Source organism: Falco punctatus, assembly GCF_963210335.1.
Source record: "Falco punctatus genome assembly, contig: scaffold_110, whole genome shotgun sequence".
NCBI lineage: Eukaryota > Metazoa > Chordata > Aves > Falconiformes > Falconidae > Falco > Falco punctatus.
The window spans coordinates 224085-277000 of NW_027660290.1; the positions used below are offsets into that span (position 1 = coordinate 224085).

The window sequence follows — 52916 nt, forward strand, 5'->3', positions numbered from 1 at the left end:
GTCATAAAGCTGGACTTACATGGTCATAAGGCTCTTTACTCCCGTATACCTTATCACAACACCCAAGCAAACCATGTAAGATCTGGCAAACAGCTAAGCAGACTATTATTACCCTAAACAGCTAAGCAGACTATCGTAATCGTTAAACTTTACCCTATCTCTCAACCCCCCTCTCTCTCAGTAGTGAATGTTAGTTATTTTTTTCATAGTATTTGTGTTTGTGTCACTTTTCTAATTATTCAGATTTTCTCTGGAAAGGAGGAGACCAGCATTTCAGACATAGAGCCCAGGGAAAAGAAAAGAACAAACCAAAATCCAAGGTCCATTCTCAACTGCCCCCTCAGGTTTTCTTTTTATGTTAGTGAAAAGTTGTAATCATTAATAATTTTGTAAAGTGTCTAGTTCCAGTGAAAGCTTGACTTGCATGTGCTTCTCATAACAAAATAATGGTTTACCTTTTTTGCATAGTTGAGAAGCATGTAACCTTCCAAAACCTTTCTTAAAAGTACTTCCTTGCCTGGCTTTGAGTCTTGTTTTCAGAGTTGTAAGTAAAAAAATGCAGTGTTTAATTTTGGTGTGAAATACCACTACTTTACATTTAGATACTGAAAAAAAAAAAAAAAAAAAAAAAAGTTAGGGCATGAACATTATTCTTATCAGGGAGACTGCTTTATGAAGTGCGGCAGACCAAAACAAATGCATATGAGCCAGTGGGTGGTGTATTTGTGTGGATGCCCAGTGCTATGCTTGCTTGATTTTATGTCTGAATCGCTACTGAAATAAATATGTTGTAGCATAAAATGTTGAATGAATGCCGAGGTAATGTTTTGAAAACAAGGGAATCCATTGTTTTGAAATAAAACTGGAATAACATATTTAAAAGTTCATTTCTACTCTGACTGCTATACAGACTCAATCAGCAAAGTGTGGCTGGTGACTTTAAGCATAGCATGCTTTTCTTTTCAGATGCAAAACAGGACTGCTAAAGCCTCTCTCATATTTAAAACTCCTCAAACCAAACTATCATTTTAATGACTTCATTTAATTATTTTGTTCAAAAAGTATGTTACACTATTCCGAAGAACTGTTGTCAGGAAAGCATATTGTATTCTCTTGCTGTCTTGCATACTCAAAGTTAATGTCATTCTTTTGTACTTTAGTTGTTTGACATTTCAGTTGTTTTAGTAACTTATTTACCAGTAAACTTTCTGTCTTTATTTTGAAGTTTACAAGGAGTGTGTTTTCTTTTGAGACTGCCAAAGCCAAATGCAGGAAACACAGACATTTCCATATATTTGAAAAGAATGTTCTGAGGTGCAGATTTCGTAAGCCACCCCTGCCTCTTCCCACCCCAAAAAAGTCCTGGAAAAAGTTTGTACTGACAAGTGTTCTGCGAAGAAAAAGGGTGCTTTCCATCCTAGGTGAATGTTGTTTCAGGGCTTGCCTTTGCTCACAAGAGACTGCAAAGCTACAGTCGTGGCAAGCAAGAACGCCTTTGGCTCACTGTGACCTGCAATGATGTTTTAAAGCGTGGGATGGTCAGGATAAGCGAAGTGGAAGGCTGTGACAATCCCTGCAGTGCTACTGTACATACCGCATACTGTATGTGCTTGCACACGTGTGTGTTGTTTTGCAGAACAGGGATAGGGAAACAGTAGGATTTTGTTGCCATCCCTGTTTGAAAGTAAAGCCCCCAACACAAAAGAAGCAAGCTGCCTTTAGACTGCATTTACAGCTCTTGGTGACTGCAGGTGTGTGTAAATATTAGAGAACAGCAGGGTCCTGCATTCCCAGAGCCACTTGAGCAGTGCCGTGAAGACAAGTGTCCTTACTGGTATTGCAGTCATACTCCCAAGCTCTCCTGCTGTTTCCAACCTGTGCGCACAGCCGTGAAAAAACCGGACTGACATTTACAGCACAGCAGGGAGACTCTTGAGTAGGGAATGTTAAAGACTCCGCTACCTATGTTTCAAAGTGGCCACTATACATGATAAATCTTCACAGGAGAACTAGTCGGCACTTCAGCTGATGGTGTCATGAGGCTATTGATAACGAAGCACAGAATGCTTCTTTTAGTGCTTGAACGCTTTGCAGACATTGTTTCTATTTTTTTTTTTTTAATCTAAAATATCTGGCGAGAGAATCAAATTCAGGATGGGTATAAGATATTTTTTAGATGGTGCTGCTTTGCTAATTTTTACAGGAATAAGTTAATATAAAATATTAACGTAATTCCCGATGTCTGTTACAGCTAGCATTAAGAAGGGTCAGTTGCTTTCCTGAGTAGTTTGACAGACTTTACTCACTGTTTTATCCTAGTGAGCTGCCAGATTTGGGATGCCATAATAAGAGTAATGCAATTAGGTTTTCTGCACGTTGTCTGGTTGACTTCTTAGTTAAGAGTTTCTTTCCCTTTGGGAATAAGACTAGACAGCCTGTCATTTGCTATTACTAATTCTTCCTAAGATTATCACTGGAGCTTTTTTTGTAATTAGCTATCTTAGTTGGCTCTTAAATTTTAATAGCCAGTTGAAGCTACATTTTAGCCAAGTTCCATACCTAAATTGCATTCAGTCCATTAACAAAGTTGGTTAAAAGGCTCTTAAAACAAAAGCCAATAGATGGTGGTTAGCACTTCCACGTTTGCAGCAGTAGCAGTACCAGCCTCCAATGAACATTCTCAAGAAATGGCACTTCCTTCTAGCAAAGGAAGAGAACAAAGAATGACCGAAATTTGTTTTGGGAACAAAGGCTGATTATGCAGAATACTTGTAGAAAAAAAGTAAAATTGAAGTGCGTCTTTTCTGGAAGAAGGTGGGGGAGATGCAGAAGGGAGAAATGAATGGTTCTGCTCAGACTTGACAGGTTCTGGAAAAGCCAAATAAATGAAGTTATGTTTTTCTCCATTTCAGCTGATCAAAATTATTAGCAAAACCATCTGAAGCACCTTGTGGTGGAATCGTCACCTTGCTGAGTTTAGTTTGTAAAACATCCTGCCAGACATTAAAAAAACTGTAAGCATGCCAGCACATAGGCTCAGAGCACCGCTTCTCTAGTTGATAGACCCTATAATTTTCTTTTATACTGAAGACCATGGCTGGATGCCTCAGCCTCCCAAATAATTTAATGTAACATCAGTCTGCATTTTTTTTCCCTAATAACACTTGTTTAAATTAGATTTTTCTCCTCTTTTCTTTCTTTAAGGTATAGACAGGAGATTAACAGCCTTTGGATCATCCCGTGACAAATAATGGCTTTCTTAGACTTTTCTGCTTTTTAAAAAATAAATAAATCTTTACTGCTGTGAAGACATCAAATATTAATACTGCTACAGTTTTAATACAGAGTCTACTAGTTGCTGATGAGTTGTTTCAAGGATGGTTTGCAATGCCCTGTATGTGTGACGATAGGTAAGTATCAGTGGCTTCATTGCAGGAGGTGTGAGGCAAACCCCAGATTATGTCTGAATAATCAGTGTGTGTGTGTATCTATCTATCTATCTATCTATCTATCTATCTATCTGCTTTTACCAGCATATATAGTGGGACATCTAAATTAGAGTTTCCAGAGTGCACCACTTCCATTGTTCAATAAGACTTAGAGCTGGAGCTCTTTGAACATGAGTTGGATCCTGTTGCTTGTAGCTGACCTGCAGAATCAAACCGACTGGAAATGCTCTGTGGCAGTAAGTGCCGGTTCCTTCATCTCTCTTGCTGTTCTGGGGGTGCTGGGCTCTCTGTGACGATGCAGTACTCAAAGGGGGAAGGAATCTTATCTGTCTGAAGGTTGATTTTCACGATGTCCTTTCTCACAGGTAGGGAGAAAGCAGATGTGGTGGGATCAACTTCTTTGGAAATTCCTAGAGTCCTAGTTGATCTCATGGATAGCTTTATGCAACCGCATGCTAACTCACATGCATTTCAGTTTTCTTCCCCCATATTTTCAAGACTGAGCAGCTGAAGATTTAGAAAGGTGATTCTATGAATTCTTGCTTCATTTTAGGCCTTCTTTATCTCTATAGATGATACCTCTATAGCAACAGTTTTGGGGTTTTGCGTGTTTTGTTGTTTGGGTTTTTTTTTCCTTTTCTCCTGAAGTGATACATAAAAAAAAGGGAATATACTATTTCTGTGAACAGTTTTGCCTGGATGCAGAGTAAGCCGGACAGCTTAGAAAAATGCAGCAGCTCTAATTGGATGCTACAGACTAGTTTTTCTCTGCACTGATGGGCCATGTTTTTAAACGTGAAGTCAACCAGCAGTATTGCACTTGTACTTCTTTCTAGTTGTCTGTGTTTCATTTTATCTCAATCCAAACCTGTCTTCTTTCAGACTAGAGCATATCCTGCTCATATAGGCTTTCATGCCAGATTTTAATGCCCTTGCATCTAGGTCTACTGCATACAAATAACTGAAGCATTTTCAAATGGACCTCAAGTTCCACAACTGCCTAAGCTGCTGACAAGTGAATCCTGACAGCTTTTTCTCCATCATTGTGAATGCTGCAACAAGCCAAAATTGAGGTTTTGCATTTTCTCAGGGATATCCCAAACAGTAAAAGAGTTGTGGAGGAACTGTTATTTGATGGGAGAAAGATTGCCTCCCGTATTTCTGCCCCTTGTGTTGGAAGGTCAGCTTTCCAACCCTGCAGACCTTAGCTGCTCTGATGGGTTTTCATAAGTATACTCGAAAGAAAAGTGACAAGAGCACAGTGAGACAGCTGTGAAGTGTAGTAGAAGTGAAAAGAAAATAGACATTTATGAACTTTCCTGAACTAATTCCTTTTGCCAAACCACTCCAGACAGGAAGAAGCTGGCACAGTGGTAATCTGCATCTGCAGCTGCTGAGAGAAGGAAAATGCTGCTTTGGCAAATGGAGCAAGAAACCTAGAAAATTAAGGATTAATATGTCCATTTATAGAGAAGCAGTGAGAACACAGTAAGATGAAATACAACCAAGGAGGATGCATTTAGAAGACAAAAGAGCCCTGGAAGGGAAGGTACTTAGCTTTGTTCAGAATGCAAACTATAACATGCAGTTCTTGGAACTGGTGAGTTGCGCAGCTGAATGTTAAAAGAAATTAGTTCATACCACAAGAAATACACAATCTGTGCCTTGAAAACCTGAAGGTACTTTTCTTTTCTGCCAGGAGGGGAGTGGAACACCGGATCTACTTGAAAGTAAGTAACCCTCCAGCTAATTTTATCGATCTGCTGCTAAACTTCAACAAAAATAGTTTTATTAATAAACTGAATTCCTTTCTGAAAACAGATATATCTATAAAAAATAAAAATGCCTTTATTCCTGCTTTCTCACTAATCTGTCATTATGGAATTGTTTCCTTTGGAATGGTGAAGGTGGATCTGCACTAGCACATGTGCAGTCCCTGACTCGCTTCTAATAACGCTTGGTGATAGCCATAGTGACAGATATAGAGCAAACGGCACCACATTCAGAAGACAATATGGTGCTGAAAATATCTGGACATGGTCTAACAACTAGTTCCTTTTGTCACCGATGGAGCTGATGATCAGTAATTTGTAGGATTTGGGGGGGTTTAATCAGTGTTGTCAAACCTGGGATGAGGTGGAATTTAAAACTCTCTCTTATCCAGACCAAATGTTATCCAGACTTGATATACCACTTGAGAGACTGACATCTTTTGCCTCTGTTATCTTCATACATTAGCTGGTTCCATGTGCGGCAGTGAGTTACCTCACTGATTGCTTATTTCCTTTCCTCAGGTCAAAGCCCTCCTAAAAACAGCTTTGAAACTTGTCATCCATTTCTGGTGTAAGTGCAACACAAGGTTTTCTTTAAATCTGACCAGAATACTTTTTTCTCTGTGTGGAAACTAGTTTTGGGGGTGAATTCCATTGTTTATATGGAAAGCTTGAGTTTTCTGAGGTGGTAGTGCCCAAAATACCATTTGAAGCCAGTAAGAGCTGCAGTTATCCAGTATCACTGAAAATCAGGTTTATGTTCCTCTAAAAATATACCCCTTGCCTATTTTATTTTACTGCAAAGACAACTGCTGTTGCTGTGGCGTTGCCAGATGGAGCTGTACATAGACTTGGGGCAAGTGGGAATGTTGAGGGGGGCGTTTGGGAGGGCAGGGAGTCCCTGCTGGTAGCAGCACTTGCCCTGCCAGGGGACAGAGCAGGCTTTGGGAGGGGGTGCTGGGGAGTCCCTTGTATCGCTTCTCTGCAGGAGCAGCTGTGGCAGGGTTACCTGGATGATGACCTTAATGAGAGGAGGTTTCTTGTGGGGCCTGCATCCCCATGAGAGGCTGCACTTGAGATCTGACCTTTGTTTTCCTTTCACGCCGGGTGTTTCTAGGCCTTGAAATGCTGCTGTGGGCTCAGATGGACAGTTAAGGCAAGGAGGGATTAGCTCCCAGGGACAGGGGTGTGTAGTAAGAGTTGGGCTCTCTCAAAACACAAACCAGCTTTGTGGGCCGAGACTAGCAGGACTAATGATGGGCATTTCTGGAGGGGTTTGCACCTTCAGAGCTCTTGGCAAATGTCAGCCAGTTTGCCTGCTGCCCTGCAACTGCTGCTCACTGGGAAGGAGAAATCCTGCTCTCCCAAGTGAATGCTCCTCCCCAGCTGCTTTTCAGCTGACTTTGCCAGCAAGGCTAGAACAAGGGCTGCCCTTCTGTGCCGGGACTGTGGGTAGCACAGAGATGCAGCCCAGCAAGCTTGACAGTGTGGAGGTGCTGGTCTGACCTCCCCAGGGCCCCCTCTCGAGTTCAGGGCAGGGAGGGACCAGTGCACCCACCGAGGCAGAAAAGCTTCTGAGCTGTGGAGAGGAGCAAAGCTGAGCCCAGGGACCGAAGCTGCCGTTACAGACTCCAGTGTCCTGCCTGAAGGGAAGGTTGCTGTCTGAGCTGCTGCCTGTGCTCGGGCAGGGAGGGCTTGCAAAGCAGCGAAGCAGGGAGCTGCGTTCTGTCAGCAGCTGGAGCCTTTCAGAGTCCGCCTGCAAAGCTGCCACTGCCCTTGCTGATGCAGAAGTGTTCCTCACGAGGTGGCTGCCTGACCAGTCTCGTTGCTGGGCTGGTTACCCAGACCTGCCCCTTGTGGAGATGCATCAGTTCTCCTTGCTGCCCAGCCGTTCCTTGTGAAGGCTCGGTGTAGCTAGCTTTGTTAATCCCAGATGTATCTTTCATGAGCTATCATTTGTAAAAGGAGTTCTCAGTGCTGGGGAGAGCAGCCAGGAAAGAAAAAGTTTCCAAAGAGGGCTGGAAATCTCTGTCTTCTAGTCCTAGGGAAATGAAACTGAAGCCATCTTCTGGTGTGCAGCCCAGCAAGTTCCTGTGAGCCTGTCTGGGAGAAATTAGCACCTAGTTAAAAAGGTGGGAGCGGCAGCCAGGGAGGAGGGTTACAAGAAGGCATCTGCCTTGAGGCTGTGCTAAAGGGAAACTGTAGGTACTTGTTTCTCAGCAGTTCAGCTGAGGGCTGCCTCTAGGAAGAAGGTCCTGGTGCCAGGGCATAATTGTCCTTGGCCTGTTCTTTTTTTTCTTTAGTGACAGAGGGTGCTGAGGGCTGAAGGTACCGGCTGGATGCTCAGTGCCCTTCCATTTCCCTCTGCAAGGGTTTTGGGTGGGTGAGAGAGGCAGGCAGCTGTGACCCGGCTGCAGATGTGCTGGGCACGTCAGCCCGCAGCAAATGTGGAGTCTGACACCTTGTGCCTCCTATGGGACAAGACCCTGCTTGTAAGCAGTTGCTGGAGAAAAGCTGGTGCATAATCAACTTCTACCTTAATTGTCCTGTGCAATGTCATCTGCATCTGGGTTCTATCCGCAGAGCTGAGATGCTGTTTTTGCTGCCTTTCAGGGCTGCTACAGGTGCGTGTTTTCAAGATCTGTTGGTCTAGCCAGCATGCTGTAAGGGTGCGGGTAACAAGGTTTGTCAGTAATGCTTCTTGTTCCTATCTTTGACCAGACTAACTTGGTATCATTTTCTACTAAGAAAGCTTATTCTGTGTGCTGCTCAAAATACTGGGCTGCTCAGGCATTAGAGAGAGGAGGGAGAAGCCTCTCCATAGTATTCGCAGCACTGTTGAATGGGAGCTGTTTGCTGGCCCTTGTGACTTTGTCTTTTCCCAAGGAAGTATTGCTGGACTTGCCTGGTGGGTAGAAAAGCTGAGTCCCTGTGAGATCAAACAGCTTGCCTGGACCCTGGCAGAGCTGTAATTAGGTGAGTGCAAATTTGTCACCTTCAGTGTCATCCTTGGTCTGTCTTATGTGCTGCTTCTGGCATGGGGGGGGTGGGTGGGGCAGGGGGGGAATTATTTTTTTCTGTCTATAGGACAGAGGAAGGGGTGGTGGCTTGGTTAAGGCAGCTGGGAAGGTTTCTTCTTTGTGGCCTGGTTGCCCTGGGAGTCCACATGCTGCTTTGTAAGGGAAGGTTGCAAGGATGTCTTCCACCTTGAAAGGCAGGATGGTGGATACACACACCTTCTCTTACGCTCCTGGTTATAGAACGTCACCTGGGTGTGCTGAAGCTTCCTAGAACACTTGAATACCTGAACTGCAGGCTGTGAGATTCCTGCAGGCTGTGCTGGGGCCCCCAGCTTGTGTGCTGGGACCTTGCTCCTGCGTTGGCTGGTGCCTGGAGGCAGAGACGTGCTGGAAAGGCTTTGGGCATCGCGGCTGTTTCAGCCAGCACCCCACTCCTCGCTGCTTGCAGGAACTGGAGGGTTCCCAGGCACGGCACAGTCCTTGTGTGTTGTATTTCCCGATTGCAGGTTAATTCCTTCCTGACCGAAGGAGCCCTTATTTACCAAAATTTCATCTGCTCCTGCTGTTTATTGCCCCCTGAAATCCTCCTCCTCTCCTGCTGTCCTTCCAAGAGCAGCCAGTTGTGTTCCTGCTGTGGTGGGGAGAGGGATGGAGTCAGGATGGGGTCAGCGGTTGGCAGCTGACAGCTTCTTTTTGTGTTTCCATCTGTTCTTTCTCTTCCCTTTTAATGAGACCAGGTGCCAGAGTGCACTGGGAAGACTTTCCAGTGTGAGAGGAAGGCACACAGGGCGTACTGGGGTCTTTGCTTTTGTCCTTGGCAGAGAGGCTGCTCGCATCCAGCCTGCACCATCTCGAGCTGCTCCTATAACGCACGTGGTGACGGGGAACACGCTCTGCAGTGAGCCTGACAGCTCCGGCTTGAGGGGGTCTGTCCTGCAACTCTGAGCCTCGATTGAAACTTGGAGCTGCTTGTGCTGATGGCTGCAGAGGTGCAAACCTGCCTGTTCCTGGACCCACTGGGGCGCCTGTCTCTTGATTGTGTTGTCCTTCTCTTTTTTTGTGATGTGGCTACTGCCTTGTCTTCTAAAATGCCAGCTGTTTCAGATGATAGCAGTGGCTTGACAGGTGCATTTTTTCAGGCCCCCGGTGCTCCCTACACAGACCTGTCAGCTTTTCTGATCGCCCCCTCTAATGAGTGGCTCCACTCCTTTGTGTTTTGGAGGGGCTTCCCCTCTGCTTTTGGGGCCATATGTTTATTACAGAGCTGGTCTCTGAGTAGGAAGGCTCTTCTCGAGGAGGATCTGCAGGGGCTGCTTTTGCTGCTGGCTCTTTGATTCATGAGAGCTCTTGGGACGTGTGAAGGGTGGGAAGAGGTTCAAAGGAAGAACCCGGGGAGCTCATTTCAGCAGTTCAGCTTCAACAGTCTCTATGTGGAAAATGAAAACCTGCCCTTGTGCTGCCACTGCCAAAATGTGGTGTGCTGGGAGTCAGCACGGAGACCTTGATCCCCTGAAAGCTGTAGAGTCTGACAGCGCCTCCGTGGCAGAGACCAGAGGCTCTTTTAAGGGATGCACTAGGTGCCCTGTTTAAAAATCAGAAAGCCCTGGCCCGGGTTCCAGCGCAGGGCAGCCTCTGCGTGGCTGCTCGTTAACAAAACTCTGTGTCTTTTTGGCAAAAGACTTTCCGCTACAAATGCAGTCAAATGTTTGTCTAAGCAAAAGGTAACCCAGCAGTCCCTTCCTGAGCAAACCGGCAATTGCTTTGGGATTTTGCTTGAGTTCAAAGTGTGCCTTTGTGGTTCTGTTGGGCCTGTGAAGGCAACTGCCCAGAGCAGGTGAGGCCACATCCAGCTTTGCTGTTATTTCCTTGGTGCCTGCTTCAGGTTAACTTCCTTGCACAGCAGCGATGGCGCCTGCCGAGTGCCCCAGCACCTCTTAGCACAGCCCTGTGTGCGGCAGGGAGCTGCGCCAGCTGGCCCGGCAGCAGCCAGGAGATGAGCTTGTCCCTTCAGCGCTTCACAAGTGACAAATAAAAGAAGCTACTCCTTTCACAGCACCGCTTCTGAGCACCCGATGGTGCTTTGTAGCCGCTGTGATGGCGCCAGGTGCTCCTGTGGGCTCGGGCTGAAACATGTGTCATGGGCTGGGATTGTCCCTCCCTGTGTCCCACAGTGTTGTCTGGCTTTTCCCTCTCGCTTGCTTCAGATCACAGAAGCAGATGCTGGTGTTTGAAAGCGCCTTGCAGGAGAGGTTAGGATCGGCTGGGGCTGTGGATGACCAGCTTGCTGTGAAGCCGAGGAGAGCAGTCCTACTGCAAATGGAACTGCCAAGTGGTGCCAGGAGCTGCAGATGCCAACCCAGCTGTTGTGGACTGGGTTAAGGCCGTGTGGGTTTTTTCTTGGCCTGGAGAAGCTGGAGGAAGGACAGTCTGTGGCGTTTAACGTGGTCTCTGGAGCCGACCATGGGAGGATCTTGCTGGGCCATGGGTGCTTGGGTATTGCCATGGTTTTAAATGCACGTGATGCCAAGCAGTAGAGAGCTGCCATGTGCTTAGGCTCTGAAGGAGGTCGGGTATGTCGGGTGGAGGAGAGGAGGGGCTGGTAGTCCCCAGCCTGTGGTGCCCCGCAGTATGGGGCGGGATGGGAGATGCCCTGGCAGGACCCTGCTAGCTGAGGAGAAGAGCTGGGTGTGAGGGAGGAGGGACTTGCCCCTGCTCTGCATCTGTGACAGACCACTAAACCCTGCCTCTACAGCGTGGTGGTACTGCAGCATGGTTCTGTCCTTGGTGTCGTGGGGGCTTAGATGGCTCTTAGCTGCCAGAGGCAACAGGAGGCCAAGAGAGCTGGGGTTAAGGCAGCGTCAGCCCCAGGAACAACTACTTGGCCGATCCTGTAACTGCATAGATATGGGTGTCCTTGACAGCTGTACCCTTTCTTGTCTAGGTTGAGATGTTGTGCCGATACCTTGCAGAGTCAGGTCTGAACCTCTATCTGGAATCTATCCATCCTTCTGTGGCACTGTCTTCTGGCAGTCGCAGCCTTGGATACTGCCTTGTTGACTTCCACGTCAGAGATTCCCCTTGAACTGTGATTAACTTCTCGAGGCTTGTAGATTTTCTTCTGCATGTACACAAAGACAGCTGTCTGAATTAAAGGGTGTCATAGTATTAAGGAAAAAGAAAAGCTAGGAGGCATCACACTTGTTAGGGCCAAAGATTTTGTTTTGTTTTAAAAAGCAATGGGAGGAGTAACTGCACAGTTAATGTCTCAAAACCGCAGGCATTTGAAATGCTGTCTTGATTCAGAGAAGAAGTAGAGAAGCAGTTCAGAGTTTGGAAGTGAGATGTAAACTCAACAAAGTGAGAAAACGAAATGGGTTCCCAGCATGGGTATAAAAAGGGGGACAGCAAAGCCAGGGTTGTGCGTTCAGGTCTGTGCTACCAAAACCAAAATGAAATCGTTGTTCTCCCCTACAGTGTGGGACTGCATTGCTCAGAAGGTGGCAGGGGAAACACGGGCAAAAGGAGCCACCTTGATTTTCCTTCTTTCTCATCAGGAAACAAAAACGAAGCCTGTTCTGGCTCAAGACTGAGCTGCCTATTTGGGACTTCATCAGGTGTCAGTGGGTAAGTGACCTGACTGCAGTTATTTGTTAGAGGATGTTTTGATAGCATCTAAAATGATTGAGTGTTGCAGTCAGTCCTTTCTTGAACCGAGCGCTGGAGTTCTTCCTCCATGGGTTAAAATGGGGGTAGTGAAGGCTCCTTCTGCACCCCCTCGTATAAGCTGCCTGTGGCAGCACTTCCCCCCTCTCCCTGGATCCTCACTGCAGCTCTTTGCCTTTGCTGCAGCTCTGTGTCCTCTGCAAGACACCAGGCGTGTCCAGTTATTCTGTGGGTTTGATGGCGTGGGTGCAGCAATGATGACAGGAAAGGTGCTTCTGATGTGCCTGTTTCAGACCCTGCGCAGGGGTTTTGGTTTTGGTGTTCAGAAGCTGGAGAGTGCCTGTGCTGTCAGGGTTGACCTCGGAGCCCGCAGCGGGGCTTCTGGGGGGTGCTGGCTGACGGTGCTCTGTGTCCTTCTAACGCTGCAGCAAAGGAGAGGTTAATAATGCAAGGTGCCTGCTCTTGCCCCTGGCTGTAGGCTCCTTTGTTTCTGCAGGAGGAGAAGAGCTATGTAAACAGTGTTTCCCCGGGGCTGGGGGGAAGGATTTTCAGCCTGCGTGGAGCAGCTCCCTGCATGAACGAAGTTCTCTGTGCCTCTAAAAGAGAGCAGGGCCACCAGCCTGGTTTGGTCAGACCCTGCTAGGACGGAGCAGGGTGGCTCGCTTGTGTGCTGCGCTGTGCACGAGTGTGATCCCCTGTCTGCTTCCTTGGGACCAGCTGCAGCCTGTGCTGCTGGGCATGTGTCTGAGTCAGGAGCGCAGGCAGCCAGCTGGGAGCCAAGTGTGAATCGGGAGGGATGGCTCCCAGCTGAACTGAGTGGTGGCAGCTGGATGCTGTGAAGGAGAGCAGAGGTGAGCTGCTGGGGCAGGGGGGGTGTTGGCAGGGGAGGAGGGGCTTGGTCCCTGCGGGAGCAGAGCTGGCCGTGTAGGACCCCAGGAACAGAACGGAGAGGGGGCAGTGATACAAACCCTGTACCCCCAAGTCCATGGTCGAGAGCATGGATGGTGCTGTGATTTTCAGCCTCTGGGCTCTTTCTGAAAGTGTGCGTCTCCCCCAGGGGAGGTGGCTAAGCCCTGTCCCGGGGAAGAAGCCTGGAAGAGACTTGGTTGTCCTTCCCCTTCCCTGTCTCAGCTCCGCCTGTGTGTCTGGGCGTCCAGCTCTGTGACAGGGGTGGTCTGCCTTACATTTCCATCTCCAGCATGGCGAAGCCCAGAACTGGGTCAGAAAGCGGTGGCTGCAGTCTTCTACATCCTGCAGGGCATCCTGAACCATGTGTGTAGGCTTGCCAAGTGTGGGCACCCATACCGACTGTAACTTCAGGTCTGTGGCTGCTTGAAAATGGCAGCTTGGCAGGGCTGTCGGCTGTCTGTAGCCATCAGGAGCCATGGCTCTGGTGAAAAAGCTGCAAGACAAGCTGGCTGTGGCCTCCCTCTTGTCGTCTGCCAGCAGGCTGGCTGACAGCACACACCAGCCGTGCCATCTCCCCAGCCTGCTCTCTGGGAATGCAGTGTATTCCTATCCCTCAAAGTCCCTGTGAGCTAGAAAAAAAGAAGAGTCTGCACTGTTCACCTTCCCTGCCATCAGAAATGAAGCAGCTTTGGCAGAACGTGCGTGTTTTGCAAAATGCTGGAGCACCCCAAGGGCTTTGCGTGCAAAACGCGAGCAAATCAAATCAAGCTGCTTTTTGCAGAGAGCGTGGGTCCCCTTCTGCTGGATCACCAGGGTCTCTGCAGCTCCCCTTGCACAGGGCTGCATCAGCTCTTCCCTGCTGCCTGCCAGGGTTTTTGTCTGGGTGTTTAAAGGCCCTGGCAGAGGGAGTTTGCCTCCCGTGGGGTGGGAGAGGGTTGTGCAAGGGGGACCCACGCTCCCCCTCCAGTGATAGGCACTGCAGGGAGGCTGAAGAGCCCGTCTGAGCTGGGGCCCTCTGGGTGCTGTGCTTCTCTAGCCTGGGTGGCTGAAAGTAGCTCCTGCAGACCATCTTGGCGTGCTCTTGCCGAGCGATGACCTCTTCAGTGCTGTAATTTGGGATTTCCACAGCGACAAGCTGTGCTGCTGTGTGTGCGCTGGTGTAGTTGCCCTCCAGTTGATGGGCGTAGGTATGTCCAGCCCAGGGTCTGGCAACAGCAGATAGAGATTTGCCTCCATTACATGTGAGAGTTGGGATGTGGGAAGAGGAGCGAAGGAGAAAAAGGCTTTGAAGTCAAGGTGTATGCATTAAAAAAACAAACAAACAAAAAGCCCCCCAAAACTGAGCATGTTTCTCTCTGTCCAGCATGCTTGAACTCCCCTGTCCCAGGCTTCTCTTGTACTGTGAACTCTGCTTTACTTTAGGTTGAACCTGTCTAAGAAAAAAAATAAACTGGCTAAACTTTGTGCAGAAATCTCTAAGATCCCGATGGGTCTTAACCTATATGAGAAAACAGAGTGAAGTAACCCTATTGCAATGTCCATGTGGTAAAATGGGGGTGAGCAAGCTGACCTGTGATCAGAGGCTGATGAAGGAAAGCGCTGGCTGGGAAGAATGGTGGGTCCTGCCTTCCCTGCTTCCCTGCCCTGCGTTTGCCTCTGCCAAGTAATGACTGGCTCATCTCGGTGGCAGTGTAGGGAGCACAGGCTAAAAGTGAAGTGGCCCACGGGTAGCATGTAACTCTGAGATCAAAGTCCGGAGGGAGGAGGGTGAGCCCTGGCTGTGCTCGTGCTGAAGGCACTGGAGGGTGATGTGCTGCACATCGGGGTGCCTTTTTATTGCATGCCTTTGTGTTTTGTTGCTCAGTCCTTGGAAAAGACTGTGCTGAGGATCAGACGTGGCACCGTGTCCCTTTCCTGTACCAGGCTGAGCCTTGCCTGAAGGGCTGCAGTTACCCAGGATTGCAATGCTCGTGTTCCCAGGTGCAGTGCGATAATGGCTGTGGGCCTTCTGAGGTCCAGTTATTTGGGCAGAAGCCTTTTTGAGAAGGAAGTATGGGGAAGATTAATATACAACACAAATTCTTTTTGGATGATTATTTCACACTCTGCGATCCCATGGCATATGCCCAAGGCTCAGGCTTTGAGGTGTCCTGCTTGGCTTCTTGATGAAATACCAGCGATGCTTCCTATGAAGTGGGAATAAGTCTCCAGCTGTCTGATTTGGAAGGGCTCTTGTTTGCCATCTTATGCAGCTTCATGTTTCCACTGTGGTCTCACCAGCCAAAGAAGCAGTTCTGTCCTCCTAGCTGGAGGAGCCTCTGCGTCCTTGAAAGGAACGTGAGGGATTCAAACAACACTCAGCAAGCACTGACCTCCCTCGAGCCCTGTGTCAGGCCCTGCACAAGGGCAGGGCAGAGGCGCCCAGGTGAAATGCATCTGTCTGAATGGACCACCGGTGTGCCTGGTGCCCGAGCTCCTCAGCAAGGGCGTAAGGGCACCTGTGGGCTCTGTCAAGAGTTGAGAGCTGTGTGTGATGCTGTGCTTAGCAGGGTTTGCTGGCTGCGGTGCTTCCCCGAGAAGGACAGGTCAGTTGTGCTGGTTTGTGCCCGGGTGTGAGCCTGCGCCGAGAGCCCTGCCGCAGGCAGGCTGCGAGGGGCGCGGTGGCAGCGCAGCGGGTGAGCTGCTTGAGCTGGGGTCCAAGTTATCCCAAAGTGAGCAGGCCTGAAGAGCAGCTGGTCCCTTCTGAGGGCAGTGCTGGCACCTCTGTGGGTTGTGTGGCTTGATTTTTAGGCTCTGTTGTCATAGTGGGTGTTTCCAGGTGGCGTGTGGCTCTTTGAGTCTGGAGTGCTGGCTTGCTTTCTTAGCTCCGGGGGAAACCCTGTGGGTCCTGCCATGAATTTCTCTAAGGGCTGCCGTGTTTTGGGCTGAGACGGGCAGGGCTGTGGCTGTGCTGAAGCTGGGAGGGTGTGTTGGAGGCAGTGTGGCTGCATGCTTGCTGTGGGCGTTGCACGCGTTCCCTGAGCTGCTGTTGGTGCTTGGAGAGCAGGCTGTGCTAGCCAGGCCCCTGCAGCGCCTGTGCCCAGCAAGTGCAGGGAAGCGCAGCTGGTTCCAGTTGCCCTGGGGCAGGGGTAAGTGGGAGCTCCCTGCTGAAGCCGTGAGCTTGTGTGGTAGCTGGGCACAGCTGGGCTCCTGTTTGTGGGTCCCCCTGGGCTGGCAGAGGCTGGGTGGGAGGCGGCTGGGTGCTGAGCATCCCTGCAGCCCTCTGCTGCGCCTCTCCGCGTCCCGGCCGTTGCCGCGGTGGCATCGGCCACTGTCCCGGCCGTTGCCGCGGTGGCATCGGCCACTGTCCCGGCCGTTGCCATGGTGGTATCGGCCACTGTCCCTGCATTAGCCACTGTCCCCGTTGAAGTGGCAGCCGGGACAAGGGGCTGGCTGTCAGCACCGACCGGCAGTGCGCGGAGCGTGCGGAGTGCGCGGGTGTCCCTGCGGCCCCGCCGGGTGTCCCTGCGGCCCCGCCGGTGAGGTGGCGGGTGGCTTTCGGTGCCGGGGCCACCTGCGGGTGGGAGGGCTTGGGAGCGGGGCTGGGGGCAGCTCGGAGCGGGGGACGCAGAGGCAGGGCTGTGCCTGGGCCGGGCTGACACGGCTCCTGCCAAACGCCTCCCGGCAGGAGGTTGTGCCCATCTTCCGGCGGGGTCTGTGTCCCTGCAAGGAAGCTGCTTGTTGGGGGGAGGGTTTGGGGGATGTGGCTGCCTGTGTGTGTGTGTGTGTGTGTGTGTGGGGCTCCTGAGGCACCTGGAGGCTGCAGACATCCCTTGCCAGGCACCGGCAGTTGGAGCCCCTTCTCCTCCCCTCCCGAGCCGGACGGGGAGCGAGCTTTGCTCCCCCAAAGAAAACTTGGTTCTTCCTTGCTTCCCGTTCCCACGGGGTGTCGATGTGCCTGCATCCGGACTGGGTTAACCGTGGAGGGGATGGAAGCTGCCTGCTTAGCTGCTGCTGCTCTCGCCCTCCTCATCTTGCTTTCTCCCTGTGTTGCCCCGTCTGTAAATGAGGGGTGAGATGAGTTATTCTTGCTCTGTCTACAAAATGCTGTGAAGGCTCGCGATGAAAAATCGGACAGATGGCCCAGGTAGAAGTGACTGCAAAGCTCACTGCTTTCCTTGCATTTTGAATCCATAGGTGACTTTCTGAGAAAAAGCAATTTGTGTATACATCTAGAGAAAATGCAGAGGCTAGAGTGCTCCAGGAGGGAGCAGATGATTCTTAACAGGCTGTCCAGCCTCACCCCTTCACTGAAGGATGAGCAGTAACTTGGTGGTGAAGCCAAAGCTTCCTCTGTAACACCTTGGGGTTGCAGCCAGTGCTGTAGTATTACAGCAGCAACCCAGGAAATGCAGAATATTTACTCTTCTGGCAGCCAGTAATGTGTGTGTGTGTGCTGGAGAAGCAGGCAGAAGGCTGGAGCCAGCCCAGGCCGGCTTGGGGGGTTGTGTTTCTGCTTTTGGTTGTTTCCCTGCCTCCACTCTGGTGTCTTCAAACTGGGTTAACGTTTATGCTCTGCCAGAGGTAGAAGCTCCTGTGTGACAACTGGGCATGAATATACGTAACTTTTCACTGAGGAAGTTTTGAAGACTGAGATTCTAACACTTTGGGTTGGATTAAGGCTCGCAGGAGCATTTTGGACAAGTCGGCTGATGCCCGAGCTCTGAGGGCCCTGGCAGGTGAAGGCAGCTGGTGGGTACGTGAACACCGTGCAGCCTGTGCTGTGCGCTGCGAGTCGATGGTGCAGAAACTAAGAGATGGTGCAGAAACAAGGGGAGTGAGTGGTGTTTAGGGCTGCTGGCAGTGTCGCTTGTTCCATCTTGGTGTGCACTTAAAGGGTGGATTAACAAATTCTTGCAGATCAGCAGAATGGAGGTTACTGGTCTTATGCTTTTTCACGCTGCCCAGGGAAGAGTCCCTGTTCCTGGAAGTATTGAAAAGGCACATAGACGTGGTGCTTAGGGATGTGGTTTAGTGGTGGACTTGGCAATGTTAGGTTTATGGTTGGGCTCAATCCGAAGGGTCTTTTCCAACCTAAATGATTCTATGAAATGCGGTCCGGGTGCCAGAAAAAGAGTAAATAAAGAGGGAGTTGCAAATCTGCAAAGCTAGGGTAGCCGAGATCAAATGCTGGGTGAGGCAGCCTGGAAAGGGACAATAGTACTGTAAATACTTCAGGCAGGAACCAGAGTTACTGTAAATGATAGTACGTGAGGCTAGGGATCTCCAGCAGACCCTTGGAAGTGAGCTTGGTTGCTCTCACTGTCAGCTGGCAGCTGAAGTTTATTGAAAGAAATAACAGGAAGGTATAACATGAGGCTCCTATTAATTATCTCGGCTATGGCAGAGCTTTTGTAATAAATTGCAGGATGGCAGAATCAAAGTGATAAATTAGAGGTGGACTGGAATATAAAGGTGACAGGTGAGGCTTCCTGCATAGCAAGGCTTGATTTAGAAAGCACTCAACCACTTAGCAGCGGGCTGGAGGGGCAAAAGAGTAGTCTTGGAAAATCTGCTTCTCCTTTCCTGGCTTCCTTGAGATGCTGTTGATATGGTAATTATAGGTAAGCAGGTGATTTCTAAGCAAGAAATGTGATGATGCTACTGAAGCCTGACCAGGGCAAGATGGTTTAACTGAACAAAATTGTTCAATAGCATCCTGATTCTCACTTTTAACAGATCTCCTTGTCTTGCTCTTCCAGCAAAGTGTAATAGAAAAGCAAATTAAGCAGTTGCTCCAGAGAGAGATGGTTTATCTTTGCGGAAGCAAGAAGAGGATTTATTGTGTATGCCAAAGCAAGACTGAGCCACCAGTCTGTGCTCCTACCAGAAAAGCTGGGCGTAGTGTGTTGTAGCGCAGTGTGCGGGTCCATCCCCAGCCTCTGCCTGGAGAGCAATCGGCTGGTGTCAGACCGGCTCAGAGGCTGGTACTGTTGCTGCAGCACGAGTGACGTGGGGTCCTTCGGAACAGGAGCACTGACACATGGCATGGTGACAGCTGCAGGATCTGTATGGACAGAGCTGTGCCTTTCCGTCAAACTGCCCTTTTTCTCCTAGTGGGCATTAAGGATTTTGCTGTTTGTTCTTAATTTCCTGCCTTGTTTGAGCACAGTATCATCAGAGAGCGGTTCAGTTTCATTTATAGAGGGAAGCTGTTGGACATGCACACAAAGGGATTTGGATGCTTTAGGGCCATATCAAAGTGTTCCTCAGCACAGCTTTTGCCAAGCTCACGGGTGCTGAAGGGCCACTCTGTGCCTGCATTGGTTGAGCTTTCTGACTTTTCAAGACATGAAGCCCTGCCTTGTGCCTGCAGATACTTTGGCTGTACGGCCCTAGCCCGTATCGTGAGCCAGGCAGTGTTCAGAGGTTAATACTGCTGCCCTAAGGAGAAGACGTGCTTTTATTTATCCTTAATGTAGCTCATGGCCAAAACACTCACCTGGGAGCAGGATGATCCTGTGCAGACCCTTCTTTTCTGCCTAACCTGACTCAAGGAGTCTCTGTAGTAGCTGTGAGCCCACATCATGAAACAGATCCTTTTCTGTCACCTTGAAGATTGTCCTGATCTTTTTAATTTTTTTCTCCAGAGGCTCCTTATGTGCCGCACATGAGTCATTAGCTAAAAGACTTTGTAACCCAGGGAGCAGAGCCCCCCCAGCCAAGGGTTTTCCTTAGCTCTCAAACATCCTAGCTGCTAGCCTGCAGATCAAGCTTTTTCTCACTTGCTTTCTGGAGGCAGCATTGCTAGGAGACGTGGAAGTGATCTTGTTACCGAAATCCCGGAATGAAGAACTTATCGACACCAATGTGATGTAGATAAGCAGACACTTTTTTATTAACGGCCGGGTGCGTGAGCGAGTCCTCTCACGATCAACGCACACCAGGTCCCAAAATCAGATTCCATATAGAGAACTTATTCATACATATTCATTAAATATTCATGCATAATCATAACATTTCCCGTAAATCATTTACATACTCTCCTCCTATATCCGATTCTGCACAGTAAAGCTTAGAAAGGTCTAGAAATGGGTCTGGGGTACGATTTGGGTAGGTGGTATGTGAGTCAGTGGTCGCGATCTCCCCTGCCAGAATTACCTTTTACTAAAGTTCACGGTTTCTTGGCAGGCACCTACAAGCTGTTCGACTCTCCCCAGTTCCCATTCATCTCATATTCTGACATTTCAATACACCTCTGCGTACAGAAGACTGGTTAAGTACAAAGGAACCTTTCAACCCTAGAGTTATTACCTAAGTTTTAACAATGTTTCCAGCCCCTTCTTCTAGCCTTGGTACAGGACGTAAGAAGATCTCATAACAACTTTTACTGTGCAGCTATAAGTTTCTTATAAGATTTTTTTCTTATCCTTCTATATTTTAATTTTATGAAATGATTTTATAAAATCAATTAATCAATCAAATAAAATCAATCAATCTTAACTTATTAACAAATCAATAACATTTCCCCCCTTTGAAAGTGTTGAAAATCATGATTTCAATACTTTCACATTATTCATATATCTTTTGTTTCAACATATTTTGGTAATGGATCATGTCTTGGTGAAATAGTTGGTACTTCTCTCATAATCATACAACTGACTGCAATTCTATTGGTAAACTGTTTCTTCAAACATGCATATACTAGCATGCTCATCAAAAAGACAACTAGTAACAGAAACAAAGTCTTAATTATAGATTGTATCCAAGAGCTCAAATTCCATCCCAGTTTGTTAAAAATTTTCCCAAGCCAATCTTCTGACATATCCTTTTGAATTGTTTCAGTTTCTTCTTCAATTTTTCCCAATAGGTCTAGATCATGTTCCACATCCTGAGTGACATTTGGAATGTGGATACAACAGTGGTCCAATTTATCCTTGAGATACCCACACACTCCATGTTCTTTAAGTAGGAGCATATCTAGTGCCATTCTATTTTGTAAAGTCATTCTGGAAGTTGCCTGTAATTGTATATTCAATTCCTTAAACCCTTTTTTGGTAACGTTTGCTAATTTTTCCACTTGACCAGTTAAATGATAGAGCCATACTCTGTTTCTATATGAAGCTATAGGATTTAAAAGTGATTCCAGTGCCCAGCCAATTTTCACTCCTGTAGATGGTTCATTCCAAGTATCATCATTTATCCCAGATCTCTTTATTCGTTTCAATTCTAAATTCTCTAGAGATCCTTTAAATGGTGATTTCTTCCAAATTGGACACAATGTTGGCGTGCCTAAAGTGATTTGTTTCACCTTACCATCTAATGGTAAGTGTGTTGTCCAGGTTCCATCACTTAATGCCCAAACTAAATGTCCTGGACTTCGAATAGTAGATTTTCTACAACTAAACAAAGTTCCTCTTCTGACTGTAAGAGTGCTGGTTAAATTGAGAGTATTCTTAAGACCTCGACAAAACCAACCATATTTCAAAGCAGCGGCCAACGGAGGAATTCTTTGGATTACTAAGTCTGCATTACTACAATCATACACTTTTTCACATTTCCACCATGGCACTATTTTATTTTCCTTCTCTCTCAATGTAGTTGACCTATCGTCAACCCAGGGTAATACTGAAAAAACCTTTCCATCCCAGGTAAAACACCAAGAAGTTCTTGCCATATACTGAAAATGGGAAAATATGGACATAGACCATATAGAGTCCCACTGGTCTACTAATTGGGTGCTTTGGCCAGTTTTGTTACACTTCCATTCCATGACACTTTTGCTCACATTGATTTTAAATTGTTCATCATGAGAACACCATCCCACAGTCTTAAATCTCCCTATTTTGGTAAAAACATGATTTAACAATTTTTCACAATCCGCCAGACTACCTGGAGTTTTCCACTGTTTTCTAATGACTTTCACTTGCTCGTACCATTGAGTCACTGGCCTTTGTTCACAATAGCTGGTTTCATTTTTATGTTCCAGGTTAGTCAAATTCATAGTTAAAATTCCCCATGGAATAGATTCACCTACTGCCCTTGGTATTGGCAAACAAGCAGTGATCTGCGTGACATTTTGTAAATTGGCAAATTCTTTAATCAATCCTACCATCAAATTTTCCTCAGCCATTTGTTTGGGAATTTCAATCACTTGTTCTGTTTCTACTTGTCTTTTGTTCCTGTCCACCAAGCTGGCCCATGATCCTACCAACACTACCGACCAAAATAAAATCCAATATAAAAATTAGACATGTTTCAGTGTCAATTTTAAAGTCTCTGGGTCACGATTGACAATCTTCCATGGAGTAGGTGCTTTCTTCACTCGAGTATAATGTATCCAAGCATCTGATTCTGCTATCTTGATAGCTATAAAAGTGGTTAACAGTATCTGGAAAGGTCCTCTCCAGCGCTCCTGCAAAGGTTCGGAGGCCCAGGTCTTCACATAGACATAGTCTCCTGGTTGGAAATAATGCACGGAATTTTCCACGGATAAAGGTCTATTCCAAATTACTACACTCCAAATCACAGCCAAAGTTTTCCTTAGAAAAAGCAAATAGTTATACACATCTTGTTTTCCTTTTACATGTATGTTTAGATTTGGTTCTGGAGACTCATATGGTTTTCCATATAATAATTCTTAAGGACTGACTGAGGTTCCACTCTTTGGCTGTACCCTGATTCATAATAATGCCAATGAAAGTGCCTGAGGCCACTTTAGACTGGTTTCTTGACAAATCTTGCTTATTTGTCGTTTCAAAGTTTGATTCATCCTCTCCACTTTCCCACTAGATTGTGGTCTCCAAGACGCATGCAAATCCCAATTAATACCCAATACTTTGCTAACACTTTGGACTACTTCAGCCACAAAGTGTGGACCTCTGTCAGAGGAAATTCCAATAGGAACTCCAAATCTCGGAATTATTTCTTGTAATAACCACTTCACAACCTCTTTTTGCTTGTGTGGTGCGACAGGGAAGGGCTTCTGGCCATCCTGTACAAGTATCAACCCTTACCAGGATGTACCGGTACCCATTTTGTCTAGGTAACTCTGAAAAAACTACTTGCCAATAATCTCCAGGTTCTACAGCAGATTTCAGTCTACCCATTGGAACCTTTTGCTTAATCACTGGATTATTTTTCAAACATACCTCACATTTTGCAGTTATCATTTTAGCTATTCCTAACATCTTAACTGATATTACTTGCTTTCGTAAAGATGTTACTAAGGCTTCTGCCCCCCAGTGACATTCTTGATGTCTCGTTTGAATTATCTCTCTCATCACAAGAGGTGGAATTACTACCTGTCCATTAGGAGTTATCCACCATCCAGCTAAGTTTTTCTTCGCATTTAATAACCGACCCAATTTGTCATCTTCCTCTGAATATCTCGGTTTTTCCCTAGGAAGGGTTACTGTTTTAGAAGGAATTATTGCCATTTGCAATGCTTGTTTCTTTGCTCCTTTTTTTTTTTTTTTTTTTTTTTTTTTGCGCTGTTCTATCAGCTAAATTATTCCCAGCTATTATTTTTGTATTCCCAATGTGATGTGCCTTACAGTGCATGATTGCTACTTGATCTGGCTTTTGAACTGCTTGCAATCATCGTAAAATTTCTGTTTGATGCTTAATGTTTGATCCTTGAGAGGACAATAACCCCCTCTCTTTCCACAAAGCTCCATGGACATGCACTACCCCAAAGGCATATTTTGAGTCAGTCCAGATATTTACTCTCTTGTCTTTGCTTATCTCTAAGGCTCGAATTAAAGCGATGAGTTCTGCCTTTTGGGCTGATGTGGTACCCGCCGATGCTCCTGCTTCTATAGCTGTAGTCTCTGTTGTTACCGCATATCCGGCGTATCGGACTCCTTGTTCCATAAAGCTGCTTCCATCAGTACACAGTTCCCAGTCTGGTCTCTCCAATGGCACATCCTTCAGATCTTCACGACTAGAATAAACATACTTGATGGTAGCCAAGCAATCATGTTCCAGTCGTCCTTCTTCCTGTATGGAACTTAAAAACACTGCAGGATTTACCAGGTTAGTTGTCTTTAGAATCACATCATCCTGTTCAGTCAATACCACCTGGTATTTCATCATTCGGCTGGGGGACAGCCAACGTCCCCCCTTCTGTTCTAGGACAGTTATCACCATGTGTGGAACATAGACTGTTATTGTTCTTCCCAAAGTCAATTTCCGAGCTTCTTGTATGAGCATCACTGTTGCGGCCACTGCTCGAAGGCAGTTTGGCCACCCTTTACTCACTGTGTCCAGTTGTTTAGAGAAATATCTGACTGGTCGTTTCCAGCTTCCTATCCTCTGGGTTAACACGCCCAGTGCCAGGTGTTGTCTTTCATGTACAAACAGCTGGAAATCTTGGGTTAGATCCGGCAGTCCCAAGGCAGGTGCAGACATTAGGGCACGTTTCAACTCTACAAAAGCCTTTTGCTGTTGTGGGCCCCATACAAAGGGAGAGTTCTTCTGGGCCTCGTACAGCGGTTTAGCTATTAGCCCATAGTTCATGATCCAAGGCGACACCACCCAGTCATTCCCCAAAATGCTCTGAGTTCATGAATATTTCTCGGCTCAGGTATACCACAAATAGCTTCTGTGCGATTTCTTCCTAATTGTCGTTGTCCTTTTGAAATCTCAAAGCCCAGATATATCACAGTCTGGCAGGCTTTTTGGGCTTTCTTCCTGGATACCTTATACCCATTTAGTCCCAGGAAATTCAAGAGGTCAATAGTCACCTGTATACAAGTAAATCTTTCTTCTGTAGCAATCAATATGTCATCCACATATTATAAAAGTAAATGCCCAGGTCTTGGTTTGTCCTGTTTCCAGATTTCAAATTCCTTTGCTAAATGATTTCCAAAAATAGTTGGACTGTTTTTAAATCCTTGGGGTAATCTAGTCCATGTCAGCTGCATCTTTCGCCCGGTTTGAGGATTTTCCCATTCAAAAGCAAACAGTTTTCTGCTTCCCTTTTCCAAAGGTATACAAAAGAAAGCATCTTTTAAATCAAGCACTGTAAACCACTGATAATTCTCCCTCAATGCTATTAACAGTGTATAAGGGTTTGCTACTACAGGATAAATATCCTTAACCATTTGATTTACTGCTCTCAAGTCTTGTACCAGTCTATATTCACCCGAAGGTTTTCTGACTGGTAAATTAGGAGTATTATACTCAGATTCACATTCTTCCAAAATTTTATACTCCAAAAATTTATCAATCAATTTCTTCAATTCCTGTCTCACTTCCGGTTTGATTGGATATTGTTTAATTCTCACTGTTCCTGCCCCTTCCTTCAAATCTATTTTAACAGGTTCTGCTAGTTTCAATTTACCAGGAGTATTTGTTTCCCATACAGTAGGGATCACTGCCAAATCCACCTCTGGTGGAATTTCTTGTTCCTTTACCTTTTCTTGTATCATCAAGATTTCTCCCGTTTTTGACTCAGGTATTTTCAAGAAAAGTTCTCCTTGGTCAAAAACAATCTGTGCATTTAATTTGGATAGCAAATCTCTTCCTAAGAAGGGTATCGGACATTCTGGTACATACAAAAATTCATGTGTAATTGTCTTATTTCCAAATTTCAAATCCAGGGGTTGCAGGAATGGCCTGTTTTTGTTCCAGTTTTTCCTTTACAGGTATTTAATAGAAAAATGTCGCTCCTGTATCCACTCCCAACCTCACAATTTAAACAACATTTTTTTCCACTTTCTTATTATCAGAAGTTATAGCCATTACCAAATTATCTCTAATAGTTAGCTTACATTCATCCTGCCAATCCTTTCTTTGTCTTAAGTAAAAAAACAAATCCACACCTGGCATTTTATTCCATTTCCCTTCTCTTTTACAATACAGCATTAACTGCAAAATAGTGTTATAATTCAGTGTGCCATTCGTGGGCCACTTTTCCTGATCATCCAATATATACAAAGGCCACCAATTATTACAATACTCAAATTATTACAATACTCAATCATCTGGCTCTTTTGCAGATCATCCTGTAAATTTCCCCAACGTGCCAATAAACATCCCAACAAAGAATTTTTCGGGATTTTGTCATTTACAGCAAGATTACCCATGCTTTTACTTTTAAACAACTGAGTTAACTTAGTTGCCATGGTGTAATTACTCACAATACAATACACAATTATTCAACTCTGTCACTCCGATCCGCGGATCCACACTCCCACTCGCTTTCGTGCTCAATTATACGTCTCACACTTACAGCCACACTCACACTTTCCCACAGTTACTTTAAACAAACATACAACACAATATTATACCTCTTAATTTTCTTCTTAATACACAAACTCACAAAACAACAAAAAAACCCAAAAACTTCTTCTAACTTCTTGTTAGAGGCACAGCCTTAGAGAACACTATAGCATATAGTTTCTCTTGTCTACACTTTTGTCCAACCCTGCAATAGCTTTCGTTATGTCTTACGGGCAGACTCCTAGTCCTACCCTGCGCAGCTCTTTCACCGCGTCTGACAGGCAGACTTACTCAGTGGCACTCCAACCCACTGGTGGGACTCCATCCCACTCCTTACCATACACTTATTATAGTGGGACTCCTACCCACTTCCTCTAGTGCACTTACTTACTACAATTAAAAAAAGAAGTGTCTTACCCAAAAATCCAGGGAACGTCGTGAAGAGCCTTATGGATCGGGGATCGATGGGTGTCCCCGAGAAATCCTCGGTGCCGGCTGGAACCGATCAGGTCCCCGACTCCTCCGGTCTCCTTCAGGGAGGTCCCATCTGGGTCGCCAAAACTGTTACCGCAATCTCGGAATGAAGAACTTATCGACACCAATGTGATGTAGATAAGCAGACACTTCTTTGTTAATGGCCGGGTGCGTGAGCGAGTCCTCTCACGATCAACGCACACCAGGTCCCAAAATCAGATTCCATATAGAGAACTTATTCATACATATTCATTAAATATTCATGCATAATCCTAACATTTCCCGTAGATCATTAACATACTCTCCTCCTATATCCGCTTCTGCGCAGTAAAGCTTAGAAAGGTCTAGAAATGGGTCTGGGGTACGATTTGGGTAGGTGGTATGTGAGTCGGTGGTCGCGATCTCCCCTGCCGGAATTACCTTTTACTAAAGTTCACGGTTTCTTGGCAGGCACCTACAAGCTGTTCCAGTCGACTCTCCCCAGTTCCCATTCATCTCATATTCTGACATTTCAATACACCTCTGCATACAGAAGACTGGTTAAGTACAAAGGAACCTTTCAACCCTAAAGTTATTACCTAAGTTTTAACAATGAGCCCCTTCTTCTAGCCTTGGTACAGGACGTACAGAAGATCTCATAACAACTTTTACTGTGCAGCTATAAGTTTCTTATAAGATTTTTTTTCTTATCCTTCTATATTTTAATTTTATGAAATGATTTTATAAAAAATTAATCAATCAAATAAAATCAATCAATCTTAACTTATTAACAAATCGATAAAAATCTTGTCTGGGCTGACGAGCAGGGCTGAGGAATGGATTTGGCCCTCTCCATCTCCCTGGGAGGGCGGAAAGGTTTGGGCTGGAAAACCAGAGGAGTTCAATGGCAGGGACGCAGCTGAGTGTGGGAGCAGGGTGGTTGGGTTTGAGAGCAGGCTGAGATGCCAGCATTGGATGCTGAGGTGCTTGCAGGCTTTGCACAGGTTCCATGTGGCTTCTGCCATGCAGCTCCATGAAGGCACTTTGCAGCTAGCGGTTTCCCTTGCTAAGCACCTGCGGCTGCTTTGTCAAGTCCTCTTGTTATCAATTTGTTAATAAGTTAAGATTGATTGACTTTATTTGATTGATTAATTGATTTTATAAAATCATTTTATAAAATTGAAAAATAGAAGGATAAGAAATATTTTTAATGAAACTTATAGCTGCACAGTAAAAGTTGTTATGAGATCTTCTGTACGTCCTGTACCAAGGCTAGAAGAAGGGGCTAGAACCATTGTTAAAACTTAGGTAATAACTTTAGGGTTGAAAGGTTCCTTTGTACTTAACCAGTCTTCTGTACGCAGAGGTGTATTGAAATGTCAGAATATGAGATGAATGGGAACTGGGGAGAGTCGAACAGCTTGTAGGTGCCTGCCAAGAAACCGTGAACTTTAGTAAAAGGTAATTCCGGCAGGGGGAGATCGCGACCACCGACTCACATGCCACCTACCCAAATCGTACCCCAGACCCATTTCTAGACCTTTCTAAGCTTTACTGCGCAGAAGCGGATATAGGAGGAGAGTATGTTAATGATCTATGGGAAATGTTAGGATTATGCATGAATATTTAATGAATATGTATGAATAAGTTCTCTATATGGAATCTGATTTTGGGACCTGGTGTGCGTTGATCGTGAGAGGACTCGCTCACGCACCCGGCCGTCAATAAAGAAGTGTCTGCTTATCTACATCACATTGGTGTCGATAAGTTCTTCATTCCGGGATTTCGGTAACACTCTGAGTGTGAAGCCTGGCTCCAGCTGTGCTGCTTGCCTGCAGCAGGCAGGAGTCACTTCTGTGCCAAGCCGGGGAGGCTCTGGCATTGCTTCTGAGGTGGGGGAGCGGTGGGCAGGAGCACGTGGTGGCAGCCCTGTGAGTGCATCTGAGGCCAAGCATGAGAGCCCTGATGGGTCTCACCTTGACGTCTGTCTTGGAGTTCTGCCTTCTGAGGCAGGAAGCATCACCCAGCGTCCGGTTCCCTTTCTTTAGAGCGCGTCTGTCTTGGAGCCTGGAGCGCACCGGGGTGTCATATCTGAGCTCTGCAGGTCCTGCTCAGGTTTGTGTCTGGACAACATGTGGGACACGTGTTGCAGTGAGCTGCCACAAGCTAGCTGGCTGGAGAGCCAGCTTTTATCTTCCCTGACCGGACTGTAAAGCTCCAGATAATGTATGCTGGTTTTCCAGCGGAGGGTTCCTGGTTCCCTGCCGAGCAGATGTGCTGATTTGGTTTGCTTGTGGCCGTGAGTCTCATGGGAAGCGTTTGTTTATGCCGTATGCTGCGCTGAAAATGCGTGAAGCTCCCTGGCAGCCGAGATGGCCTTGTAAGTTGGATGTCCTCGGCTGGCGTGTGTGTAGATGTGTGCACGGTTAATTGGAACAAGCTCATAGGTGGCTACTCACCAGGTGCAACAACAGAGGACACCCCAAAGGCATTGTTGGAGCTGTGGCAAGACGGTGATTTGCCTGTTCTCTTTTGCGTTGATATGCTTGGGGTCCTCCCCAGGCAAGCAAAATAGGAATTAAGTTCTTGCTTTGTAAGTCAGCGTGGAGGTTTTTCTGTACTCCTTAAAGAAATGAGTAGCTTGTCTGCAGTGTCTGGATGAATTTACCTGAAGCTGGGATCTGTGAGTTTTTGCTTAATTTCGGGATGTCAAAAAGTGTTAGGGTAGTGCCGGGTCTTTCAAGTCCCATAAAATAAGAAGTGGGCAAATCCATCCGTCCCTTGGTCCAGTTAGCCAGGAAGGGAGGGGAAATGATTTCTAGTCCAAAGTAGTGCTTAGTAAGTGCTGTACAGACCTTGAGACCCGCTTTCTGGGGGTGTTTTCTCCTCTTTCCCTTTCTTGCTCCCACACTTTTTGAGATGCAGATGGAGAGGTCGTCAGCAGGCTGGTGGTAGAAAAAGAACGGCCCATGGACCTGTTGACCCATGCAGCCTGCAGGATGAGGATGCTGGAGAAGAGCTGCCATGAGGATAGCCTATAAGTGGCCCTGCTTTCACATACGTTGCGTTTCTATTTGAGCTAATTGCTCATGCAGCTTGAATGGTTTCATGCTTTTCTTTCTGCTGTTACAGCTTCAAACGCCTGTAGGGAGCCTTGAGTTTGGGTGTTAATAAGTGAAAAAAGGGGCCCTCGTTCTCCATGGAGAAAGGTTCTTGGTCACTGTGGCAATTTCATGCCTGGAGGGAGTCCTATTTGCTGGATCATTTTTGCAACTTAACCAAATTAGCTTTGAGAAACCATAGTTGATAATCAGAGTACTGAGCTCTGTGCTCCATTAGTTAAAACCATCACCAACCTCCTTGCACAAAGGGTGGGCATTTGGTTTGCAAAGTAGGAGAGCCGTCTGATTTTCATGCTCGGGGCAGCAGCGATCCCCGGCTTTAAGGTTGTTCCTAATAATCTGAGCGCTTAGTAGGGTCAGGCGCAGAGTCGCATTGGGTCAGCTGCTTTTGCAAAATGAAGCAGTGAAGTGACATTTCCCTTTTGTTCCCACCGAAAAACTTTTGAAGAGTAATAAAGGACAGTTTGGGTATTAATCGAGATTTGGATAAAAATTCCAGTAAATAGTTCCAAAACAGGTGGAAGTTGGGGGGAGAAGGTGAGAAATGCCAGCAGGCTCTGATGTGTGCGTGTGGCTTGTGAAAGGCTGTTTTGGCTCAGGGAATGTTTGTTGTGGGGTTTTACTTCTATCAATCTTCACTATTCTGCTTCAACATGGTCTAATGATGAGACAGGGTGGGGAGGCCGCCTGCTGTCCAGTTATGAAGGATGCTACAGCCTGGAGACACAGCTGTCTCCTTTGGGTCTGCCATGAAGGGGATTCTGGATTTTCAAAGTCCTGTTGTTGTTCCTTGCAGGTCAACTGAGGCATGGCCACTGGAAAGCCCTGCTCGTTCACAGGGTCCTCCAGGATGGCTGGTGGATTCCCGAGGCAAGTGGTAGTGCCTCGTAATCTGAAGCTAGCCAGAGGGACAGAGAAGCCCACAACTGTAAGTACCTGCTGCGGCCAGGTAGGAGCCGTGTAAGGCTGGAAACTGCCCCCACGTCCTTCCTCTACCTGCCCCTCCTGTTGTCTGGCCGCACTGTGAAGCTGGACACCACCTCCCCGTCTCTCTGCTGCCATGCTTCTGTCGGAGGTGGCGACCATGGTGCAGTAGGGGATGGACTGTGTGCTGCTTCAGGGCAAGCCCAGAGTCTGTCTGGATGTGCCACCGGAGCCAATTTAAATGGACGTACCGGGCATTGCACCGGAATAGCTGAAGCGTGAGCGTGTGCTTCGTTCTGTCCCCTTTGTGTGGGCAGCAATGTTTTGTCACGTCGGGATGCTTGCCAGCGCTGCTCTGACCATACCTGCCCTCCAGGCAGCTGGGCATGTGGTGGGCTGCTCGAACTCTGCCCAAAGGCTTTGAGAGGCATGGCTGGTCCCAGATGGAACAGGTTCCAGACCAGTTGTTCTGTCCCGTATCCCGTGTAGAGCACAGACCCAGCGCTGCAGGCAGCAGCGGAGTCAGGGCAATTCCTCCTTCCCATCCTCAGACGTCCTTTGCTGACCAGAGCTCACCTGGCTGAAGGCGACCTGGTGCTGAGGCTCTGTCGAGGAGATCTCTCTGCATACTTCTGTGGAGGGGTCTCGGAGGCCAGAACAGAGAAAACAAGTGCTAATTCAAAAGAGATAACTAAAACTTGGAGCCATTCCTCTCCACCTCGGTCTTGGCACAACACTGCTTCTCTGCTTTCCTCTGACTCACCCAGCAGTGACGTCTCCATGCGTGTGGTGGTTGTAAGCGTTGTGCAAGGATGGAGTTAGGGGGTTGCTGGTAACTCCTCCCGACCTTCTTCAAAGGTCACTGGCTCAATCCAGCAAATCTGAAGAGGAAACAAATGCCCGAAGAGCCAAATCCCCCAACATGTCACATCAAATCACAAAGGAGAAGCTAATGGGACAGAGCCACTTGGTTGGAGCATGTGTATTCCGCTCTCTATCATTAATTTACTGATGTTAAATATTTCAGCGGGTAATTATGGGACTTCCAGGACTATCCTAGTGGCTGTGATCACAAATTATTCATCAGTGGCTCTTGAACAAGAAAAGCCTTTCTGAATGAAGGCAGTTCTGTAGCTCTTGCTGGTGTTTTGCATTTCAGCTGACTCCCTCTGCCTTCCTGAAGGAGATGACTCTTAGCACCAAGCAGAGGCTGGCCAGCACTCGGGACATGCGGCGGCCCCAGATTACCCAGCTTCTCGACGTGAGTGAAGCCTCCCGTCAAAAGGTAGCCTTTTCTTGCCCTTTTCCTTGCTGTTTGACGTGACATTTGAAGTGGGCCTATGCTTGTGACAGGCTTGCCTCCAGCTTATCTAAATACTTTGGTGACTAAGTCCTGTTGTCGTTTCAAACTGCTGCTGGTGGTGGTGGAGTTCCTTCTGCTGGGGGAAAGGTGAAACGTTTTCCCCCAGTGAGCTGTTGAAGTCCTGGCCTGCACTAAGCCCATATAAAGCACCTCTGCTGAAGTTGGTGGCTTTTGCTGGAGACGAGCTTCTGTGGCTAAAGCATGATACTGGAGGAAGGCTGGGGCGGGACACAAGGATGCAAGCTTGCAATTTCCCACCCTCCTGCTGAAATAGGCAGCCCTTGGTTTGGTGTAGTCTCTGTCAAACGCTTGGGGTCATCGGATGCCCTCAGTGGTGGCTGCGTTGGCCTTTGGGGGCTGAGGGCCTACGGTAACTACTCAAGGTGTAGCTCAAGCAATTGCATGAATGCTTTGGGTTGGAACGACGAGTGGGACCCTTACGGGGTGTTAGATTTTGCAGGCTGCCAGGTACACAGGGGAATGGCGCTGGGCAGAGGGGAGCAGGTGTGCTTTATCTGGATCAGTGTTTGTTTACACGTATGTTGAAAGCTGCTCTTCTTACACATCTGCTTAGTATAACGCACGTTCCAAAGGGGTAGATGACTGAGGTAGGCTGTTGAGTGGAAAAGTGCCAGCAAGAGACCTGTAACAAATTGGTTGGGGATTGCCCTAGACAGCGTGTGAGGTTGGGAACGCCTCGGACGAGCACGCACAGAACTGGCCGGGTGCTGTGGCCGCTGGCTTCAGCACGACCCTGACTGCTGTGGAGAAGCAGGAGATGTGCCTGTGTCTTGTGAGTGCGAAGAGTTCAGCTGGAAGGGGGGAGACAAAGCAGGGAGGGATTTTCTCCAAGTAATGCCTCTGCGCTGTAAGCGTTTGCTGTTTCTGTGTGTCGTCAGGCACGCTTCGGTGGTGGTACTAACTGACATGGCAATAATGGACTGCAATGAAGCATCCGTTGAAAGCTCATGGGAAAAGGAGATGCCAAGTCCAGCCTTACTCAAGTTGAGCAGTAGTGCTGGGGAAGGAGCTGAACCTTATCACCTCATCTGTTGCTTTCTTAACGGCGGTGTTCCTTTTTGGCCTGTCTTCTCTTCCTCATGGTTTCTAGGCTGTGTATCAAAAAAGAGATTTGAGGATGGGTTGGACTTGGTCACTGTCTCAGGGTAAAGATAATCCCCAGACTGTTTCCCATGGAGTCTCCTGTAAATTCTTGGCTTTCACTTGCTGCACGAGTGCTTACGGCTCTCGCAGTGAGTGCTCTGGAGCTGTGTGACTGTTAGCCCAGCGCTCTGCCGGAGGTAAGCGCTGCCTTGCCTTTTGGAGCAGGAAACCTGGAGAAACGGCCAGCAAGAGAGCTGCTCGCTTGAGCCTGCTCAGTGTGGCCCAGAAACTTTTGATCTGCTCAGAGCACAGGTGGGTGAGCTGCCGTTCCCCTGGCGTGAGCTGGGCAGGCGTACTCACCGGGAGACTGTACTTCACTGGGGACCGATGTAGTATTCTCTGATTGATGAATCTTTCTCCCAGCGGCTGAAACTCTGTTTTGCATCTGCAGTTCTCGGCACCTTCCCCGAAACAGCACTCGTTCCAGCCTTTCCCGTCAGAGGTGGTATTCCAGAGCTACGTCCCCTACGAGGTCTATGAAGTGCCACTGATTCTGAGGAACGAGGACAAGGTAGGTGCTGGGATGTGGAAGTTTAACCCTGTGCTGGAACTGGAGAGCAGTGTTGTCCGCGCGGTGCACAGCACAGCCAGTCACCTGCTGCAGCACAGCGCATCCGGAGTAAAAGGTCTCGCCACCTTTATTTTGCAAGATGGTGGAAATCTTGCCATGCTGAGGTTTCTTGCCCTGGTTTTGGCTGTGTGTTGGTAGTACCTCGCTGAAAGGAGCTTTTCTAGTCAGCACCTTTCCCCGTGGAAGCCCTGCACGGCTGGGAATGTTGGGGGCTGTACAGTTCTTCCCTGCCCTCGTGCTTTCCCTCGAGTGTGCACCGCGTCCTGGTGGCTCCGTGGTTAATCTTGGTTTCCACAGGGCACCTCTGCCTCTGGGTGAGCTGCACAGAGAGCTGAACGGGCTGTCAGAGCTCGGGGTGGGGTCTTCTCCACTTTATGCTGGAGTAAGTTATAATTAGTGGTAACAGCGCTTCAGGAAAGGCGTTTTGAAACAGCAGTGGAAACAGACTGATGTAGCAGAAGCAGTGGGAGGCCTTTAGGTGCCGCTTCAGGCTCCTGCTAAGCTTAATTGGGTTCTGCTCAGGTTTTTCTGAGGCAACGTGATGCTCTGTTTTCCCTTTGGAGAGCCACAGCACGTTCAGAGTCAAGTGCCCTCGGAGGTCTCCACCTTTGCTTGAAAAACCTGATCATTTTGAGATTTCCCAAGAAAGCTGCAAATGGAAAAGTTGGAAAATGTCAGCAGTTTTGTTCCACTGTAAAGAGGGAAGTTGAGACCTTTTGAATTTCAGTTGGGGAAATATTTGCTGGAATGAGGCATGTGCCAAGAGCAAGCTGGTGGGAAAAGGCAGAGGGAGGAAAGGAGCTGAGCTCGGTGTTCTCTCCCTGCACACTTTCCTACACGCAAGGGTTTCTCTTGATCTGTAGCAGTAAGTGCACTGGCAGCAGAGAAAGGTCAGGAAGAGAGGTGTAATTAAGGGTACTCTTCTGTAATGAAGAATAAGAGGTATGCGTGAGGGGAGGGTGGGATGGGAAGATGGAAGTGTGCGCAAGAGCCGGTGAATTCCCCCCAGATTTCCAGATTTACCTGCTGGGGGGGACAAACAGGTGGACAACAAAAAAAAGCTGCCAAGGTGTATTGCGGGTGGAAGGACAGCGGGAGAAGTCCAAGAATCTCCTGAGAGAACAGGTTGTGACAGGGATGTGGGCGAAAAGGGAAGACCCTTTGGCTAGGAAGGATGCGTGTGTGGTCCCTCAGTTATTCCTGGAGAGTACTGCACCATTCCTGGTCTGGCATTTAACTTGGGAACGTGGATAAGATGTGGCATGGGTGCCTGCACCCAGGGAATGCCACTGGTGTGGTCTGCACTGGGTTTTGGGCACCCCTTGCTGTAGGTATCTTCTTCCCCAATTAAAATGTGCCTCAGTTTCTCTCTTCCTACTCTCTGCTTCGTTCCCACTGAGTCTTTTGGCTTCAGCTGCTCCATTATCCATGCAGCACTTCAAAATGGTTATCTTTGCCAAGTACCAGCCAACAGGCAAACAGTTGATTTGCTCTGTTCATGCTTCCTCGGGTGGAAAAGAACATCTGCATAACATTTCTGCCCTTCCCAGTAAGGAATAATAAACTTGTCCAGCTGCGCCTTGGGATTTACGTGCCCTGTAAAGGGGGAGGCAATGTGTGAATGTGGGTTCTTTTCCAAACCGAACTAGTTTTGAAGCCGGTAAGACCTCAACCATTGGAGAGCGTGGGTGTAAAAGTAAGATCAGCTCTAAGGAAAATCCTTGGTATGTTCTAAATACAGAAAGGTAGAGATGATAATCCTGAGAGAGTGTTCTATTCTAATTTTGTTGGCTTTTGGCGATGTCCTGGAGAAGAGCAGAGCAGTGTTGTGCTCTGTCTCAGAGTTTTCGCGCTGGTTTCCCAGATTCTTCTGAATCTTATACTGCACGGCAGCCTGAAGTTGTTTGCCCCCTAAAAATCCAGCTGACAGCAAAATATATTCCAAATAGAGGCTCTGTAATTGTGCAACTACAGAAGTGCTTCGCTATATACTTACTGCTCTTACCTGTGTTGTACAATTGCTTTTCTGTCTTCAGGCTGTTCCTCAGCACCCTCAGGTGTTCCGGGTGGCTTTTGCTGAAGGTCTTAGCCACACGTGCTCCTCTCCTAAGGGACTTGGTGACCAAACTGCTTGTGTGCACTGTGAAACTGGCTCCTGGAACCCGCTGCCCCAGGACCCTGCTGGGTTCCAAGGGCGTTTGGAGAGTTCAGGACTGCCTTGGCCACGGGTTACCAGGCTCGGGTGGGTGGTGCAGAACGAGCCTCCATTTTTTCCAAGCCTCCTGTGGGTTTGTTGTTTGTCAGTGAAGCTGCCCGTCAGTCCAAATCACCTGCTTTAGACTTTGAGATTTGGTGCTCAGGCGTCGCTCTCAATGTGCTTGAGAAATGCCTGTGTGCCGTCTGTGTGCTGGTGGTGTCCCAGAGGGCAGAACCGTGCAGCAGGGTGCCTGCAGGGACTGCTGGGGGTGGGCAGGGGTCCCCAGGGATCTGGCTTGCCTGCGCTGGCAGCTGCCTGGCTACGGTCACAGGCAGCAGGAGCCTCCGGAGAGCAGAGGTTGGCTTTTAAAACCGAGACTCCAGCGCCAGTCAGTGCCGGTCATGTATCTCGAGGCAGAAGATGCCTTTGGAGCCCATAGTTGATAGGCACAGCCTGGGGGGTCGCCTGGCTTTCCATCACTTTGTCAAGTTGCTGGCTCTCATCCTCTGCATCAGCCTTTCCTTGTAGCGTATTGTGCTTCTCCCTTGCTTCTTTACAGCTCCCTGTAAATTTTCCTAGCCATCCTCAGTTTGTGGGGTTGTCTCTTTGTCTTCCCATGGTCCTCCTTTTGCTCTTCAGGCCTGCTTTTATTCCCAGTGAGGCCACATTATGTGTGGTCTCCTCCTCTTGCTGGTCTGCCCGCATGACTGTAGCACCGCAGCTTGAGTGCCCCGCTCAAACGCAGCACGTTAAAGTGCATTTCTTCCTTCCCCCAGGATTAACACGTACTGTTTGGCCTTCAGATAACACAGTCCCCTTCTAGGGGCATGTCTGCCTGGATGCGTACGGGCAGAAGCCGGCAGGTTCTTTGGGCTTGTTGAATACACGGGTGGCTTGATTCAGATATTATATCTCGGTGCTGCTGGTGTCTTCCCTGCTTGGCCCTTCCTTCATTGCCCTGCTGCCTCTGGCCGTGAGCTGTTTTGCCCAGGCAGAAGGGATTAATGTTGACTCTTGTGTATTATGTGCACGTACCTCCAGAGCTAAAAGTGCTTTGGAAAGGTGGTTAAGGAAGGCTGTCGGCAGGTCTCTTCTCCTGTTTCCACGAGCTGCAAAATCATACTTTCTTACCTTTTCTGCAGGTTCCTCAGCTGCTGAAGGTCACCTTGGAGAGGTCACCTTATTTCAAGTTGATCAGCCACCATGCCGTGTGCCGCAAAGTACCGCCTGGCATGCTTGTGACTTTCCACATCGTTTTCACCCCCAATGAGAACAAGGTGAGACTGGAGGTCCCAAGAGACAGGTGCCTTCAGCGGGAGGCGAAGCTGCGGGGCTGGGTTCAGAACGGGGCGTCTGCTGTGGGTTTTGCGGCACTGCTAATATCTGTCCGTTGCTGTATGGTTATGGGTTTGTTCTGATAATTATAAATAACAAAAGCCTATTTAAAATTGACCTGTTGTTTGGAGGACACGAAGTTGAGCCTGATCAGAGTGAGGACCACCACCTTTGAAAACTGGAGTCACTGGAATGTGTATCACGTTGGACACAGCAGTGAGACAGCGGAACGTTCTGTCTGAAGCCGGCACTTTCCTTGCGCACTGGTTATAACCCGTGCCGTGCTGCAAGGTTTGCTCTAGGCTGTGGTCAGGCAGCCTGCAGCTGGTCACATCCTGGCTGGCAGCACCATGCGATGCCACCGCAGCAGGGACTGACGGGCTGTGCGTTCCCTCCCTGTGCTTTCCTGGGCATTTGTAGGGGAAGGTGCACGTGTGACAGTAGGAAAATGGCCAGGAGGAGTGTTGATGTTTAGCCATCCCACCTCTCTACTCAGTGTTAGGGGCTTAATTATGATGGAAAAGACTAGAGGAGTGAATAGATGCAGAGAGCTTTCCTCTTTCCCATCTGGCAACCAGTTCCCTTCCTCACCCTGGGCTGGAGCGAAGGTGATGCTTTTTCATACCCTCTGTGTTCCAGCCTTGCCGCTGTGCTGCCCCTGAGGATACTTGCCTGCCTGTGCTCCAGCTGTGATTCTAGGGGAGAAGATGCGCTGTGCTCGTGGCGGGGAGCCAGCCTGGCACAGCCGCACTGAGCTCTAGATGTCTTTAATCAGCAGGGGGTCGGTGTGCTGCAGATGACAGAGACATCTGGAGCACACCCAGGCATTGAAGGGGCAGGTAGAATCTGCAGGCAGACACTTACCCCGGAGCCTTTGGGCAGTCACGCTGGTGTGGCTGTGCCTGCGTGCATGTGGCTGTGGCTGCTGTGTCAGCTGGCACCTATTCCCTGCCCCGTGTGCCATGCTTTTGCTTGCAGGTTGGAACATCGGTGCTGTGGCTCTGGCAAGCCTTGCACTGTGCCGTGATGTGAAGGGGTGACAGTGTGGTCTGGAGGCTTGTTAATGCAGAAGGGTTTAGCACATGGCATGGAAGGGAGGAAGCATCGCAGGGGAACACAGACAGGCTGATTCTTTGCACCAGCACTCTGCTGCCTCTTGGCAGGGTTCTTTGTGTGACTTTGTGGGTGATGCAAGGTGAGGGGGTCGCTCTGAGCCAGCTGGCGTTTCCGCACCAGGCCAGAGGCGCAGGATCCCTTTGGGAACAGCTGTTCTCTCATCTTGCGTTCGCTGCTTAGATTTAGTTTAATGCCCTGTCCTATCCTCAAACAGCGTGGCTGTAGCAAACTAAAGAGGAGATGCCCTGCGGTCCCTGGCTCCCTGAGCTTGTGAAATGATCTGTTGCTTTGGGGAGGGACTGAGAAATGGTTTTACGTCATTCGTATGGAAGGTAAAAATGATGTTGGCCTAGGGCAGTTCTCCATACTGCCCAAGTGACATAAGAGCATAATCTCACCGAGGTAGGCTTTGCAGAGGACGCTGTTTCCTTTAAAATGCGATTTATTAGTATGAATTAGCATTCATTTTGGGTGTGGAAGTAAGTTGGTTCCCATGAAGGGCAAATTGCTGCTCTTCAACTAGAGAGAAGCAGCAGAGCAACGGATGAACATCACCCCAAATAGAAGTAGGGTGAGAGAACCCCCAGGAGCACTCATGTCCAGTACTTTGTCCCTTGTCTTGCCCTTGAACTGGTGAGTGTGTGGCATTAGGGAGCTGTGCCAGCAAGGTCCTCTGCACAGCTTCAGCGACACCACGGCGGTTTCTGCCGAACTGGGTTTTGTGCTCCTTGCAGGGCATTGGGGGAGGGATGTGGGCTTCTTGGTGAGGAGCACATGGGGATTGTACAGCAGAACCAGAATTTTGTACAAACGGAATGTTTTGGCTCATACATGATGGAGTGTGAATCAGCAAAGTGCCAGAGTGCTGTAGCTGAGCTAGAAATGCATCCACAGCGTGGTCAGGAGGCGCAGAGCACCTTGCAAAGCCCTTGGCCAAGAGGCAGGCTTTGGGAAATGGTTCTGTAAAGCCACCTGCGCTGGGCTTGCAGTTGCTTGCCTGCAGAGTATCTGTGTTAGTTGTGGAAGGCTCAGGAGTGCTGCCTTTGAACAACCCCTACATCCCTGATGCTGCACGATCCACAGGGACTGTGGGTAACCCAGTGAACTGGGATGCGGGTCTTCCTGATTGAGAGTTGGTTTATATAATTCTCTTGCTTTGAAACTGTTCTTCCCTGGAGTAAGTCTGACTTCAGTGAAGTCACTCCTGATTGAAAGGAGTAAAATTGTGGCTAAGCCCTAAGTAATCGGGCCATGTGAGTTGTTAGTGGCTGAAATGCCACGTAGCCCTTTCTTGGAAAATGAGCAGTTTCCTACTGTCTCGCAGTCATTTGGGAATGTGCCACGTGCTCGGACTGTCAGAAAATAAATAAACAGCTGACGTGTCTGTTGGTTTATTGGCACTTGTGTTATAAATGAACTGCTAATTTTTCTGCTGGGCAGCGTTTCCACTTAGTTACTCTTGCTGCTTCTGATTTGCACGTTTCTGTTTTGTGGCTCCAGTTGTACAGCGTGGGTGTTCTTGTGCCAGCCCACATTCCTGCGTGTCCTTGCATTATGGTCTGACAGTCTCTGCTGAACTGGGAACCATTGTGGCACTGACTGGCAGATTAACAACAGAGAGAAACACTTCCATTTGTGTGTCCTTCAGGCTTATTAATAGTTTATTGTAAAGGAAGAAGGAAGGAAGAAGCATATAAAACCAGCACAGCTTATTCTGTTTTGCCCTCTTGCTCTTTTCACTGTAGCCATACATTATTTTCCGGCAATGCCAGCTCAGTCTGTGAGGTTTGTGAAATTCATTACTGGTGCTCGGTGGAGACTGAATTAATGCACATTGATTAATATGAAATACGACAGGACAGCGAGTTACTGCATCGGTGAAATGAAGTCCTTTACAATTCAGCGCAGCCCTGTTAGATGCTTTGTAGCGCCCAGAAGCTATTCCAAGTATACTTTCCAGATGGCTCGTGTGGGGAGGAAAGGGGCAGAAGACCAAGGCAAATGGCCCGGTGCCAAACGAACCTGGAGCTAAGCGACTCATTTCAGAGTGCTGCGAACCGGCAGCTGAGGGGGGCAGGCGCAGGGGCACCCCCTTCTCCTGCGACTGGATCTTCATCCTCCAGTCCCTCCTCTCTTGTCATGGCCCTTATTTTCCAGCCTTTGATATCAGGGTTTCAGCGGGAGCTTTCCCTGCTTGGCTTGCCGTGTGACCTCATGCTACAAGGATCTTTTCTGTGCAAGTCGTCTGCTGCAAGGAATTCAGTGCAGGATTTAGGATGGGTTATGCAGGAAATCTGACATCCGAGTGTGGTGTTGTGGGCAGCTAAGGTTGATATCGCTGTGGCAGTATTACCGTTAGCCCCTGAGTTTGCAGAGAGCCTGAAACAACATCAGAGATGAGCAGCTGCTTCAGTTCCAGCGGGTGCCAGTTCAGATGCCAGTGGTGATACCTGGAAGGCCAGAGCTTGTAAATTCCTGCTTGTCACAGGGGTGTGAGAGAAGGGGAACCATCGTACAACTGTCTGTCATCCTTGCAATGGAGAGGGGAGTTGTATGAAGGATGAAGTCATGTTTTCATGAAAATCTGTAGCCTGAAGCTGTGTCTAAACACAACAGACTTTAGAGCATAGATGGGTTGCAGCCCCTCTGTCATCCAGGCATGTCTATTTAGAAACCTGGTCTTAAACAGTCTGCTAAGGGTTTGCAGTTGCGAAGCAGAACGAGATTTTGAACTGGTCTCAACAGTTGCCCAGGCTGTAAGCAAGCGTGTAGCAGAGGTAGTGTCCCGGTAGCACGAGGCAGTGCTGCAGGGGAGACTGCAACCCGTTCCCCCCCCAGGGGGGCAATTCAGCTTTCAAAAGCTTAAGGGACCATGGGTCCACAGCGACACAAGCAGCCAGCTTCTGCCTAGCACCCCTCTGCCTTGGCCTTCCCCCTGTTTGGGCTGACGCTGCATTCAGCCTGGTGCAAGGTCCCACTTTGGTGGGGTGGTAGAGCGTGGCTGAAGGGTCAGCCCGCTCTGAAGTGCTGAGTCAAGCCTTGCACGGGATGCCATGTCCCACGGTGTCCCTGGAGAGGGGGCTTGGAGCATAATGTGCATCTGCAGGAATGGCGAGAGGCAGCTTTCTCTCCCAAGCTCGTGGTTGTCTCTGTGAAACCAAACCCTTGCTGCTTTAGCCTTGCCCTCAGGTCCCTGGAGAAAGAATTCCCTTTCCTTGTGCGTTGCTGTGCAGGTGGTCCCAGTGCCCCTCACCAGCAAGGGAGCTGGGAAGGCTGCCAGTGCTTGCTTTTGGGGGGTATTTATTTCTTGGGCTCTTAATTGCATTGCTGTTGATCCATTTGCTCCTTAGCAATGACAAGGACTTGACAATTACTTCCTTTTACTTCCCTCAAATACCTCCAATTGTTGAAGTTCCTTTTTTTTTTTTTATCTCCCTGCTGATCTGTACTTGCATCCTCTTCTGTCTACCTGGCATCTGGAAGAGAGAGGTAAGTAAATATGGCATGCCAAGACTGACTAAGGCAGGTAGCTTTCAATTGGACTTGCCTTTGTTACAGTAGTGTGGCCGAAATAACAACAACAGCAAAAGCAAATGGCACTCTCCATTTGCTAATGCAGTTTCTGAGCATCTGAGCAGTCTGGGAGGTGAAGTACCCGGGAGATAATGGGTGCTTTAAAGTCATATGGGCTGCCCATAGCTTTTATTTTAGAGGGCTTGGGCTGCAAGATTGAGTACAAATTTGCTAATTCACAAAGACTTGCTGAAGATGAAACCCTTGCCTGCAATATGATGTTAAATCCTGCAGGTTGCTTGCTGCAGTTCCCTTGCTAGTATTTTACCTTCCAAATAGGAGAAGCAAAAGCCCTTGTGCAGTTTGTAGGGTGACTGTTTGAGATGTCTAGAAAAAGAGATCCTTCTTTATTCTTTGTGCCTTGGATGGGGCAGCACCTGTTTTGGCAACCTTAGCGGTGGGCGAGGCGCTGGGTGGTGGGTGAGGCGCTGGGTGTCAGCTGTTGTGTTGGAGCACTGGGTACGTGTCTGTGCCTGGGCTGGCTGCCTTAGGGCCCTTCCAGGAGGGGATGGGAGCAGGAAATCCCAGCCGTGGAGGAATCCGGATCAGTTCTGCTGAAGGGAGTTTGCCGCTGTGTGCGGTTCCTAAATCAAAGCGCTTCCTGCTTCAACAATTACAAGAATATCAAATGAGTTAAAAGCACCGGGGCAAAAATCAGGGCAGCGAGTGACTGATGAGAAGCAGAGCTTTGATCAGCTCATCGATAAGAGCCTGCTGGGGGCAATGGCTCCTGGCCCTGGGGCAACAGTTTCCTCACAGATTTCAATGGGGGCAAGGTGGTACTTGCAGCGCAGCCAGCGGTGCCTGCCATCCATCTGGGGTCTGATCTGCTCATCCCTACAGTAACATGATTTTGGTAATTTGATTTGCCTTCCTGCTGCTAAACACCAGGCAGCCGGGGTGGGGGGGGATTGCCTGGCTCTGTTCTGCAGAAGGCAGTGGCTGGGACTGCACAGCCGGCTTTGCTCTGGCGGGGTGTCTGAGTGTCCCCCGTGTGCAGCTCCCGATGCCGCCTGCCTGGGGTGGGTGTGCTAACCAGGCACCCCGTCACTTACTCCTCTAGAACAGACCTTACAGAGGGGTGTGATTAAGGCATCAGCCAGAGCTGTCTCTGTGTCCCCTGGGGCTGGGGTGAGATGTAAAGGGAAACTGAGATTAGGCAGAGAAGAACTCTCTTGAATTGCAGTGCAGAGCTGGTGTAGGCTGCTGAGGGCAGGGGTGGAGTTGTTAGTGCTTTGAAGTACCTGTGAAACATCTCTAGGGACACTTTGGGTGCAGAGCTGAGCCGGTTCTGGTGTGGGGAGATGGGTCAGATGGCTTTTGAAGGGTGCGTGTCCCCAGCCTTGGCCCTGTAACGCTGTGGGAGGGGGTGAGAAATACAGCTGTACCCTACACTCGCCTGGCATCGCAGCAATTACCGTGTCCAGCTTGTGAAGCATTTCCCCAGCGACTGACTGTTGCTCACGTATGTGGTGAAGTCCTTTTGAAAGTGTACCTGAGCATCGCCTGGCGAGCTTCAACGAGGTCGCCGCGTTGCTGGCACTGGAGTTAGTGCTGTGGCACAGCTGGGTTCTCAGTGGTGCTTCCAGTAGTCTGCGGTGGCGATCGAAGCAGGTTCCATTAGTGCTGTGATCCCTTGCGTGAAGCGACTCTGTTTTGGTGCCTCGGAATCAAAGCATCAGGTAATTGTGGTGCTGCCAGCTTGCTGCGAAAGCGGGTGAATCAGTGGGCTTGTTTCTTCTTTGCAAGTTAACAACCCTGTGCAAGTCATGCTACTGGAATGAAAGGTCATGAAGGTAAAAGGTACTGTTGCGTTACTGAATGATACTGCTACAGTCCTAGAAAACAGCAGTTTTCCTTCTGCCGTGGGAATGGTGCTAAAAGCATTGTGCTGAGATTGTTTCTTTCCCTGCAGGATTATTTCCACGAGCTCATCTGCATCACAGAAAGGGAGAAGTTTGTTGTGCCTATCCGAGCTATAGGTGCCCGAGCTATCCTGGACTTCCCCGACCAGGTGAACTTCTCAGCCTGTCCCGTCAAGTACAGCACCCAGAAAACGCTGCTGGTTCGCAACGTTGGTAACCGGGTGGCCCGCTACTGCATCAGCACTCAGAGGTAGGGAGCTCATCTCTTTTTGTGCAAAACACTGTGGTGTGATAATATAGTTGGGAAACAGCGACAAAAAGGAACCAGAGCATGTGAGCTGCCGTGCTGCTGCCGTGGCTGGAGATGGGCAGGGCACGTGGGGTTTGCTGTTGATTATAGTGTTTGAAGCATGGCGCAACCTCTGCTAAAACTCTGCAAGCTGCAGAGTGGAGTTTTATAGTGCAACGGTGTCTTCAGTGCACAGTCGTGCAAGGCTGATTCTGTTAGACTGAAAGAGCAATTGTAAGAAGGCAGCTGGACTGCCCTTGGGCTGTGGAAGATCCTGCGGGGCAGACGACAGCTCTAGGAGCTCAGTTCCTGCAGACCAAGGGCAGTGTTAAGAAATGGGCAAGCTCTGAGCTGGTGGAAGGGACATTTAAGAATTTATCAGCAGTTTATCTTATCTCGAGTAGCAAGTGCAATCAGAGATGATAGATCAAAGCAATTGGTATTGAGACCCTGACAAAAACCCTGTGGGGTCCAGAACCTGGTTTTCCAGTAGGTTTGATCTGGTCCCTGGGATCCAATATTCTTCATTAGAATGAGCTCTTAAGCGGAGATGAGCTGGCAGTGGCTTCAAAGCTGCACTACAGCCCCAAAGAGGAATGCCTTACAGCGGGGGCACAGGCCAAAGATGCAGCAAATACCTGGTGTGTGGGTTGGGAGCCTCTTGTAGAGCTTTGTCTCTCTCAGATCTCCTGGAAAGTGCTCTAGCACTTTGCAGTAGCTACCGGCAAGCTCCTTGATCTTCAGTGCCTTCTGAAATGGGTATGTGGCCCTGTTGGCCAAATATACACGTTCCTTGGGAGGCCACAAGCACGTGGTATTTGGGCAGTCTCCTGGTCAGGTGCCTGACATGTGCGGCGTTGTGGACAGCCTGTACTGTTCCTGTTGGTCTCAGAAGACAGTCACTGGTTTTCCAGTTTGCTGAACTGGAGAGGGTAGTGCCTTTTTGACACTGCACCTGCAAGGAAACCAGTTCAGCTGGCTGGTAGTTAGCTCCGAGTTGCTTGGTCTCAGAGGTCTTGGTGCAGGAGCTGAGGTCCAGAATGCAGCAAAGACCTGCTGTCTGCCTTAGTGCACCTGAGTTGCTTCAGTTTCTTCCCCAGGAAAACAGGGGTCAAGAGCTCTTTGCTCTTTCTCCTGGGAAGCGTGAGGGTCCAAGAGGCTCCTACCAAAGCCTGGCAAGGTTGTTGAAACAGGCTTCCAGGATGCTATTCAAGCAGGCTGCTGCTTGTCACTGTGGAAATACGTAGGCAGGACCTTGTAAATCCCTGTACAGCTTCCCTCTGGGATTTCCAGATCTAGTCGTCACCACCAAAACAGATACCCAGTCGTGTCTGGCATCTCTTGGCAACGTCCTTGCCAACTGTTCGTTGAGTGATCCAGCGTGTGTTGAATCCTGCTTGATAGGGATTTTATGCTGAACTTCAACAATTAAATTTTTCAGTCCTGATTTGCAACAGAGAGATGGGAAGCGTTACAAAAGTTTCATATGACACACAAAAAAGTAGAATTCTGAATAACTGGATTGTGTGTGTCTGCAGAGATCAAAAGCTGGTAAGATTTCCCATGTCAGCTGAAGGCATCAGTCATCTCTTCCATTTCATTACAAATTTTTGAAAGCCAGTTTGAAATTTCAAACTGATGATTTAAATCTTTGAGTATAAGCAGTGTTTTATTCTAATTAGGTCACCCCCACTTTCCTTCAGATTTCTTTTTAAATACTCTGAAGTTCCTGTGTTTCTGCTCTTTTTATTTTTTTTTGCTTTAAGTGTTCAGCAAAATGTCATAATGAATTCTTCATTGGGAACTTTCTTAGAGGTTGAGTTCCTCCAGTGCCTGTCTGTCTACCATCTGTTTGCATATATGCACAGATGTATAGGAAATATGAGAAATTTGGGGGCTATGTGAAATGGAATCGGGCTGATGGAGAAGAGAAACTCAGAATAACTTTGGAAGGGACCTCTGGAGATCATCTGAGCAAACACGGCGCTCAAAGCAAGACCAGTGTCAGAGTTCGATCGAGTGTGCACACAACACGAGAAGTAAGATCGGGTAATACCAGCCTTGCTCTGTCCTCCTCCAGGTTGTGCAAAGCCCTTTATCCCAGCATCTCCCTGTATGTCCTGTGCCGCAGCCTCTAAGCTCCCTTTCCGTAGAAAGGCTTTTGTGCCCACCAGCCTGTACTGCCAGGGATTCTTCCACCCCAAATACAGGTGTTTGCATTTCCCATCCCTCGGCTGCATGCAGTTCTGCTGTGTCCCAGTGAATGGCAGCCCAGCCCTCCAGTATCTGGACTGTAGTGCCCCAAGCTTGTATCCCCCACTCAGAATCCAAGTGTTCCCCCCTCTTGACCAGGTCAGCACGTTCCCTTGCAGCCCGAGAGCAGAACTCCCACGTTCTTTCTCGCTGTGTGATGAGGCCATGGTGTGCCAGGAGCGGTTCTTCCAGCCAGTGCTGGGGACTGCACTGTGTGACAGTGGGTTCCCTGCTGCTTGTGCTGTGAGCAGTTGCCCAGGTACCTGCCCCGAGGTCCCAGGTGAGCTCAGTGGCTCCAGCAACCCCAGCAGGAAAGAAGTGGCCTCCCAGCCAGCGTGACAAGTAGGCTGGAGAGTCAGAGCAGTACTAGTGTAAATATAGAAAGTCTCTTCCTGTCGTTCTCATTGTTAAGGCTGGATAACGAGTTTCTTCTCCATGGCATTCAGGGAGATAAATGTCACTCCAGTACGTTTCAGTTGAAAATGGCGTCTGGAAGCAGATCTCAGCGCAGCACTGCCTTTTCCTGATGTTACAGACCTTGTGCTACGCTGTGCTTTGGGGTCAGAGAGGATCCGTCTGAGAAGATACATTAAGGAATGTCCCACCAGGCTCTGAAAGCTCAGGAAATGATGCTACAAGGTGCAGTGCTAGGAGCCCCCTGTAGGACCCATATACGACATCGAGGTGTGGGATTGGAGAGTTACCACAGGATGTACAAAGACAGGACAACAGATGCCAGAACAGATCCCTATGAAATTGCTTACTAGTCTGGAGTTGCTCCCTTTCTGCAGGGCAGTAACGGGCAAGATCTCATCAGGTTCTGCTGGGAAGGTCTCCCTCGGGCTGGTGCGGCTAGATGAGTTTATACAAGCCGGGGATTGCAAGGCACCGCTGGGAGATCTGGACCTGTGACAGTTTAGATGTTGTACAACAAAGCAAACGTACAAATGGGCATAGTTAAAAAGCATGTCAGAAGAGAAGCTGTTAAAAAACCTCCAAACCTTATCTTTCCTGTCGTTTCAGGAGCAGTAGTGATTCACTAACAGGGTAGATCTAACAGGACAAGAATTATCCTAAAGAGCAGCTCACAATTAATGGCTAAAAGGCCAGAGTTTAGCCTGCCAGCTTCATCTCTTGGCAGTGGCTTTCATGTGGCTGTTAGTGTGTCAGGGACGTTTCCTTAGCATCTCTTATCTGTAGGCTGCAGGGAACAGCTTAGTGACGTGCACTGAAGTTCAGAGTTGAGGTTAAGCATGGACCTTGCATCCCTCTGGGTCTTGGAGAACCAGGTCTACGTGAGGGATACCAAGCTGCGACAGCAGTAACAAAGTTGTCCCGTGGGTACAGCATGGGGTGGGAGGCAGGAGGTGAGGTATCTGACTTGTGCTCTGTTTCTCAGTCCTGAGAATGAATCCTGACCTCGGTGGGATCCTCTTCTTCTGATAATTTGAAGATGGGAAGATACCTTCTTTCTCGGGCACCCCCTGAAGTCATCCTCAGGAGTGTTATTCCCATCCCAGCTATCTGAGGGCAGGGGTATGCAGACAAGGGGACGGGATAGGAGGTGGTGCTGAATTGTGGCCCTTAAACAGCAGCTTTTCTGTTCTGGCCATGTTTGGGGCGGGGGGCGGGGGGGGGGCAGAAAAAAAAAAAAGGTGGGGGGGAATTTTTCTGTGCCTTTCCCCCAGCAGGCAGTGATGCCAGCCAAGCACCAGCAGAGCCCTGCCCAGTATAACCAGGCACAACCCCCAGTGCAGGTGCAGGGCCATGGAGAGCAGTCCGGTTCTGAGGCTGGTGGCACCTTGGCTTTCCTCCTCCCTCTCAAAAGTCTCAGGTCCAGCACGTGAACATTGCAGGCCCAGTGCTTCCCCATTAGTCACTACCAACGTTCTTGCTGTTGTAATGGGAGCAGGTCAGGCCCCTAATTGCAGCAATATCTCCTTAATGAGCAGGAACTCCAGCAATTTCATCAGCTGTCACTGCTTACATGAACGAAGCTCAGCTCGTGCATGGCTCCTGATTTTCTCATTATTTTTGTGGGCTGCATTCCCTAATCACTGGGAAACTCTCTGGAAGGTGTTTTTGAGGTGACAAATTGACCACCAGCAAAGCGCTAAACCAAATAACTTTTGCTTTCTAAGTGAGGCTGTACAGGAGCCGCAAAGCCCAGCTGCTGTTGTGCAGGAGCATGTTGCATCTGACTTTTCCCTGAGCGTTAAAGAACTGAATTATGTGTCTGTCAGCCAAGAGCTGTTTACCTGGCCACAAATCATAATTGCTCGTGTTAAATCCAAAGTACACCAACACCTTTTCATCATTATTTCCAACGCATTGCACAGAATTTCTCCAGCGGGCCAAGCAAACAGTTACCAAGCCTGGATCACAACCCAGAGCCCCAGACTGCATTGCTTGTGAATACACCGAAAACCTCCTGTTAAACTTGCCTCGATATGCTCCTGCTAATGGTGCTTCATTTAGCTAGAGATTTAATTGTTCAGACTGTAAATGGGTACTCCTTTTGTGTCTTGTTTTCTTGTTTCTGTATCACTCTAATGTGCCTTTGCACTCCTACAGATTTTTCTTTGCTTAGAGCAGCTTTCACTGAAACACTGATAAAATGTGCCCTTTCTTAGGCAAAACCAGGATGCTTTCAAGGTAAAAAAAAAAAAAAAAAAAAAAAAGAGTTGAATTCTGCAACTTAAACTCCAGTTATTCTCTGGTCTTCAAGAAGAAATTCTCTTCTCCCTGTCTGATTTCCAGGCTGCAATCTCACTGGGACAGGCATTGTCTTGACATTTGTATCTCTTGAGGTGTATAGGTGGCAGGAAAAGACGGATTCCTGAGGAAGTCCGTGTCAGGCTGTGCATGCAAATAACCCTCACCATCTCTGTGCCCTTCAAAAACCCTCCTCCGATCGTACCGCTAGCAGTCAGACTCTTGAGCCTTGCTGCAGAGAACTGGATGCAGGGTATGGGGGAGACGAGGTCGTTTTATAGCATAGGATGTTCTGAGGGCTGGAGCTCTTCGGGAGTCGAGTTGGTGGCTCAGTTTCTGATACTGTCGGTTCTCTTTTTCTTCTGCTAACTGTGGTTTGTTTGCTTTTTGCTTGCGCAGGTGAGCTGAAGTGAGCGAGACAGCCACATAGTCCCCAAATGTCCCACAGTAATCCTGATGTGCCTCTCTGTGTTGCAGCCCTTTCTCTGTTGATCGCTCTGCTGGGACTCTTGGGATTGGCGATGCCGTGCAAGTAACAGTGGACTTCCACCCACAGAAGACGGGTGATTATTCCAGACCCCTGACAGTACACTACGACACAGGTAAGTGCTGGACACTGCATGGTGCCCATGCTTTGCGTCCTTCAAAGCAGAAGACTGTTAAACTTGCTTTGCAGGCTCCTTCTAAACTCTTTTCTTTCTAAACCCTTTTCTTTCAAAACCTCTGCATGTTTTGGTGCTTGAGTGAGCAGGTAAGCGGCAAAGGCTGAGTGTGCCCTTGTTCTGTGTGGCTGCGTGCTGGTCTCTCCCTGGGGGATGCTGGTGTCAGCCAGGAGCGTAAGTGTAAGTGTGTCTGTGTGCCCGGTTCCTCTCCAGGAGAGCAGCAGTAGGGGATGCTCAGCAAAGCGTGTAGAAGCAGGCAGTGTATGTGCTTTCTGCCTCGTGGGCCCTGGAGTTAGTATTTTTCTGTGCTGGAGGCTTTATTCCCATCTTTTTTAATCACTTCTGATGGTTTTACCTTCCAAGCCTTTGTCCAGTTGCTTTGCGGGTTTGTAGCTATGAGCTTCTGTAGGCTCCCATGGCAGTACGTTCCAAAGGAAGGAATATTCCTTGGGAAAGTGCTGGTACTACACTTCTGTAATTTCTGACTAATACTATTTCAGGCCCTTGGGTTCCTGTTTTACGACAAATGGTGACAAATTTTTCCTCCTTTGGATTTTCCCAGGCCGTTTGTGCTTTTACACTATCTCTTGTGTGATTTCTAGGTTAAGGAATCCTGTTCAGTCTTCATATAGAAGCTGCTCTGTACTTTGGAGAAGGGCAGAAAGAACAATTAAATTTCAAAGGCTTCAGCTTGGCTTTGAAGATCAAAACTATACCCATTATTTCAAGACCCACGTGGCCATGGGTTTAGAAGTGAGACCATGATAGTTTTCGTGGAGTTTATTTTGCCGTAGTTAGTTGTCCCGTAGAGCATTAGGTCATGTTTCCATGAACCGGAGTTGTACATGCTCAAAGCACTGTGCATGTCTCCCAGTTCTTGGGTCCTGCTTCCTCTGCTTGCCAACGTATGCCGAGGATTCAGCGGAGGGGGAAGGCAAGGCTTATAAAGCACGCCTGCCTCTGTAACGCTTCTGAACCTCGGTTATTTTTGTACGCTGAGTTGTCTGTTATAGAAAGCAGGCTGTCCAGTCATGGAGACATTGCTGTTTCTCGCAACATAACTCATGTCTGGCCACGAATCCCTCCCACTCCTCCTGGGCTCCCTTAAGAGCAGAGAAGTTGAGGTTATACAGGCACGAAGGCTGAACTCTCCATGTGTGGAGGTGAAGGAATGGCTGCAGAGATCTGTTTGAAGGGTGATTCATTCCCAACCTCCCTCCAAGAGAGGGGCTCTCTTTCTTCTGGCACGACTGTGATTCGCCGCATTGTGTCTGGCTTAGGGTTTAAGGAGTCCGTGTAGGACACCGCCAGCTCTCCCCCGTGCTGTTGCGTGGCAGCCTTGGAAAGGCAGGTCCATCCCCTGCTGCCTTGCTGTAACCCGTGCAGCGAGGAGAAGGCTCTGCCTCGGCAGGGGGATGCTCTCCAGGGCTGGCCGGGTCGCTGCCTTTCTCAGCTGGGGCTGGCTCTGAGGCTTTAAACACGCTCCACAGAAGTGCCATTTCGACGGAGAATGTCTCGTGTTTGGGGTTTGCTTCTCACCTGGGAGACCCTCACCTGCAACAGGCAGAGTAGGCTCGGTGCTCAAGTTTGAGCTTAGTTGACTCCCGGGAGTTGCTTGGTTGGGAAGAATGAAGGTTTGGAAGCTCTGGCAGTGAGGGACGCTTTGGTGGGGGTCTCTTCTGGAGGGTGAAGGGCTGGCAGGTGCTCCAGCAAGACTCCAGGTGTTAATCGGCTGCTGTGCGCAGCCAGGGGCTCTCTCCTCTTCGGTCTGAGGTGGAAAGCAAAGGTGTGCTCGCTCGGGTTGTGGGACAGCTTGGGAACACTCGGTGTAGACTTGCACGCTCGGGCATAGGCACCGACAGGCTCCAGGCAGAAGAAATGGACTTGCAGGGCTGTGATGGACAGGTTGGTGTGGGCCGTGCCCCACCAGTCTGGTTCCGACCTGTCTGCACAGACCCACAGCAAGTGAGGGCACTGCTGCTCCAACACAGTGAAGTTCTCATCTGCGTCCCATCCTGCCGGGGGCTGTCACTTTGCCTGTTTCTTTTTATCTCCCTCTTCTGCCTGCATGCCCCAGGCACCTTCGCTTGTTGGCAACAAGGGATCAGGAGAGACACAACCCTGGTGGCGTGCTTGCAGGAGACTCTGGGCGAGCCGTGACCGAGGTGGGGCCTCCTCAGAGTCACCTGAACGACTCAGATGCAGAATTCCCTGTGACCCGCATGGGATGGTGACCCAAAGGCCACCTGGGCACACTGAAAACGTCTCCCTGTAGATAGTGTTGCCTTGGGGATAATTCTTTACAAGCCCACCCAGAAATAAGGTGCTTAAGGTGGTGCCCAGGACATCCTCATGCTGTACACATGCAGCTCTCGGGATGCAATAAATATATTGATCTGTGGAACTGCTCACACAGCTAAAAGCTGTGACACTTCTTTTCCCTGTGGCTTCCTCCGTTCCTTGTACTCCCATCAGCAAGGGCGATGAGCAATGTCTGCCTTTTGCTTTGTTCTAGGTGAAGATACGCACACAAGCCTTCATGGAGCCGCTGAAGATGTCAACATTAGGCTGGACAGAAACTCCTTGGCAGTTGGGAAGACCTACATCACGCTGTCAAATCACAGATGTGTGGTCATCCACAACCGGAGTAAAATCATAGCCCACTTCCAGTGGAAGGCTTTTCTTACTCAAGAGGAGGAGGATCAGGAGAAGCTGAGGTTTGTTGGAAAGATTCCTTTCAGTAACACACACTGCCCAGGGGTGAAACTACCATACGGCCTGAGAGGGATGTTGGTGCTTTTTTGGATGGTGTAGGAGAAATAAAGCATCCACCGCATCCGGGTCTGTGTCCCTGGGCTTCAGGGTAATGGAGCTCGGTGCTTCCCATTCTGGTTCCATCCATGTTCCAGCTGATGTTTTGGGGAGGAAAGGTTGATTGCAATGGCTGCATTTCCTCGGAGAGCAAATTCCCGTCTGTGGGAGCCCTAAATCAGTGAGGCCTGGTCCCTGGGCTGGCAGGGGGTCTGTGAGGCTGAGGAAAGTGTCGGCACTCCTTACCTGGGACGGCGTTGAGCAGTAGCACCTAACAGCTGCAGGCAGCGTACCTGCTGTGATATTCACTGCAGTTTCTTCCCCTCCAGCTCTGGTAGGACAGCAACCTCCTTCAGCCTGCTTTTGCAGTAATGCGCAGGGCAGGGTGCTTTGCTGGCCCCGAACGTTGAGGCCATCCGGCTGTAGGATGCTGAATTGCCTCGCGCTGTCCCGGCTTCCAGCACAACGAGGTATCCCTGCCCCT

General features: G+C 48.6%; 1 protein-coding gene across 1 annotated transcript; it reads left to right on the plus strand.

Annotated features, from left to right (window-relative positions):
* Positions 1-31003: 31003 nt before the first annotated feature.
* On the plus strand, positions 31004-44346 carry LOC308057251 (hydrocephalus-inducing protein homolog). The gene is made up of 3 exons (XM_080411395.1): positions 31004-33556; positions 36956-37090; positions 43753-44346. The coding sequence occupies exons 2-3, from the start codon at positions 37046-37048 to the stop codon at positions 43954-43956; spliced, it is 249 nt and encodes an 82-aa protein (XP_080267521.1). The 5' UTR covers positions 31004-33556; positions 36956-37045; the 3' UTR covers positions 43957-44346.
* The last annotated feature ends 8570 nt before the right edge of the window (positions 44347-52916 follow it).

What these genes read in the sequence shown, in the direction of transcription:
- LOC308057251 (XM_080411395.1), top strand. Translation starts at nt 37,046, where the DNA reads ATGCTTGTGACTTTCCACATCGTTTTCACCCCCAATGAGAACAAG. An exon ending in TCACCCCCAATGAGAACAAG is followed by an intron (nt 37,091 to 43,752) that starts GTGAGACTGGAG and finishes CTTTCCCTGCAG; the next exon opens with GATTATTTCCACGAGCTCAT.